The following is a 72,089-nucleotide window of genomic DNA, read 5'->3' as shown; positions in this document are numbered from 1 at the left end:
ATCATTTTAAAAATTTCTTTAAAAATTTTAAAATACAGTATTAATCTTTAAAATTTAAAAATTTTAAAAATTAAAAAAAAATAATTTTAACAATTATTTTTGAAAGGTGCAGAAGTAAACTAGTGTTCACAAAGAATTTTCAAAAGTTTAATATCTCTAGAACTGCTGGCCTCATTTTGATGAAATTTGATTTAAAGATAAGCTGACATGAATCAAGCAAAATACCCTTTCAATAGATATAATAAACCCGATTAGAGCTTCGCACTCTACGGAATTAGAAGGTATGACTGTGGTGAATCTAGCGTGCTTATTGTGCTTTTTGAAATAATCTTATCTAATCATGAGACAGAATATAATCGTTATTTTGAATCTATTAGCGTGTACTAGTGAAAATAGTTCATAAATACTTTAGCAGCTACAACTTTAGAAGTAAGTACCTCCCACCAAAGTCGACCCAGCGTGAAGAAGAACTGAATCGACCCCTGAATGTCACAGATACATTTTAATAGTGGTGATACAATTTGACCTGACAATACATTTCTAAGTACCATTTTCCGGAACTTAGGAATGGATAATAGATATAACTGAACTTTACAATTACATCAGAACTAGAAATCTCTGACGGAATGAGGGACACTATTTGACAAGCTGGTCCCCTATAAATCGGAATGCAATGGCACCCCTCCCCTTTAAAAAAAATTATCTTTTTTATTTAGTGTTTAGCTCATCTATACTAAAAAAGATGACGCTTGTCTTATGTATGTAAACTAAATACATTGATTGTAAAAAATTTTTTTAAATGTTTATTTCAAGGAAGGAAGGAAAGAAGAAAAGCAAGGAAAGGAAGGAAAGCAAGAGCAAGGAAATTGAATACATGACTTTACCATCCACCTTCTGCGATGCATTTTCAACATTTGAATAGATAAATTTCTAATAATGATGATACAAATTATCTCGAATGTATACTACATTTGAAAAGATAAAATTTTAATAGTGATGATACAAATTATCTCGAATGTAACCTATATTTGAAAAGATAAAATTTTAATAGGGAGGATACAAATTATCTCGAATGTATCCTACATTTGAAAAGATAAAATTTTAATAGTGATGATAAAAATTATCCAGAATGCATCCTACATTTGAAGAGATAAATTTTTAATAGTGATGATACAAATTACCCAGAATGTATCCTACATTTGAACAGATAAATTTTTAATAGTGATGATACAAATTACCCAGAATGTATCCTGCATTTGAACCGATGAATTTTTAATAGTGATGATTCAAATTATGAAAAATGTATTCTACATTTGAAAAGATAAATTTTTAATAGTGATGATACAAATTATCTCGAATGTATCTTACATTTGAAAAGAAAAATTTTTAATAGTGATAATTCAAATTTGCCTAAATCCATCCTATATTGAGAGATAAGGAGAGAGAGCGAATAAACTTGAGTTATATGAGAATAAACTTGAGTTATAAGAGAAATTGTAATTGCGAAAACATTCCAAATATAAGACATTTCTTAATGTATAAATTTAAAAAAAAAAAATGTTTTTTCAGGTATTTGCGCAAATTTTGAACTGTCAGAGTGAAATTTTGTATCAAAATAAGCATGAAAGGACAGTTTCCGAACGACATAAACTGCATTTTATTCTTCACATGACTGAATTCTTTTTCACCCTTTTCCTGTGTCAACAAACCACCGAAAAAAAGTGAGATGAATTTGAAACGTTTGATAAAGAGGGAAACGTTCACCCTTGAAATTACGTTTTTTCACTTTTGAGTGCTTTTCAATTGCCGTGTTTGGAATGCAATGATATTAATCATGGTAATTCAAACTATGGAGATTATTTCGATCGTTATTTCATCACTTTAGCACCGCACCTGTAGTTGGTAATAAGAGAAAAATTTTTTTCCATTATTTTGAACCGAGACTCTGAAATTGTCTTTGGTGATAAGAAAAATACATAGAAGAAGAGTAAGAACGCTAATTTAATATTTTCAATTCTGTTTAAGAAATAAAAGTGAGAAACAAAGTAGCAATTTGTACTGGGAAGAAAATATCTAAATTGTTTTATTTCAATACTATAAACTGAAACATTGTTTATTCTTTCTTTAACCGAATTTAATGCAGCCAGGTAATATTATCATTCCATGTCAAGTAGAACCAATGGTCTCTAAATTACTCTATTTCCTACTTAGATAAAATTGGGCCCATGAGCCTATTTTGTATCAATGGTTAACATGGTCTATGGGAATACATTTTTCTGCTCTGTACAGTTCTTCCCTTGCGACTTTGTTTTGATAAAGTGAGGAATTTAGCACCCCATTTTAAATTTTTTTTCAATCTCTTTACATTCCTTTATTCATTTTTTTAAATTTTTTATCAGATGATTTTTCAGTAAACGAAATCAATATTTTAATGACTTATTTCTGTAAATTTAAGAAAATGTATTCGCCTTGCTTAAATATACTGTTTCAAAACGATTTGAATAAAAAAAAAATGTACAGAATTGAATAGAAATTCTTGATTTTTTTAAAAAAAAGTCATTTCATCATTAAAAGTTAAGGATTTCCACAACAGCCCACTGTGGGCCAAGGGCGATGGAGTGCACACGCTGCTCCCAGACAACCTGGTACCAATTCATCTGAAACTGAGTGGGCTTCAAGCAGCCACTGCAGATCAAACCCCTGTTTTTTACAATGGCATTTCAGTGGCATAATCACTGAGCCATCATGACTCACTTCATCCTTATAACGATAATAAAATTTGAATAAAAGTAGTTTTATTTACAACAATATAACATGAATAACTATTTAATCAATAGTAATATTTAGATATAGAGTTTTTTCCATCAAAAGCCTGCACCTTAACCACCTTATGAGTTTTTAATAAATTTAAGAAAAATTTTCTAAATCGTATCTCACTTAAATCATACCACCTCCTGCTTTTTAAAGAAGCATTGTATAGAGCAGTGTTTCCCAAACTTATGACTTTTGTGTACCCTTTCTAATATTTTCGTACTGTGTACCACTAATAAGAAAATGAATGTATTTTTTACAATAAAAAAAATTGCACAAAAGTTAAAAATCACAAATGGCTGTTGACAAAACTAATTATTAACTATTAACTGCAAAAAATAGCCAATCGAAAAATACGTAATCGTAAATTTTCATGGCTAACTTTGTCTTTAAATAAATTTTTTTGAAATTTCCGTTTGTTGCAAGATATTTCGTATTAGAACTCGTACCCCCGCTAAACTGTTCTCGTACCCCTGGGGGAACGCGTACCACACTTTGGGAAACACTGGTATAGAGCTATAAATTATGAAAAAATTTTTCACATAAAAACCCAGTTGATCTGTTTTACAAGTTTTCAATTTAATTTCAGAACATCCGGAGTGAGGACATAACAAAATTAAAGTGATGTACAAATTATTTAATATATCATAAAACTGTTAATCAACTTATTCTATTATGTTCAACTTGTTTCTTTACTAGCTAAATATTGTTTGAGGCTTGGAGTAACACGTTGTTTAAAACGTTATTCAATTGCCTAAATCGTACACTGTGAAAAATTTTGGATCAAATTACGGTAAAAAAAAAATCGACTCTGTACTGTAAAAAGTACCGGCACTCAGAGTGCCGGTACTTTCTTACCGAAAACTCCCTTTTTGAAACATGTTGTAAAGCAAAAAAAATCTGATATACCGTAATTTTAACAGTAATAACTACCATAAAAATCACTGAATCATTCTAATTAAATAAATGTTACTATAAAATTTACCGTATAATATTTTATGGTAAAAATTGACTGCATCGTAAAATGGATTTTACGGATGATGCACCCAAAGTGCCGATACTTTATACAGTAATGTGATCCGGAGTTTTTTACAGTGTATCTCGTGTGTAGTCCTAAATCGTACAAGTACGATTTAGGAGTAGCGTATCAACTTCAACTTCTGAAAAAGTCAAGTTTCTCGCAATTTAAATTATACTTGATCCAAAATGTCAAAAAGTGACTGAGAACTATTTCTGAACTAACTTCTCATCTCGTGAATGAGGCTTATGAAAAGACTGCAACAATTGAGAACTTTGTTTAAGAGGATTTAACTGTTCTGGCTCATCAATCTTTAGTTAAACTGACTTTTTGACAGCATTAAAACTCATTCTATACGTGAATCAACCGAAAAAGGGAAACTATATCAGTAAATTTAAACGGATTTAATAACCTTATGATGAGATTTATTTTCCTTACACCCAGATACGAAAAAAAAGTGATGAAAAACATCTACGTAATGAAAAGTAATCTAGTAACTATTGGTTAGTAATATGCAATTTGATGGACAAATCTGTCCCAGTATCTTCAATGTAGAAGGTTTCCACTGAACCAATTTCCCCATTTTTAAAACCCGTGAGGAAAGTTCGCTATAAGTCCCAAACAGACGCAATCTTAAGAAGCAGCACTTATAAATTCACACTTGAACTTAGTAGCATGTCACGTTTAATTAATATATTAATATTTCATAAGTTTGTAATACTGTTACTATTCTTGTAACAGTGTAAAAATTTAATATTCCATTTTTTTACGCTGCTAAATAATAGCTTTGGGTTATATATGTTTTACTTAGCCACTTAATCATAAATAATCAACATTGTTGAGTTGGTAAGATTTAGGTAGCAGATGGTTCACATTAGGCAATAAGGTTCCTAAATAATACCACTTGCTGAGCTTGCAAAAACAATTAATTTTTGAGTATTTCTGTACAAAAATTATTATTAAAGAAAGAGGTAGTTGAATAACTGTATTTTATTATTAAAATGCTTCAAACAATATTAGTGATTTGGGACTGATAAAAACTTAAATGTAAAAATGGAAAGTGTTAGACAATTTTCCTATATAATTTATCAATAAGAATTTTATTATTTTCCGACTAGCTAGTTTTCATGAATTTCAACTGAGCTTTATGCTGGCTAACTACAGAAATTTCAATCGTTTAAAAATGAATAAATAAAACATATTATCATTTAACAATAAATGCAATTTATATTGCCAATCGAAATTTTACCACTTTCCGACTATTTAACGGTGAAATAAATGAAAATATGTCCTCTATAAAAATACAGTTTTCGAATATTTAACAATGGCGATTCGACAATAACACAATAGCTTGCAAATTTTACTCGTTACATCAAGATTTTACAGTATTGAATGAATGCATTTTTGTTAAAATGTCTTTTCGAACATTTTTCATTTCTAAATACATTTAAGTCATTCTTAATGATTAGTTCGTAGCTTCATTTGATAATAAATTACATATTCGTCATTTTTGTCACCAAACAATGCGGAAGACTGTAATTTTTTCATTTACTCTTCTTTCTTACCTCAATCTTACAAAATACGTCAAAAACTGAAAGCCTCAACTACAAGCCGGCTACACAAGGAAAAACAATTGCAAGGGCATCGTACATTCTATCTTAGATGTCGATTATTTCAACAAATCATCGGTCACTCATTCGAATCTATTATCATAAATAAAACAATAAAAAAATAACAAAAGAAAATAAAAGGCCTCTTCAATTTTAGCAGTTCAATAACATTCTTTCCTGAAAAAAGTGATTTTCCTTTCAGCAGCATAAAAAGAACAATTTTCTATTTTACAACTTTAGGTGACTATTTACTTGGCGTCCTTGTCAACAGCCATTTTCTACCTTGGCGTCTAAAATATTCCTTAATTCAATACCTTCATCAATAGAACTACTGGTTGGTCAATCAAGCGTCCAGTAGACTTTTCCCACGTATTTTATAGCTTCACAGTAAAAGTGTGTTCAGAATATGAGCCATCACAGCCTTGAAAAATGCTTTTTTCAAATTCAAATGCTATCTCGTTTAGATAAGAATCCTCACGCAACGTTTCTTTCGGTCTGATTTGCGCATACAAGCGTGTTAGTGCATATTTGAATCTTAAAAAACCAATCTATACTATAAGTAAATATGTAACTCTGTAGAGGTGGCACCAGCGGAAAGACAAGTGGGGCTTATGGCTTTTCGAGGAGAAATGCGTGCTCTCCAATCAGGGTAAATTTACAAACTTTTTTGATGTAAAACAAGGCATATTATTAAAAAAAGAACAATTAAGCCCAATGACTCCTTTTCCGGAAATTTTAGTCCTCCGGCCAAAAAATTTCTAGCACCACACGTATTTGTGGAACTAATAAATTTTTTTTCACCAAATAAGACAGAGAGGAAGGGAGAGATGAGATCGTTGGTATTAGTGCATTTTCATTCAAAATTCAAGCATGCAATTTCTTTTGTCATCCAACTCTCCTTTTCTATACCATGAATTGAAGACAAACAGATGGACCGTCCTCAAAAAAGTTTACGATTCGAGGACACACATCTATTTGTGGAAAATATTAATCTATATGTGCAATATTTTTTTTTGTTTAAATAATAATAAATAATTTTAGATGCAGAACCTTCTTCATCATACTTGATTTCATTACTAAGTAGTTTGGATGTATCACTTGATATTCTACATTTGTTTAATACTTGTAAAATTAAGGAGTACATGATTGCTGGTTTATATTATTTTCTGACGAGTATAGAGTTTCCATCGGTTAGTTTTAATAAGGTACTTTCTTGATTTTCGCTTGTATTCTCCATAAGACAAAATTATCAGTTCTTTTTTTTTTAATAAGAAAAAAATGAATAAAACAAGCGCATTTAAGTTTTTTGATGTTACCCTACATATAAAAACCGTTAAAAGACGTTTTCGGGCAAATTCAAGTATACATGGTAAGATTTGAGTGCATTTCCTGTCCTCCAAGAGTTTAAAAGTTTTGAGGACAACTATTGAAATTTGAGAATTGTTCTCAATGATTTAAGGATGTCTGGTCATCAATTTTTCTTAAAGAGTGATTCCATGGTGGAGGAATTATTAGAAATAATAATTATGTACAAATTTTATTATAAATATGAATAAAATTATTATATACCTACATTTGGTTTTAAGATATTTCCGGCATGGACACATATTTACAATTTTTTCCCCGGACAAACAGGGGAGAGGGGGCTAGAGTGGACATGCTTTAAGTGGATTTTTTCATTTATAAGCTAGAAACTATAGTTTTTTTTCCTATTTTAAATCACAATGATATTAGATCGATATAAATAAATTGAAACTTCTAAAACACGCTTACTCAATCAGAGTTAAAGACTTTGCACTAGTCGAGATCCCTTCCCCCCCCTTACATATATTAATTTAATACGTCAAAAAGATGAAATCACCCCAACCATTTTTTTTCGTATATTTCGGATATTTTTAGTGAGCAGTTTTAAAATCAAGGAAAGATTATGAACCAATAAAAATTTTTATTACTTTTTCAGGGGTAGCTTTACCAATAAGTGGATTCCTAAGAGCCGTAAAGATGGAATGAAGAAGGAAACACTTCTAAATAAATAAATCTTAAATTCGAAATCTCTGGGCCATGAATTATTCGAATTATCATGATATCACTTCAAGCATCTGTTTCATGTTTCAGTGGTTCATTTCGAAATTTCAGTTTTAATAAACAGCTTACATCTGCCTTCTTACATAAAGGATCCAATATGGATCTTAACAGTCATGAGTTATTTCAGATGATATACTACTACTCGATAGACAACTCCTTAAATTAACTTGTAAAGACCACTTTCATGTAGTAACCTTATCTATTTACGACCACTTTTGGGAGATGCGGAATTATTTACATAGACTTCGTGTTGAAGAAAACCTTTAAGAGAGAACATCAAAACCACACCCAACAACCGGAAAAGGTAAAAAAAAGGAAGCACCAAAAAATATCAAGGAAAAAATATTAAAAAAACAAATAAATAGATTAAAATGTATTCAAAATATTTGTCAGTTACAAATTTTCAGTTATTTAAAGCTATTATTTCAGTTATTTAAACAGCTCTTCTTTGATGATCTTTGAAAGAGATCGGCAACCTCATGTTGCAGTTAGAGTGCTCTAAAGACTATCAATGATTTATTTTTAGAGTTGAAAGTAAAATTAAAAAAAAAAAGTTTTCTTTTTCAGGAAAAACTAAGCATCTCTCAAACAAACAAATATAGGCTAGAACATCCTGGTTTGTAGGGCACTGGACTCATGTCCAAGAGTTCGTTGGTTCGATCCTTTCAGACCGAAGACTCCCCGTGTAGTAAATGGTGACTGATGCACGTTAAATTTGTCAAGTCGCGAAGTCCTCCATGTTCTCTTAACAAATCAATACCTCTGGGGGAACTGATCCAGAAGTTTCCTTGTCTTCTGGATTGGTTCAAAGTTACAAAGCCACGGAGTTGAACATTAGTAGTCGTAAACCCAAAATTGGGTCGGCTGTGCAACGACGTTCATAAAAAAAATATCTTCTCATTTTATAAAGTCATCTCATTTTTATGAAATGAAATAAAATACAAATTTAAACAAAAAACATAATTATTTATTTAAAATAGTTCTATTATTCATAATTAGTAAATTTTTTTTACACATAATTATGGGTCATTCTTATAAGCTTTAAGGTCTTCATGACACCAATACAAGTGACTTTTCCTCGCCAAGAAAATGACACTAAGTAAAATTAAAATCACTAGTGAAAAAATCATGCACTTTCGATAGCCTTTTGAAGTCAATGGAAGTAACCCCTTAGAACGACCATCCTCCATTAACGACCATTTTACTGAGGAACAGAGAGAGGTCGCTCCCGAGAGATTTCCCAGTAATTTTTATTTTTATGCTTCATGAATTCAAATAATATTTCTTCCTGACCAATAAAAAATTTCTTAATTCATAAATATTGAGAGTAAAATTTAATAAATGACGTTCTTTTATTTTTTCTACGGTTATTGAAATTTTTAAATAATAAATATATCATAATTTTGTAAGCTGGAAAATGATTAAAATGCAACAAAATACACGTACAGTGCGCAAAATAAAAAAACATATCACCCTGAAAAACTATGTGTTTATTCAAATTTTGTTCTAGTGATCGAATTTCCACGTAATAAATATCAATCTTAATGGTTCCTGGGGGTAACTTAAAATATGCTGATTAATTAGTGGGAACTATTAATTAAGTTACGAAATCAGACACAAAAACGCACTTTCTTTGAATAAGCACATAATATTTTTAAACACATTTGGATTTCTGATTTGGAAATTTTATTCTTTAAAATGATGTAAAAAATTTTATACCTTACAATTCAAACTTTTTTGTGACTATTGTTAAATAAAATAATAAACATTTTCTAATAGTTATTTTATATAAAATTATCTTTGGATGAACGAATTGTGTGCATAAATGTTTTCAATTCGCTTTAAAAGTTCTATAACGAAATGCACGTAAAGTAAAATTAACATTAAGGGGGCCACACATTGGACCATTCACCTGACCAAACTATGGGGACCCTTTTTCCCAGATTGCGGCTACACCCTATGTTTTGGGAATCAGAAATTCGAATACGTCGAAAAAAAGGTATGTTTATTCAGAGAAAATACGTTTCTGTGCCTGATTTAGTTATTAAATAACATATCCGAATGAAGATCCGGTCATTAGATAAAAAGTTATTCTGGGTGGTCATTTTATAATTTTGAGCATCAGGGTGGTCCTTTTTTTTATTATTAAGAACATTGGAAGAAATTGGGAGAAATAGAAATATGCGTTGTATTTGTAGAAACGAATTCAACTATACGATACGTTTTCACAATAATTGTCAGAGTTGTTCTTTCTAAGTCATAAAACTTTTTAACAGCTTAGGAAAATAGTTAAATCATGTGCATAACATCATCTAAAATCAATTACCATCATTATTTTTCTGTTTCTCATCTATTTGTATCTAAGATGTCTATCAATTCGAAGAAGCTAAGACGTTTTGCGTGCCTTTGGCCAACCGTGATAAAAAAAGCGAAAATAATCCAAGTTCTTAAAGTCCAAAAATGAGCCTTCTTTTATTTTATTTTACAAACGATAAAAAGTTAGAAATTGTGATATATGTTACGCTTTCCGAACATGGATGAAGTCTTTGAAGTTGAATCATGTAATATATTTCTTAAATAGAGATGGATTTTGTGGTGCTTGTAAGTTTTTCCGAGTTAAGAAAGCGAAACTAACTTACCAAAACGAATCTTATCTAAAAAATTTAGTTGCACTTATCTTCATTATGCAGTTTGTCACGCACGTAGTCCCACATATCCGCTCATTTTTACCTGTTTTGTTAATGATATTATGTTTTTAAATATTGTATATACAATGCTTAAATAATTGCCTTAATTTGAGCGTTGTTAGGTTGTACATAATTTAGATTGTACAGTGCAGAAAAAAAAAGAATCACCGGGGGTAATTTTTGATCTCTAATGATTGGAGTTTTCACGTACTGAGACTCAACCTGAGATACGCTAAATAATTAGTGCAGACAATATTTCAAATTACGAAATCACACTCAAAAAACGTACTTTCTCTGAATAAACATACGGCGGATAATGATTTCTGACACCCAAAAATGTAGGGGACAGCCGCAATCTGGGAAACATGGTCCCATGTTTGGTCAGGAGAGTGGTCGAATTTGGACTTCTTGAGCAGTGATGGCTCAGGAGATAGAGCGTTCGCCTTCCAATGAGGTGAACCGGGTTCGAATCCCGGCGATGGCATGCTCCATGCGAATTCCGCATCCGGCTTGCACCAACCACAGTGCTAACGTGAAATATCCTCAGTGGTAGACGGCTCATGAGTTAGAGTCCCCTTGTCGTCAGGCTAACCGTGGGATGTTCTCGTGGTCTTCCTCTCCGTGTATCGCAAATGCGGGTTAGTTCCACCAAAAAGTCCTCCACGAAGATAAATTTCTCCCAATACTAGTTCCAGGAGTTTCTTTGTCTTCTGGATTGGGTTCAAAATTACAAGGCTACTGAGTTTAATATTAATAGTCGTAACCCCCCCCCCCAAAAAAAAAACGAATCAGCTGTTCAATGATGGCTATAAAAATAAAATTTCGACCTCTTAATGTTAATTTTATATTTTTGCGTATCTCTGTGAATTGAAATTTTATTTCCATTATTATAAAATTCGTTTAATCAGAGATAATTTCATGCAAAAAATAATTTTTAATAATTATTTGTTTCATAGTAGTTTAAAACATTTTGAATTGCAAGGTATGCAAATTTTTACATAATTTCAAAGTATGTAATTTTATATTGTAAATGCAAAATATGAACGACATTAGTCGAATAATTCCTGAGGAACCAAATTTTAATTATCTGTTTTTTTTTTTTAAATTTGATTTCATAGTATCTATTTGATAGATTTTCTTCAAATTTTGTAATATAATTTGAATATATAATTGTATTTGTCTATGTAAATATATTTTAAATTTTTTCATTATTTAAAATAATGTAAAAATTTGCATAATTTACAACTAAATTTTTTTTCAATTACACTTAAATAAATAATTAAAAACAATATAGAATTATTAAAAATTAATTAATTGTTTATTTTTGGCATTGAATTTTTTTTGGATAAACGAATTTTATAATTGTGTGCAAAATGTTTAAGTTCACTAAAAAAATTCTTGAGATATAGCGAAGTACGCAAAAAGCAAAATTAACATTAAGTGATTGAAACTTTGGACCTTCATCCTACTAAACTATTTTTTTATTTTTTATTTATTATTATTTAAACGACTTAAAACTCCTCATGCACCACAAAGTATAGCATGAGGCTTACAGTTGTAAGTAGAAAACAAAAAGAAGAAAAATTTACAAATTTGCATTAAAAACAAAATTCCGCAAGGCCGCAAGACTTTCAATACTTTTGACCAGTTCCGATAAGACAGGTGGCCAACAAATAGAGAGACGTCTCAAATCAGTCTTTAAATTGATTCGGGCACTCGCATAGAGACTACAGTGAAGAAGAATATGTTCAGCATCTTCATCAGCATCACCGCAAGCACAAATTCCACTGGTCTGCAGATGGAAACGAAATAAATATCTCTTAAAATTTCCATGGTTTGTTAAAATTTGGGTCAATTTGAAATCAGTTGCAAAGAATTTACATTGCAAACGGTGAAAAATGGATGGAATATTTCCCCTATATTTTGAGGATCAAAAACCCAAATCTGATTAAGAAAAGTAAGGTGATACAGAAAAAGTACTTTTTGAGACTAATTTCGTAATTTAAAATATTGTCTGCAGTAATTAATTAGCACATCTAAAGTCACACTTTCTAATCATTAAGATTTAGTTCTAGTTAGATCCAATCCATAGATCAAAAGTTATTCAAAGTGATTCTTTTTTTTTCTGTGTTTTTTTTGTGTATAATGTGTTTGTAGCTATCGATTAATATATTTTTATTTATTGAATGAAAAAAATCTTATATGCACGGATATTGGTTATAAAGTCAACTTGATTCATTTTCAAATACTTACTTTTATAGTTGTCAATCCATTCTTTAACATCCTCAAACTATATTTCGATTAAAAAATATACCAGAAAAATTGCATTTTTTTTGTATAAATTAAACTTACTTTTAATTTCTTTAAATCTTTGATTTTTTGTTGATATTATCCAAACTAAATATGACTTACTTGACTTAAAAAACTTAAAATTTAGTGATGAATTTACATTTTAGCAAAACTTTTACTGTTATGCCAATTTACACCATATGAGCAGCGAGTGGACATAGCATAGTAATTTATTAAAATCAGCCAATTAAACTATATTTTGTTATTAAAATTAAAACAAGTGCTGATTACTAACAAATATTTTGATTGTTTAAAAAGTTAGTAATTAAAATTTAAATCAAAACACTAGAACTTTAATTAAAATTCGATAAAATCTATGAATAAAATTAAAGCCATTATTTTGCATAAAAAAATTGTTAACTATTTTCTGAAAGAAAATTGCTATCTAAAAAGTGTAATAAAGTCTGTAGAAAGTGTAATAACTGGTTCTTTTCAAAAATGCCCTAATACTGCTATCATCAATATGGTAACCTAACTGCTTATTTCATTATTATTATGCTTCAATTTTTATCGTTTAAAATTTATTATATGGTCACTAAAATTATGTTACAGTAATAATAACAACAACCAAAAATGAGACTGTTATGAAATAGAAAAAAATTTTAATATGGCTGTGTATTTTTTAATAAAATGTGTAGATTTTAAATGTATAGTTTATTTATATGTATGTATATGTATAATTGTAATAAAAATGCATAGTTTATTCAATTTAAATACATAAATACCAATTTGGCAAGTATGAATGAATGGTAGTAAGTTATTTTAAAATAAGCAATAATACAATTCTTGAACAAATAAATATACTGACATATTCGAAAGCCAATTTGTAAAAAAAAATTTGCGTCAAATAATTAAAGCTAATACTTGAAAAATATTTTTCAACTTTTTTAAACACAAGGTGTTATTTGCAACAAAAAAAAGAAGATATTTTGTGGTTTGATACTAAAACTATAATCGTGGCCTAACGTAGAGCTTAAAAGTTATCAATTTATTAGATGATTTAAAAGAGGGGGGGGGGGAGAAGAAGTAGAAAAGGCTCACAATATCGATCCAGGAAATAACAAGAACTATTTTTCGTCGGAATTGTGCTTTTTCTATTTCAATTTGTACGTAAATCTTGCATCAAATTAAAAATGATATTTCAAAAATACTTTTCTACCTGTTCTAACATAGGACACTATTTCAAAAGAAAAAGTGATATTTTTAGCTTTGATACTAAAACTATTTTAATCATGGTATGACGTACTGCGTGAAGTTATAAATTCACAGATCTGATTTCTAGAAGAAACAAATGAAAGAAAGGATGACAACACTGAATCGGGAAATAACAAGAGCAATTTTTCATCTGAATTGTGCATTTTTTGTTTCAATTATAGCAAAAGTAGATTCTTAATCCGAAGTTGAAATAATGGTTTTAAAGTCTGTTCTTTTTTTGTTTGTTTCTTAGAATGCGTGCTCTTTGAAACATTCTTTTGGTATCTCCGACAACTAAATTAAAATGACCCATCAGATGACATGTTAAATCTGAAAATTGCCTTTTAAAATGTCTCAGAAGATATAGTATGCGCAAAAGAAAACAAGATAAGCAAATGGAGTTATTGGAGGGAAAAAATATTACAACTTACAACTGCTATGCATGGAGTATTTTCATGAATGAAAATAATATTACCTCATTCCATGGATAATATGGAATAAATTACACGCCATGTTGGCACTTTCAGTTTGAAAAATCTTTCCCTTATTCAAATTCAAAATATTGATACAGTAAATGCTGATAGGTAGTGCTAAGGTAAATAACTCTTTGAAATGCAAATAAACTCCATGCCAAAGTAATCTCGAAATTCTTATAGCACTTAACATAAATGGTGAATAAATTATCTTTAAACAAAATATTTCTCCTTTTGGATATTCCGATAAAAAATGTTTGTTTGAGATAGAAAAAAGACAGAAATTTCAAGAAAAATTTCTTTTTTGAAATTAATTTGTTTTAAATACATCTTTCAACATATATTTTGGACAAATCAAGTGAATCAGTTAAGACTATACAGAACTTCACCAATTTATTTCAATATTTTTCCTTCTAAATCGGAAGTATTTAATTCAGACATCACTTATATATATCAAGATTCTCTTAAATGGGCATATAGCCGGTTTAACACTTACCCGGAAACGAATTGAAAGATTTTTGCACACAATTACAAAAATCGGTGTAATTCCACGCAAATCATAAATTTTTCTGAACATAACTATTTTTCATAATTTTATTAATTAAATCGAAAAAATTTGGAATTGCAAGGTAAACAACTTTTAACATCTTTTTAAAGAATATAATTTTGCGTGACATGCTGCAAAATCTGGGAGTAATTGATCGAATAGTTCTCGAGAAATTGAATTTCAAAAAAGACGTATATTTTAAATTTTATTTTCGGGAATTATTCAACAGATTTTACTTAAATTTTGCATTTTGCCGTGTAATTTTAGATTCTTTAAAATGATGTAAAAAATTCTTTATCTTACTGTTCAAATTTTTTTCGACTATTATTAGATAAAATAATAAATATTTTCTAAAATTTATTTTTTGCCTGGAATTATTTTAAAATAAGTTCATTTTAAAATTGTGTAATAATTTTTTTAAATTTGTTTCAAAATTTCTCGCTGTGTGACGAAATACGCAAAAAGTAAATTAACATTGGGGTCCGAATTTTAACCGCTTTCTTAACTAAACTATTGGGACCATATTTTCCAAGTTGCTACCCCCTATATTTTGAGAATCAGCAATCCGAATCTGTCGAAAAAAAGGTGTGACAAAGAGCGTTTTTGTGTTTGATTTATTAACTCAAAACATCGTCTGCTCTAATTAATTAGCATATTTGAGGTCACCCCCTCGAATCATTAAGAATAAGTCCTAGAAGGTGAATATCCGACCATTAGATCAAAAGTTATTCAGGTTGGTTCGTTTTTAATTTTGCTCATGACATCCGTTCTCCCTTCTCGCTTTTATAGTTCTTATGCTTTATTTTATTTTTTTCGAATTTTTGTAATTATTTAGTTGATTAAATTTTGTTTACGGATGGGTTTTCTCTCTCTCTCTATTCTTGGTGCTCCTCACACTATTGTATTGACGTATTTTGTGTTAGCTATATTAATACAATATTAGAAAGAAAGCTTTTAAAGACATAAATCGTGCGTGCTGATGACGAGATTATATCGTTTTGTTGTTATATTTTCTGATTTTAATTATTTTTTTAAAGTTTTCTTCTATTTGTTTTTTAAATTGTATTAATTTTTATAATTTTTATTTTGTTTTCTTCTCTTTGAAAAACTCCCTCTTTTTTTAATTTCTTTCCTTGTTATCTTGTTATTTTTATCTCATATTATGCGTTTTATGTACTTGGAGCTTATGCGCACTCTGCAGAAATTATTACGTCTCAATTTTTTCTTCGAAATTTTCTATTCTCTTTCCTTCTAAGACAGTTATTTCAGTACATATGAAGAACTTGGGGCAATATGGTGAAAAACCAATTTTTTCCTAAGTTGACACTTTTACATCTAACTGCTCCTTAAAATTGTTTGCATGTTTTTAATTTACAATTATCCTGCATTTTCACTAAATAACCCTCTACACACATAAAAATCTTATTGCCTCCCTGAAAATTGTTGTTTTTTCTCACCAACAACGTTCTTAAAAACGACTTCCTAATCATTATGAAAACGTGGCTTATTATTATATTGCTTCATGCATTTCAAAATGCATTTTTACTAAATTTCATTGCACATTTTAAAAACTTATAACCAATTATAATTCATTGAATTAAATTTAGAAATAATTTGCTCTTGAACTACCACTGTCAAAATTTCACTCATTTTTAAAGCCTGAACGAATAAACTTTCATTTTTTAAACAACATTAAAATCAATAAATTATATTGACAAAAGTGACGCAGCTTTAAGTAGGTGCTCTTACGCACCTGTTAATTCTGTAAGACTTCAGAAATGCAAACATACTTTACAAAATATGTAAAATTCGAACGTTTTGGGAAAGAAAAAGAAAAGTATTCATTTGCATATTCATCTTTTCCACACTCGCTATGCTGTGTCATAAACTGATGCTCGTTAAATTACGCATCCCTTTTCGCAATAAAATAAAATTTTGCACGAAAACTTAACATTACAGAAAAAAAATGATAAGATATAAATACACTGGTTATCATAAATTAAGGAAAAATCACAAAAATAGCGATAACTCTTTCAAAAGTAAGCCAAACCGTGCAAAATTTGCATATGTTGTCCACTAAGAGTAGCTGAGTAAAATTGCAATATGCAAATTAGTGGCGCTGCACTCGGCTTACGTCATCTGCCTGGAGCATNGAGCAATGGCTCTCACTTCCTATTGAACTGATAGACCGCATAATTGAAAGCATCACACATCGCTGTTTGTGCTGTATTGCTTCTAGAGGCAATCATATTCCATATTAAAGGTACTTTTTCTATTGCAAACCGATACTTCCAATTTGTTTATTTTATACATGTGCTAATTTCTATACTACTATTAATGTCTGATAATTTCTTTTTATGTTGTTTAATACCTTACTATGTGTTGTATATTGTGGGTAAGTTTCATAAAATTCCATGTGTAATTTCTTGAGTTATCGCGATTTTTGTGAATTTTCCTTAATTTATGATAACCAGTGTAGATCAGAATTGTTTTTTAAAACAAAATAAAATCTATCTAAAATACATTTTGAAAATATGTACGGGAAAAGATCTGAATTGTGCTTGACAATAATTACATGGTTGAAAATAAGCCCGAAGATCAGTTTTTTCCGAAAAACTTAGAATAGAAGTTTTATTTTTATTTATTTATTTTGGATTCTGATAAAATTTGTTTTGGAAAGGGATTGAGCAATTATGTGAAACTAATTGCCATACAGTGCAATTTTTTTTTCTTTTTTTTTTTTTGCAATGAATTTAAATAGTTTTGAAACGAATGACCATTTTGAGAATGTTTGTTTTTGATAATCGATCAAGATAGTTTTGATATTAGTTGCTATACTCTGAGATTTATTTATTTATTTAGTAAATAGACCAAAATAGTTTAAAAATGATTGCCCACATCGTGAATTTTTTGTTTTGGTAATGGATCGAGATAGTTTTGATATTAGTTGCTAAACACTGTGAATTTTTCTTTTATAGGATCAAGTTAGTTTTAAAACGAAAGACCACATTGTGAGTTTTTTGGTCTGATAATGGATCGAGACAGTTTTGATATTAGTTGCTATACACTGTGAATTTTTCTTTTATTGGATCCTCATTGTGATTTTTTTGTTTTGGTAATGGATCGAGATAGTTTTAATATTAGTTGATATACACTGTGAATTTTTCTTTCATTGGATCAAATTAGTTTTAAAACGAAAGACCACATTGTGATTTTTTTGTTTTGGTAATGGATCGAGATAGTTTTGATTTTAGTTGCTATACACTGTGAATTTTTCTTTTATTGGATCCTCATTGTGACATTTTTGTTTTGATAATGGATCGAGATAGTTTCGATATTAGTTGCTATACACTGTGATTTTTTCGTTTATTGGATCAAATTAGTTTTAAAAAGAAAGACCACATTGTGATTTTTTTGTTTTGATAATGGATCTGGGTTGTTTTGACATTAGTTGCTATAGACTGTGAATTTTTCTTTTATTGGATCGAATTAGTTTTAACGCGAATGACCACATTGTAATTTTTTTTGCTTTGATAATAGATCGAGATAGTTTTGATATTAGTTGCTATACGCTGCAGAATTTTCTTCCATTGGATTAAGTCAGTTTTAAAACGAAAAACCACATTAAGAATTTTTTTGTCTCGTTTATGGGTTGAGTTGAAGCTAGTTGCTACACATTGTTAATTATAATAGTCTCTTAAAAGCACATATTTGGAGTGAAAGAAATTCACGATATCTTGCTTGAAAGTAGACAGTAATTTGTGATGAATGCCCAAAGACGTTTCTGAATCTCGAATCAAATTCTCATCTCTGCCTATTACATATACGGAGTATTGCGTTCTTGGAAAAATAAATTCCCCATGATGCACGCATTGTTCGAAAAAACTTATTCTGAAAATGATAAATAAAGGAAACGGAGAAAATATTTTGATTATTTAAAGAATGCGATTTCTTTTTTCTTACGATTCACCATTTGTAATAGTGTTTTGTCATGACATAGCAAGAGTTTCTCTGGAAACTTTTATTCCAAGGTCAAGTTTTGTTTTGCGTTTATTACAAGTCGCAAACAGGGGAATTGGTTTCAAAAGTATGATTTTTACTCATCCGACAAATTTCTGAACAAAACACAACAGATAGACAATTGTCTCCTACATTGTTTGACACAGGCACTAGTCAAACTCTGCCTGATTATCGCACTGGATGGTCGGGGCAACGCTCGAGGTGATGTTTTTAAGAAGCCTTTATCCTCACCATCATGGATTTTAGGTCAATTCTTGATATTTAACAAACTTTTTCGCCGTAACTCTTCTTTTTGAAATTGTATCTGTTTTCATGGGCTTTGGACAAATTCTGGTACTTTTCATCATCACAATATGTTTGTTACCTTTTTTCAACCTATCTTTTTTTTCCCTCGCCTATTATGTTTGAACACTCAAACTCCTAAATTCTATTTTCTGAGTAACTACTTTTGTTAATTTTAAGATTTCACTAAATTCCTTAAGGCCTTCTGGTTGGGGACAGGGAATCTTTGGATCTTGGTGAGGTCGCTGCTCTGCGCCAAACCTACATCAACCAGGAGTTGCTTCTGCCTGCCTTGCCCATTTTTCCGACGAGTTGCCATGGATCGCCACCAAGCCTACCTTTTTGAATCCTCTTTTTCTTTTGCTGAGAGGTCACGCGCGCGAATTTTAAGTCTTCAATATTCTCCGGATGCCCCCTGACGAGGGTGGGACGGGGTTAAGCTTTGATTTAACAAACTTTTGATTAGCTTGTATTATGCGTTGTGGCGTACAGTTGGCGTTTTACATATAACGGAAGATACTGTCAAATCTTTCATTATTGTGTTCAGTGTGCGAAAATTAAATAAAAATTATTAAAAGCATTTTTAGAATTTTTCCTCCCCGTCTCCACCCTTTCGATAGTTGAGTTCAGCCGAGCACGAAAGTCTTAAGGGAGCACAAAATAACACAATATAAGCAACTATTACTTGTAAAGTAAATGATTATATCCAATCTAATAATTCAAAGGAAAAAAAACTTCAATGTTTTACAATGAAGCTTTTTAATAAAAGCTCTAATGTTTTTTTTTTTAAAAAAAAGCTTCAATGTTTTATTCGTAAATTCTGGTATCAAGGACCTGACTGGACCCTGATACCAGAATTTACGGCATCAATCTGCAACACTATTTTCACAACACCAAATTTACCTGCGACACCAACGCAATCGTCGAACAGTGATTCATGTTGAAAAGTTCTTTATTTAATTCAACATGCATTAAGAACTCAATTTTTGAAATATACATCGTTTAAAAATTACTCAACAACTTTGCTTTGCTTAAATTTGATTTGTGAAGGAAAATTGTAACAGTTATCATTTCAAATAGCGAACTCATTATGGAGTGAACTCATTTATCGTTCGAAGTTCGTTCCGAAACTTAGGGAGCAGTTCTTTCTTTTGACAAAACGATTGTGAATGTCTTCGTATTTTAAATTTTATTAAACCCTCTAAAATTTATTTTGTCATAGTTTAATAACAATAGATTTTATTCCGCACTCTTTTTCTGAACGCTTTCGTGCTCTTATACAGTGAAATCGTTTTGTTATTTTGTCCTCCTCCAAGCAAACCAATCACACATTGTCTCCTCGTTTACAGCAATGTTTCTAAATAAATCGCTGCATTGACGCTAATTTTCTCGATTTAATTTTAATCTTATGGGGAAAAAATATTAATAAAATTGCTCTTTTAAGAGCCAACTAAATACTGATAACATTTAATTTTACCACTTTGTTAGTAAATATTTGATTTTCGTTTCGAAATTCGATTTGTGCAGGCAGTCGCATTGCAATGTAGACGTAACAAAGAATTCGTCTCCGATTATAAAATACAAAAATATATACTTAGCTTAAAAACAAGTGTGAATTATATGCCCTTTAAAGGACGAAATGTATCTGTAGTTGCTGTTATAATCTGCAAAAACTTAATAAAGTTGTCCCAAAAATATTATAATATGCATTTGACACATAACCTTGATTTATATGTGACCTATTTTATATTTAAAGGCAGAGATCACGTATTCCTTAGTTCTAATTTAAATTTGTTTTCCAAGTACAGTTGGTTATTTTTAAATTATAATCTACTTCACGATAAACGTATTTATAACATGTGCTTACATAAAATTATAAATATTATATATTTCACAGACAAATATTACATTTGTTTATCATTCAATGCTCAATTGCATCTAATATTTAATTCCTTTCTACCTAATAATTAATTGCAAACTTTTCCAGTTCAATACTTAAATGCATATAAAAATTATATTTACCATTTAAATAATAAAACTATTTCGTATATCTAATATTATCTCGATAATTAATTGCACAGAAAAACTATCTTACCAATCTAAAGCTTAATCTTTTGATGCAGATAGAACATTGGTGTACCTTTTATATATCTTTTTTTGACTCTCTTATAATAGCAAAAATATATTTTGGTGTTTTTTAATTATAAAAAACAGTCTAATTTCTAAAAAAAATATATTAGATAATCGGAATTATATTTGTACTAAAATATAAAATTTAAAAAAAGCAGTGTGGAAAGAAAATTTTCTTTTCATTCCAATTAAAAAAATTATCTAGAATTGATTTTGTAAATTGAAGAAATTTCTGTGATGAATAACTGTTTTTCTTAGATCTAAATAACTGCAAATTAGAAACATTATTGTTTGGAAGTGAGCCGTGTTTGGAAAAAGACACCGGTGTTTCATAACTATAAACTATTAAAATTCTAAATATTGCATTTTTTTTACTTATTTTGACGTAAACTAATATAAATTAATAAAATAAGAATGAAAAATATGTTTAATAAAAATTCGGCCTCAAAGCTCATTGGAAGTTTATTTTCATTGACTATTTGGGAATTTCTAAAATTGTGGTATTTAGATGATATTCGTATATTTTCTACCTGAAATATACTAAAAACAATTTCGTACAAAAACGCGCCAAACACACAACTCATAATTTTGTTTTTCTCCTTCGAAATAGACCAACTGACACCAAAAATAGATTTTACAACCGATGGGGAATTGTGCATGCATCATTTACTCGCTACGCGTGAGGTTTGAGTACATGATCGTCTGCTAATACATCACCTTCCAAAACATTCGCAGTTGCTGGGGCATTATGGATAACATCACTTAACAACATTTTTGCCATTCCGTAGCTACTCATCTTTATACGGAATGACGTCGAAAAAGAATGACGTTTACATTTCTAAAATATTATCCGTGCTTCTTTGTTGTTCGATAATAGAACATTTTCAGAAAGAGTTGCAGTAAGTAAACTGTGTGTTCTGGTTCACAAGGAGCTTTTTCTCTTTACTGAATTTTCAGGAATGTCTCAAAGTACGCATGGCGTTGAAATACTCTGAAGTATGCTGATTTAATACTGATAATTTAGAACGAAACTAGGACGGAGAAGAAGAGAAAAATATGAACGACAAATTGAAACCGGCAAATAAATTATTATCGGCAATTTTAAGACCAACAAATTTGATTAACCATATTGTGTTAATAAATATCTTTTCCTCAAGCAAGCATACTGCTTTCGGCCTACACTGACCACAAATAGATAGTGGGTAAACAAGCATACTGCTTTCGGTCTACACCGACCACGAATAGATAGTGAGATATAGATAGTGGGCCAACAAGCATACTGCTTTCGGTTTGCACTAACCACAAATAGATAGTGGGTAAACAAGCAAACTGCTTTCGGTCTGCACTAACCACGAATAGATACTGGGTAAACAAGCATTCTGCTTTCGGGTCTACACCAACCACGAATAGATAGTGAGATATAGATAGTGGGCAAACAAGCACATTGCTCTCGGCCTACACTGACCACGAATGGATAGTGAGATAAAGATAGTGGGCAAACAAGCATACTGCTTTCGGTCTACACTGACCACGAATAGATAGTGGGTAAATAAGCATACTGCTTTCGGTCTACACTGATCACGAATAGATAGTGGGTAAATAAGCATACTGCTTTCGATCTACACCGACCACGAATAGAAAGTGAGATATAGATAATGGGTAAACAAGCATACTGCTTTCGGTCTACACCGACCACGAATAGGTAGTGGGCAAACAAGCATACTGCTTTCGGCCGACACTGACCACGAATAGATAGTGGGCAAACAAACATACTGCTTTCGGTCTACACCGACCACGAATAGATAGTGTGATATAGATAGTGGGCAAACAAGCATACTGCTTTCGGCCTACACTGGCCTTGAATAGATAGTGGGATATAGATAGACAGTGGACAAACAAGCATACTGCTTTCGGCCTACACCACGAATAGATAGTGGGCAAGCAAGCATACTGCTTTCGTCCTACTGACCACGTGAATAGATGGGATATTTCCGCTGTTCGCCTCTAGTTAAACATAAACGCAGTTGTTTCACATTAAAATCAAGGTGACATGGTCTTAATATTTGAAACATAAGTTTTCCTGTCTTTTAAAGTGATTTAAAATAAAATTATGTATATGACTGTGGAAATGAATATTTATAATCTGTTCTTCAAATTAATTAAGTGAATAGACTATTTAAACGGGATCATCGTCAAAAAAAAAAAAAAAAAGAGGAAAAAAAGAAAAGGATAACTAGAAAAAACATGGTAAAAATTATACTCAAGTAAAAAGGAAAATATCTTTCGGGTTATCAAAAACATAAACCATTCTTACGCTATAAACGTTTTAAATTTAGAAGTATATTTAATGTTTTAAAAGTGTAAATAGTATTTTAGTATTGCCCTAGTATCACTTAAATTTTTGATATTTGTTTCGGAAGGGCATTATGTAGATAAATAAATTTTTGCTTGGCTAATTATAATTTTATAATTTTCGTAATGTGTTAGTTACATTAATTTTATTTCACAACGTTCGTACCGAAACAATGTTTTCGGCCTAAACGACCCTCTGAACTCATGAATAGGAGTTATTATTATTATTATTACTTTAGCGACCGACCAAATTCACCTTGAATAGGGGTGTAGTGGAGGAGAGGAGTGGAGGCGACAACAAATACCCACTCTACTGATGAGAATTTTGTAATTTTTTTAAGACAACGTTGTGAAAATGAAATTTCCTTGGAAAAAGTACTCAATTTTTGGACCTACATATATTGTGAGCGAAGTTTTCCTTGCTTGAAAATCTTAAAGAGGTGCTCTTTGACAGACATTTGCCGTGATGTAATGAGAATCTCAACAAACAATCTCTCTCCTTAATTCAAAAAATTGTGATGACATTTGCATCTTTAAACTGATTCTAAAATTAAAATTGTTTGCAGCTGCATGTGAAAAAGATAGAAAGAAAAAGACAGAGAGAGAGAGAGAGAGTTAATAAAATCCAAGGAATAACAGTTTAAATTTGGAAAAAAGAAATATTAAAAAAAAAATGTGGTATATGGTAAATAGAATTTGTGACAGCTATAAGAGAGAGACCAATAGAGCATTTTTGATGGATGATCACACGTAAAATTTGTGAGTTCCTGTTTTTAATGGTGCTGCCAGCTAGTGAATAAAAAGTGAAACAATGTCAATAGTATAAAAATATTAAACCCATTACGAGCAGCAATTAAATTTTTGTTTTATATATTTATTATTGTATTTAATTTTTAGTTACTGGTTTTACTTTTGCTAAAATTATTGATGGAATTTCTAAAAAATTTCTATATATTGTATAATATTTTAGTTCAGCTAATTTTTAAAAAATTGCATAGTTGGTGCTTCCATCTATTGAGTAAAATGGAAAGTATTATAGAAATTTCAAGCCTGTTAGAAAATTTAAAGATTATTTTCGTTTTCATTTATTTATTTTTAGTCATTTATTTATATTTGTTTACTTTTCAAAAGAATTCCACTGAAAGAAAATAAAAATATATATATTCTTTTTAACCTTGGTATTCAATTTAAAAATAAAATATGGATTTCTTTGTTACGCACATGTGATTTTTATTAAATACTAGCTGAATGTTTAGTCAATGTATGGGGTTAAAACAAATCTCAAATATTATTATTATTTTTTTCAACAGTGGAATTTTTTAGACACAACAGTGCAAAGGGATCACGCTATAGAGCAAAACTCAGAATGCTTGGAAAGAAAATTTTTCGGTCAGATCACCAGAAAACTTACTTCTTACTTGTATTATGAAGTCATAATAAATCATCTAATTGCCATTTCCACCCAGATTGATTTAGACCAAGAGGACGCCATACCACGGGAGAAATTTTTCGTCGTAAGTTCTCTTTCACCTCTACTATGTTATTTAAAAATTTAAAAGAAAAAGTGAGTTCAGACAAACCTAGAGTAAGCCATGAAGTTTCAAATACTGAAAAGAAATTTTCAAAGTATCAAAATGAAAATAAATTCTGAGAAGATAACTTAGGATTTCGGATTGGAGACGTTTTCTTTCAATTATTTGTTTGAATTTTGATATTTCGGTAATTTTTTTTTCAGCAATTTAAATTTCATGGCTTAACTCTAGGTTTATCTGAACTCATTTTTATATACTTTAAGTTTTAAATTAATTGTGAGTTCAGAAAAAGTGAGTTCAGACAAACCTAGACTAAGCCATGAAGTTTCAAATACTGAAAAGAAATTTTTAAAGTATCAAAATGAAAATAAATTCTGAGAAGATAACTTAGGATTTCAGATCGGAGACGTTTTCTTCCAATTATTTGTTTGAATTTTGATATTTCGGTAATTTTTTTTCCAGCAATTTAAATTGCATGGCTTACTCTAGGTTTGTCTGAACTCATTTTTCTATACTTTAAGTTTTAAATTAATAAGGAGGAGGAAGCGAATTTACGACGAAAATTTTCTCCCCCCGTGATATGCCGTCCTCTTAAAGCGAAAATTTCGCTTCTTATTTTAACCTTAATTTTAAGTTTACACCCATAATAGATTCTTAAATGGCTAAATTAAAACGTGTAGAAACGGATGGGGGGCGGTAGACGCAAGAAAAAAGTAGGTTTCGAAATTTATTTTACGAAAATATCGAAAAACTTGTCCTAAGTGAAAATAAGAGACTTTGTTCAAAGCAAAACATATACATTTTATTATGAAAAAAAAAATTCCACTTGTTGATAAAAGTTAATTTTAATACGTTTAGATATACAGAAGTATTACAAAAACTGGTTTAAATATTTTCTAATTAAAAAATGATTTTTGTCTCATTTTCGGAATTGAAGGCTAAAAAGCTTCTAACTCCCTTAATTCAAATTTTAGGATACTAGCACATTGGTTTTAAAATGAAATTATAAAAGAGAGACAAGTTATTCCTTTTCAACATTGCTGTATTTACTTACTTAAACGCATGGGAACACGTTTCAAAACTATAATTGTAAAAAACAGTGTAATAGGGGGGGAAACGTGATTTTACAGTTTTAAAATATTAGCTCAGTGACGGTGACGTCATGCCATTTACATACCTTTCGATGTTAGGAAAAACTTTACAAATGCAGTAAAAGCTAAATTGAATGGTTGATGATAAATAAATTGGTTGAATTTGCAATTTAATCAAACATAAACTACATTTTTTTAACATTTCCAGAAGGTTCATAAAACAATGACAAATTGTTGTTTGATTAGCAGAATTTGAATAATTTAATAAAATTTGAAAGTTTATTAATTTTCAATCTATATTTCGGCACTATTTTCTTAAAGTAGAATAATTAACAGAATAGATATTTTAAGTTAAGTGCTTTTTTCTTATAGAATACGTATAGCATTCAATAATCGTTTAGTATTTAATTTATGGTTCATTTGAACTCTATGCTGTGGCTGCTTTATTTTCTCTAAACGGTGTTATTTTTTAGGAACGAGAAGATCATTAACATTAAATTAATAACTTTCCATTACTCCCGAAGAGTTTTAAATTTGATTATTTTTCACTTCCTATTCCTGTTTCATTCTTTTATAACTCTGACCTTTCAATTTCGTTCAAAATTCTAGGCATCAAGGCAAGAATTCGAGATACCTTTCACACCTTTTGAAATACGCTAATAAAGACAAAATTAAAAGTTAAGATTAGAAAAAGCAGTGAATTATAGTGACTGTGGATGCTGCTTGTGTGCATAATTCTAAACTAAAGTTCAACGAAACCAGCCAAATGAATCCCTGATAGTCGAAATCAATTTAACGATTTTTTGAACGATTATAGATTTACATCTATAAACACTATTCAATTTGAAATTTGATAGCATTTATCGAAAGTCAAAAAAGTTTAGCGACTCCTGCATCACAATTGATCTATAGCTCCATATTACCACATGATTAATTCTTTAAATATATTTTTCAATACATAAAGTGGAAACAATTTTATCTAGCTTTTTATAGGTTAAATTATAGCAAGCATAAATTATTTTGTCATTTATAGCTCATACGCGAACTTATTTATAGTTTTTTCTGATACATATTTACCATTTTTTTGTGGGTTGCTATAGTGATTAACTAATTATTCTATCCACATGGGTATGTTTCACTTAATAACATTATTAAGATTTTATGCGATGTTCGATAAACGTAATTATCCTGCACAAAATAAGATTATAAACCTTTATTTTCCAGAATATTCAATTTTGTGGAATAATCAATACCCACTTTATGCTAGAGGTTGAGTACATAATGTTTTAATATTTATTACTGTTGTAAGCACGAAAATGTTCTATTATGCGTTCCGTGAGCATTTTTTTTTTGCCAGTTGGGAAAAAAATGTTTTTTAGAAAATATCATTCTTGAAAATAATTGTATACAATGCTGTTTTCCGAGTCTGCTATCAGATGGTAATCCAAAAATTAGCTAAGTAAAATCATAATGGTATGCTTATTTATATTTTTTCAAGAATATGTCAACAAGTTCTAAACGTTTTGATATTGATCACGTTTATTTCGTTATATTTCTAACCATATTTAGTTAGAAGAAAAATGTGTTATTGCAGCACACACTCACTAAAATTATTATGCTGTTAAGTATGAGATAAATAATTAAATATGTATGCTATTGCGAAATATATTTACTGTAAAGTCGATGTAATTGGAAAGTAATAAGTAGAGTTGAATTGCGACTTATTGAGATTATATCTTTTGAAAACTACAGAAGATAAGAAGTCAAATAAGTTAGCCATTTGTGCAAGAAAGTTACTGATTGGGTCGGCATAGAAGTTCTCCAAAACTTTATCCACAAGCAACGGTTGAATAAAAGGAAAATATATCAAGAAACTTGAATTTTCGAAGCGAGTAGAAAAATCAAAGCATACTGTGGTTACAAGAAACGTGAGTGTTATTAATTTTTGAAAGTGAAATTCATATAAATGTAGCATCAAAAGGCAAACAATTTGATTGCGAGAAATTTGTGTACAAGGATTTTTTACAGTTAACTTTTTCAAAAATTAATGGTAAAAAAGGAAATATTACAGCAAGAAATCGAATTTCAATATTTGAGTTATATCCAAACAAGTTAATGAAAAAAACTGAAACTATAAGTATTAAGTATTAACCCAAGTAGAACTGAAATAAGAAAAAGATTGTAAGAAACTTGAGTGAAATGAATTTTTAAATTCGTAATTCACACAAACGCAGTAACAAAAGGATGCCAATATGATTGCAAGAAGTTTTTGTAAAACGGTGGAGTTTCAAAAGTAGAGGGGAAAATGGTACACAATAAGATTTTAAGAAATTGAATGGTAAAAGACGAATTTTTTCAAGCGAGATGATAACTAGAGGAATAATATGATTGCTAGAATGAATTTTTAAGTGTTTATTTCTCTGAAAACGATTAGAAGAATGTGTGGACAGTATAATCTGAAAAACCTGAAGGCTTATGGATCATTCCTTGATACTGACTTATTTATTGATTTCATAATATTTTTTTAGTGTCATGATTGAAAAGCTATGCTCATCTAGAACTAGAAATTTAACTATTGCTGTGAAACCATTGAAATACGCATTTGAAATAATAACAAACAACCAGCTAGGTGGCTTTGGTGGTAAATTTTTGGACATTCTTTCACAATACAACAATTTCAAATACAACCTGGTCACTTCGCCGGATGGAGAGTTCGGTCGTCCAATGGCAGGGGGTAATTGGACTGGATTAATCGGCATGGCGCAGAGAAATGAAGCAGACATGGCATTTAGTCTAATGACAGTGTCAGAAGAAAAAATGGCAGTCGTAGACTTCAGCACACCATACACAATTCAAGAAGTGACTTTTTTCGTGGAAAAACAAGAAACTCCGGATCATGTTTTAGGCTTTTTGAAACCATTCACCTTTACTTTGTGGATTTGCTTGCTTGTTACTTTACTGTTATACCCAACCGTTTATAGGGTATTGCTTAGTAAAAAATATTCTTATGTTACAATATTATTCGAACTATATGGCAGTATCTTCAAACAGATGATTCATTTGAAACAGCAAACATTTAAAGCAAACATGTTTTTAGCTGTTTGGTGGTTCTTTGTTCTAATAATATCTTGGAGTTATTCAGCGACACTTCTAACTAATTTAACAGTGCCAACGCAAGATCTTCCAATTAAAAACTTTGTGGAACTTTCATTGGCTGTGAGGAATAGAGGGTACCGTTGCTTTGTTGAAACAGGCAGTAGCATACCATCCACTCTCACATCCTCTGCAGATGAAGATTTGAAATATTTAGGCCGAGCGATTGAGAAACATAAATGGTACGTCAATTTCGATGATTTGGCGAATGGCGATGTCAGTTTGGAGAATATTGCAGTGTCAAACATACAGTTGAAACTGCAATTGTTAAGCAGACAGCTTAGCAGAAATACAGAGATTTCAAAGGACATATTGGTGTCATGGAACATGGCTCTCGTGCTATCTAAAGATTTCTGTTTCAAAGAAAATCTCAACAAAATAATTCAGAGAATGTTTAGTGCCGGCTTGTTTTGGAAGTATCAAAAAGATGAGTGGAGAAAATTAGATAGTTTATCAGCAGACTTGTCCACACTTTCCGAATCTGCACAAATGATTACCTTGGAAGAATTATCTGATCTTTTTATTTTTCTTCTTTTCGGATACGTCATTGCAGGGCTTGTTTTATTAGGAGAACTCATTTATTTCTCGTATTTGGATGTACCGTCCCCTACATATTTACGCCAAAGCAATAGCTTAAGTGGTGACAAAAAAAGAAAGGGTCGTTGCAGATTTCAGTACTCCATACACGATTGAGAAAGTGCCTCTCTTCGACGAAAAGCAAGAATCTTCTGATATTAAAAGACGTTTTTATTCGTTATTGATAAAGTTTAAATAAAAACCTGGAAATTGTTTATGAGACTTTTTATTAAATGCAATTATTTGACAGTGTTAAATCTCAAAGACTGAAATGGATATATTATTTTGTTCTTTTTATATCATCACAGCAACCTGATGTGAGTTAAGGAGAAATTTTTAGATGTAGATCTTCGTCTCGTTTAACAAATCAACGCTTCCAAAAATCTGATTTCAGGCAAAGCTAATTTGCTGACCATGATAGAGTGAGTAAAGCTGATTGAGGTGCGTATGTTTACTGTAAATTTTAACTAAAATTTCTGCAAAAGCATTTTTTACGCTAAAAATAAACTTTTAAGTTAAAGATAACCATAATTGCCATACTATTTATGACGCCAGCGTTAATTGTGGTAATAGGTACTACTGGTATTGTGCTAAAAGAAAATAGGATCTGTGGATGTTTTTTAAAGCCCCTCTAACGAATACGTAAAGAAATAAAATAAGACATAAAGAAATACACAGAAAAAAAAATATAATAACAGGTTGCCTGATTGGGTAAATATTTTTTTTTGCGTATCGAAATTAATATATTATAAAAAAATATATTTCATATGAATGAATTGCATCAATTCGATTGCAATTAAGAACATAAGCTTTGGTCATTCCATACAGCAGATGAATTTTTAAAAAGAATGTTGGTTTTAATATGATATACCAAATATAGAAGCATATTTGCGTCTTTTGAAGTTTATTGTAAAATATAATTAAAATATATGACGCAAATCAAACTATAAGCAAAATATGAGTAGCACTGACCAGCACCTAGTAATCAAATCCTGTAAACCAAATCGAATTGGTGTTCAGGAAGGAAAAAAAAAGACAGTTACTCAAAAATTGTTAAGGAACATTATACTTTTTCTAATCAACCGTTCCATGTGAAACATCTTGTATATGTAATTATTCATCTTCGATTTGTAAAGATACATCTAATTCAGGTATTTTTATCTTAACATACTTTTCATCGAAAAGTACCTTCCTCTAATGAGCGTGTCTCTCATAGGTACTTTATGGCACGTGTTTACAAGCTAAATGTAAAACGAACTAGTGAACAATGCACTATTATTCGTTTTCAAAAAAAAAATAAAGTTTGAAGTAGAATAAAAATGTCATGTGATCGAAATTTCGACCATGGCAAAGCTTTTCCCGAAAACTTTTTCAGTGCATACTGCAATAGCATAGATGACTTTATCACGAAACCTAAATTAATGTTGGAATAAAATAAAGTTTAAATGCAAATAACATTTAAAAAAGAACTTTCATTGACATATTTCCTGCTCAACAAATTTAAAAATGTTATTGCTCATCTTCATTCCACAAATATGTTTAGATATTATTCTATTTAATCCGTAATTTTTTGTAAACAATTTGTAAAATTTTTTTGAAGAAGTCAAGGTTTTTTTTTTCATAAAATTTTTTCCTCCAAATATTAAACAGAATAATTTATTTATTCAAAATTATGTATGACATTTCATTTTAATTTAAATAGCAGTCAAGCTCTCATTAAAGCATTTTCTCTCTCTCCTTATTAGCAGTGCAGCTGTAAGTCATAGTCTAGAAAATTCTATTAATTGCTTTTCAACTCCACTTTTTCCCCAGGCAATAAAACTGGTTTTAATGCTTAAAGTTCTACCTTCCTCTATAACGATCTGTTAGATTTCGATAGTGCTTTTGCTTTTTTCTCGCCTAAATGTTTATTTGCGATTTCCTAATATTTAAGCTTTTTTGATTTCCTTTTTCACACGGATTCTAAAAACATATATTAAGGACTCTGATTATAGAACACTCGATGTATGCTTTTTGTACATCATCATGCTTTTTGTATATCACCCATATTTTGTATTGTCTTAAAAATCACCAGGTGGTACAGTCCTTTTTAGGTTTTTTTTTTAATTAGCCTAAATGACCTAAATTTTTAACTCACCATTTTTATTTAATACCCTGTATTTGTACGTTTTTTAATTAGCCTAAACGCTTCTTGGTTAATTGTAAAAAGCCTGAAAAATATGAGACTGAATGAGAGAATTTTCCGATGAACTTGACAAATAGCAAAACGAGGACGACATTCGTAAGAAGCAGGATTGTCCGATCAGCCTGCGACAAATGTATCAAGTTATTTTTCATATTTAGAGTTGATAAGACATAATAAGTGAGAATTATACATTATCTAGGATGTGCTGCATTTACTGTGAGGTATATTAAAACATTTAGATACAATATAATACACAAAATGAAAAGTTACAGGCAAAATTTGCATCTAATGTGCTGTATTAATTTAGTGAGACTTTTCATGTAATCGAAATGTGAGCAAATATTTATTTTACACAAAATTAACTTTATTAATGGTATTTTCATTGTGTTAAATTGTTAATTAGTGTAGTTGTGTGAAATGAAATATTATTATTACTATATTTTTTTTTAGTCTAGACAACTTTTCATAAATATTACATTGTTTCTCAATTAATTTTTCATGCGTGATATGAATGAGTTTATTATTTCCAAATAAATGTTGCATTAAATAAAGCATCTAGTTTAATTTGAAATTCTTTAAAATGACTTGTCTGTCAAAGTGTCTGGCATTACAGTTTCGATGACATTATTTTTTAAGAAATTTAATTTTAATAAAATTTTGAAGTTAGCATACATTTTATTTTCCATATGTAATTTTGAAACAAGCTTTGTAAGAGATAGTTAATTTAAACTTTTTGTACCTACATTGTAGTTTTAAACCCTTTCTATACAGGTATAATAAAATTTATCAAACTATTTCCTTTAAGGGTACATCAATGTTAATACAAATATTAAATAACTCAATAAAATCTGGTTTTTATTTTAATATAATTTCATAGTAGGAACAAGTTTTAATGGTATAAGCGAAAATCGCATATTTATAAGAGAAGGATGGATGCTTACAGAGAATTTATGCATGTACGCTCATTTGGTTGAAGTTTACTTTCATGAATTTTAAGCTGCATTTTCTCAGCGGCATATTTCATACTCGTCAACATAATGTCTCCTTTAATATTCATCCAATTCATTTCAAATTTTCCTAGGAAGTATAAATTTAATGTAGTTTATGTTGTGAATATAAATGTAATGAAGTTCTTATTAAAACGATGGTCTTATACAGGACAAAATAGGTAATTTTGCTACTAATCAATAGCCAGTTATATCATTTTTAACAGCAACTTTTTAAAATATATGGTTTCTTTTTTAGAAATTGAAAATTTTAAACGGTTAAAAAAAATGTTGATATTAATGAACGGTTAAAAAAATTGTTGTTGTATGAAAGAATTTTCAAAATATGATAAGCAGTTCGATAGTTCAAGAGATTTCTGAAAACTAAGAAATTTTTTTAAGAATCAAACGTGCAATAAAGTAGTTTTTAGAGTATTATAAAACTCTCATAATTCCATATTTATTAAATAAAATAATAAAATGCAAGTGGGGTGATTCTTTGACGATAATGGTAATCGAGTGTCAACTGTTGCATAATTTTTTTAATCGCATTTTTTTATATTTTATTCATTCTGTTGCCAGTAGTGACAGTTAATTTTGATAATCTTGTTACAAAGAAGAAAGCGAAAATAAATAAATAAATGAAAGTCACTATGAAACATTCCCTCCCTACGATATACAGGGGTTGGACAAAAATACGGATACTAACTCTATATAAACAATTTACCGTTTATAGCAAATGGTATGGAAAATTTGAGGCACAATCAGGGTGGGAGATCACGGAAATACGACAAATTTCGCCTGCCCATTTGCCACATTTACGAAATTTTATCTTTACTCTCTTTTATTTTAGAGAACACATAGATAATTATCCAATATTGCACGTTTATTTTACCCTTTTTTCCGGTTAAATAACCGTATTAGGTGAAAACAGTTAAAAAACGATTTTTCTCACTGTTAACCAGGGCTAAGCTCATTGCTTTAGCCATTAAGTTCTGGGGATATTTCCGTATCGTGCTCTGACGGGCCAACTAGAATAGCCAAGGTGCCAAATAGATTTTAAACTTGTAAATATTTTTAAAAAAAGCATGTAGATGTTTGCCCGGGGGTGGCTACGAGTTATAGCTTTCGAGTTGGTCCCTTTCTGTGATGTTTTTTTTTAGTTTCTCGCGGGCCACTGCCCGGAAGTTTACAAGACTTGGCGATTATTCTGCCACAGATAACGATACAGATATCTCCCCGTTTAAGTTCTCACAGCTCTTTAATTTCCGACTCGAAAAAATTAAATATTGATTTAGAGTTAAATAATTTATTCAGAGAAACAGAAATAAAATTAACATTTCCTTCCACCGGCAGAGGAATGTATACTATACGTATGGTGATTAGGACTGGGCTATAAATCGATGTATCGAGACATATCGATTTAACGCATATATCGGCAAGACGATACAGCGACTTTCATTCAAGGCGATGCATCAGAAATCTGNTATATTTAAACTGGCAAACAATTTTGAGTGGTCTATTAATAAATGTATAGCGGAAGTTACAGATTTGTTGAAACATTTACGCAATTATTAATTAAAACTTCTCCCCTTTTTTTAATTATAAGTTATTTTCATGGTAAATGTTTTACTTTTATGTAATTCGAAAACTATCATTTGATGATGTCTATGTTATTGCTACAAAATTATTTACACACAAACACTTTTAGATATTATGGGGAGAAAAAATCTGAAGATTAACGTAAATACTGAAAAAGATTTTTCTAAAAATAGCGTAAGTTTTCTATCCTAAAATTTATAGAACTCTTCCCATTATTTACCCTCTCTCAGGAAAAATATTTTATAGTAAGATTTAGATACATTTAAATCACTTTTTTAGTTTCTAGAATAAATCAATTAATGAAAATAACATTTTATAGCATTAAGAGTGGGATTATGAAAAGTTTTTGAAATGATGTTTTCAATTGTTATTCCTAGATGGCGACATCAGATATATTGAACTTGCTTTCAAACAGATTCAGGCTAAAGTATGTTGTGAAACCATTTTAATATTTTAAGAGATTTTTGCTGCCATCTATGAATATTTAATTTCACTAGATATTGCATTCTGGCATGAAGTGTAAAAATTGATCAATTTTTTTTTCCCATTGAAATGTTGTTCAATGTTCAATAATATTGTCTACTAATTCTCGTATTTATTCTTAACTTTTTAACTTGAGAAAAAAATTATTTTTACTTATTTTAAAAAAATTAACATTATTTGAAAATATTTATGTATTTGTTATTGCCTTTTATTTCTCATTTTTTTTAATTGCTATATCTGAATTCTTATTATTTTGTTCATAACATATAGACATCTTATTTGCGCGTGTAAGGTATTACGTTATTTGCTTTTTTGCTAATGAACTTGCTACAAAAATTATACACGTAATCCAACTGTTTTTATTTAATTTTTGAAATTATAACTGAAAAATTTAAATATAAACAATAGCCATGTATGTGCAATGTCTGTCTGAAATATATGTTACTCATTAGCAGTGTATAAACAAATAAAACAATAACAAATTTTCTTTCAAAAATCGGATTTGATTTCTAATACCATAAAAAAATGTCATCAATATAATCAAAGCCTACATCATCATAATTTTATGATATAAAATGTATCGTAATACACATTTTGCAACCAATACTTATTAACATAATAAATTGACAGATTGGTAAATTTGTAGGAAAATTTATCAAAACAATTTATTTTTTTTATTAAAATTATGGATTTAGTGATATGCTAAAAAGATTATCAATGAAAAAATTTAAATGCAAAATATCCATTTGAGCACTTTTAAAAATTAAATAGAAAATCGCGTTTGGAAGTTTTTGATTTGAATTTAATTCAAATCAAAAACTAAATGCTTTTTACTGAAATTCTCAATTTTGAGTTATACATACAATTTTTTTCGTGATAAAGAATAAAATTTCTTAAAGTACAGCAGAAGTAGTGATTCTGAAACTTCAAATTCATTATTTTATATTTTAAAATGATTTATCTCAAACACTATGAGAAAGATAGCTGCTAGAATTTTAATTAAATTTGCTTCCATAAATCAAAATAAAATTTAAATTTGGTACATAATATTCCTAAAAATATAATAAACAAATAATCTGTGAAAAATATGCAATTTTAAATTCAGAAAATTTTTTAATGTAGAATATAAATTCAGGAAAAAATTTTTAATATTAAAAGAGAAATCAGATTAAAATTTGCTAATATTAAATGATATTTACCGTTGTATCAAATATTTAGAATGCTTTTTAGATACCTCTACCAGAACCTTTTTATTTACACTTATTAAGCAATAGAACATCATAAAAAAATTCAAAAGAACGTTTTAAAAATGATTCCTAAACTTAGTGAAAAAAATTTTTCAGAATAATTAGTCACATTATTTCAACAGAATATTTTGAGATTTATTTTTATTAACAGGTATAGTTTTTTAATTTGAATAAAGATTTTAAACCTCATTGAGAAAATTAAAGCCTTTTGTAGGAATCATCCTTGCGGTCATTACCTGCCAAACCTGGAATGAGATTATGATATCATGAAGATGATATTAGTGAGTACTTTGATCAAAATTACTAAATTCCTATTATAAAATAAATAAATTTATTTGAGGATAATTTTGAATTACCACCATCTCTTCATTTAAATTATTACATTCATCATTTCATACGCCAACCTTTCGCCTCTCATCTAATGTCTGTTATATTTTCCCCGTACTTTTCCTCGTTTCCAATATCACAATATTTGACATCTTCTGCTGTTGTAAACTTTTCATATTCTTGTTCTTCGGACAAGTCAATTCTTCTAACTCTTAACAGAAATTTCAATGGATTAGTTTTATTTTGCCTCGTTCTTTTCTACATTTTCAATATCACAATATCTGACAGCTTCTGCTATTGTAAACCTTTAATATTTTCCTTCTTCCAACACCTCACAAATTAATTTTTCAAACTTTTAACAGAAATTTCTATGAATTTTTCAAAATCCTTGCAACGTTAAAGTTTATTTTAATTTTAGAAATTTATTTCTATTAACTGTAAAACCTGTGAAACCTGTTTCCATTACCTATAAAATTTCATAAAAAAGTGGCTGAGTGGTAGCGCTTTGCGCTCCCTTGCCACAGGTCCTGGGCTCGATCCTCAGGCCGGGCAAGGTTGACTCAGCCTTTCATCCTTCAGTGGGTCGGTAAATGAGTACCAAGCATGCTTGGAAACTAAACAATGGGGTTTCGGTTGACCACCAAACCGGAACGTCTGCTCCTGCACCCCAGAGCCCAAGGTCAAGAAAACTGGATGGGTACAGTAGGCCTTGGCCCTCTATGAGCTGTCGCGCCACTAAGTTTTAGTATATACATATATATATATATGTATATGTATAAATATAAGAAAACACGAAGAAAGTTNTTTCCACTTGTTTTACGTCAGTGTATCAATGGGTTAACATTGTAACTTTATTGTTTTTATGCGACTGTTTCCACTTGTTTTACGTCAGTGTATCAATGGGTTAACATTGTAATGCAATGCGTTAAAAATAAATACAAATAGGAAATAATATACTATTATATATATATATATATATATAATACCTGTGGTAAAAATTTAAACAGTTCCGCTTAACCTGTAGTCCTGAAGTCGGGATTCTTTGATTCCCCCCCACAAAATTCCGAATTAAATATTCATTTCGTTCATTAATATTTTTATTCCCCGTTAAATCAAAAACATTTAGCTTTCCGAATGAACTTACGCGTCATGCTGAGTTTTGGAAGATAATCATTTGATAGCTTTTGTAAATTAGTAAAATTGAAAAAAATACATTCTTATAAAAATTCATTTGAAGAGTAAGGAAATATTTTTATCAGTAAAATACATGGAACGGATTTTAAAATCAGACCGAGTATATTCAAAAGGCATCAGTAACCAGTTTGCATAATGTTATAAATTCCGCAAACTGTAAGCATAACAAGAGAAAACCATAGTAAAATTTTCCAAATTTCAAATTTTGAATTTTTATATTTTTCGACAGTATACACGTGTGAAAAAGAGTAAACTATTCCTGCAATTTCCTGATATGATTTAAGGGGATCATGGTGCTTAGGGGTATCCAATTTTGTGAACAGTTTGTATCAATGTAATAAGCTTTAGAGCATCCTTTTTCCCCCAGACAAGCTGGTTCCAAATTTTTTCATATAAAAAAATTGACATAATCGGCAGTATTTTTTTTATAATTTTTAGTTTCTGTTTGATATTAATTACATCAAACTTGTTTAGTAAAATAAATTATAATTCACACAACTTTTTTTATCAATTCATTTAAAATTAGTTAAAAACTAATGAATAAACATTAAAATGTGTATTTTGATTTATTATTCGATTTAAACCTTTCCAATAAAAACACATATTTTCATAAAATTATTTAGGTTGTGGTCAAAAATCAAATCACTACACATCAAAACTTTTAAGGAAGTTTAGTTTTAAAAAATGTTGCAATATAAGTTAACATCTAAGCCGTAATTAAAGGTCAAATATTGCAATTGATCTTCTAAATTTTTTTAAAGGAAACTAATTAGCGTTATTTGCATCAAAACACTTATTTATCACTTATTAAACATATTTGGGCAAGGACCTTGTGAGTATGAATCTACCATGAAAAAACAGGATTTCCTCTGAACCACTAATTGAAATGTTTCCCAGTTAGACACTACCGGATAGGCCTTATTATCCAGCATATTTTACTCACTTCATCAAAAAATGGTATTTCCTTTCATTTTATTAATTAAATTATTTCCGAATGAGAAGTTATCCTAATTGGTAAGTATTTATTTGTTAAATTTGTGGCAATTAATATGCATATGAAAAATATTCATAAGTGTTTATTTCACTGATTAGGAATGCAGTATTCAAATCTTTGGTTTTGTTAACTTAAGCTGTAAGAGAAAGTTCATAAGTATTATTCAAATTATCATGAATGGTCACAAAAATTAGCGTAGTTTCACTGTTTTGATATGTTGTCGGGGATGCTGTAGGGAGGAAAATTGTAAGTTTTTTAATTACTCCGACCGACGCGTGTATTGCCATCTTAAAAAAAAATTAAAATTTTTTTTAGGGTTTTTCCAGTATTTTTCTTATTTTTCCTAGAGTTTTGTTGTTACATGAGATTTGATAATTGCTTTTTTTCACGAATTACATTATCTATATTTAGTAGCTGTTATTGTTGTTTCCAAAAAGTATATATATATATATATATATATACACCGAAGAACTATTACATTATGACCACTCTGCTAATAACATGCAGGACCACCTTTAGCCCTCAAAACTGCTAGCACCCGCCGTGGCATTGATTCCACAAGGTGCTGATAGGTAGTCTGAGGTATCTGGTACCAAGCGCTCACCAACTGGTCCTGCAATTCCCTCACATTGCGAGGGGGTAGCGTGGCAGCACGAATTTGGTTTTCCAAGTAGGACCACAAATGCTCGATTGGATTAAGGTCAGCAGGTGAATTTGGGGGACAAGACTGGAATGTTCCTCGAGCCCATCCATGACGATTCGACCCTTATGACATGGTGCATTATCCTGTTGGTAAACACCATCCCCCGCAGGAAAAACTGTTGCCATGAATGGGTGAACCTGGTCTACAACTATGTTCAAGTAGCTTACAGACGTCAGGGATTGTTCTTCGAGGATTATGGGTCCTAATGTGCCACATGAAAACATTGTTCCCGGGTGAGTAATCATGAAAAACCTGGGCGCGCCCATTGTTATAGATGGAGGGGGGTCATAATGTGGCTCAATATTCACTAAACAGGAACAGGAAAAAGTCTAAAAAATAAATTGTTATTTCTTTCAAGATGGCGGTGCTCGCAATGGTAGGAGGAATCGATAACTTGCCAACTACATCACTATATCAACCCAGACATCATATCAAAAATTGAAACTACCCTAATCTTTATAATCATTTCAGAATATTTTGAACAATTCGACTGGACTATATTGAAAGTTTGCAAGGCAACCTCAATAACAGTCGATAGGACAAACATCGATGCCATAAAAACCATTCGATACAGTTTTCCATAAAAAGTGGCCGCTTTATTTTTTTCCGCGGCTTACTTTTACTCTAAATTACAATGTTGCCGAAGTTAAATGTGTACATTATTTTTTAAATAGTATAAGTAAAAAAAGCTGCATTTTACTATCTGTTTGCAGTTGTATTATTATTGTAACACTTTAATTATAGCACATTAATTGTTTGAGCGAGACCAAAGATACTTATATTTCAAATATCATGTGGAATTTTACAAAAAATTCTCTTTTTCTTTTTCAGAAAAAACTAATACAATTCTATTTTAAATTCAAAAGTTTTTAAATTCGAAATTTCCTTTGTATTTTTTCAAGATTTTGAATTTTGGTGACCTTTTCTTCAACACGAAAAAGAAGTTAAATACTTCCCTATAAGTGTATAACTAACTTGACCTTTGTTTCTTTTTCACACTTTTATTCATAAAATTGCTCCATTGCTTGTTTTATTACCGGAAAAGAACAATTTTTTTAAAAAAACGGGCATTAATTCCGAAATTCCAAATAAAATGTATGAATGTTTATTTTTTGTCAAAGGTGTCAAAGCGATCAAAAGCGTGTTTCATCCTTATTTTTAATACACAAAAATAGAAAAATACCGTTATTTTTGATTGTCTGTTTTTCTAATTTCCATAAACATGACGTCATCATAGTTGTCGTTTGTTCTCTAAGGATTTCCTGGCTATATTTGGATTCTAGCTTTTCTTTTTTACAGCACGCAATATTTAGATTTAAGGTCAGCATTCCAAAAGATACGGGTGTTGCCACCTTTATGAGAAAATATATGTTAATACTTTTTATATCTTCGTTGTGATCCCTTGTTACTTTATTTCAATTTTGCTCTTGCTTTGAAAATGATTAGTTTCATTGAAATTAAATTTTCACCCCCGTAAATAAAATCGACTAAAGATTTTCTATTTTATATTGCTGCAAAACAATTGTAATATTTGGTTAAAAAAATTCATTATAAATATAAAAGCATACAGTTTTAAAAATTAAAATAAAATAAATTTTTTCAATGCTTAACTTCTAGTTTTAATGAATTACTTTCAATAGTCTTATGATACTTCCATTTTTTGCACATTTTTATTTATGAAAAGTCACTTTTTCTTTTTAAACAAAACCGAGATAATTCTATTTTAAGTTGAAAAGTTTAGAAATTCGAATTTTGATTTTGCTTATGCTTTAGAAATGATTATTTTTCTTTAAATGAATTAGAGGTAAGAGATTCTTTTTTTATTTCATTACAAAACAATTTGTTATATTGGGTTAAAAGCATGCATTGCAAATGGAAAAACATTCAAATTTTATTAATTGAAATAGCATCAAGTTTTTAAAATTTTTACTTACATTTTTAATGAACTAATTTTAATAGTTCTATGATACATAATTATTTTTGTACATTATTATTTATAAATATTGTTTTTTTCTTTTTTGGAAAACAGAGACGATTCTATTTGAAATTGAAAAGTTTGTAATTTTCGGTAAAACATAAAATATGATAAAGACACGAAACGTGAAAATTTTTTTAAATACTTTCTTATAGTTCCGTAACAAACTTAAGTTGATTAAAATTGAAAATTGAATTGAAAATGATTAGTTTCATTGAAATTAAATTTCTATTTTTCCATGAAACAATTTCGACTTAAGTATTTTTTTTATTTCTTTACAAAACAATTTGTAATATCTGATTAACAACAGGCATTGTAATTGAAAAGACATTAAATTTTAATTAATTAAAATAACATTAATCTTACTTATATTTTTAATGAATTAATTTTGAAAATTTTAGGATTCATTATTTTTATAAATATAATTATTTATCATTTATCACCAAAAAAACAAACAAACTTTTTTTGAACTTATATTTTAAAATTCTAAATTAAAATTCTTTAATTTCTTTAGCAATTAAAGATAGTACTTAAATAATATAGTACTTAAATATTATAGTACTTAAACAATATAGTACTTACCGCAAATAAGATAGTACTTAAAATTACAAAAAAGTTGAGATATTTTATATTGAATAATCGAATTTGCTTTTCCATTTTTACACCACAATACTGTAATTTTGACAACGCATAGTTTAGGGTATTGTATAATAATAGAAAATCGATGTTCCTCTAAATAATTAAATCAAGTTATTTTTTTTAGCAAATAAATTTCTCGCAATTCACTTGCTTTTTTTACTAATTCTCATCACAGTGAAACCTGTATAAGTTGAGAACTTATGGTGCATTACTTTAGTGGTCAACTTAAATTTTCAACTTACAAAAAAAAATGACACGTTATCATTTATTTCTTAGTATCATATTATTTTTATATACTTCTCTTACATTTCCAATCGAAATATATATAAATTTAGTAAATTGTTTTTAATATGATTTAAATTTTATTTAGACATACATCTATGCATCTTAAGAAATATGACTCCTTATCAGAAGATTTTGTAATATAATACACAAATTTAATCTTAAACTAATTTGTTTTAAATAAACAAATATACATGTTTTGCCGTCAGTTATTTTCTATGTATATAAAATAAAATCTTATTTTGTCTGTCTCGTATCCGTTCCTGTATTGTTCATTCGATTGCAATGAAATTTAGTACACTTTCATTTTGAAGCAGGTATCTTTAGAATATTATATTCCAAAGCATTCAGACGAAGTGTGTGAAAGACAAATTTTCCATTAAGCCAGTTCAAACCATTAAACATTGATTCTTTAGATGATATTTATAACTTCTGAGTCCTTACAGCTCTATTTAATAAAATTCGAGTTTCAATGAAAGTTTATTGCTTGATTTTACTAATTATTCTTCGTTAGCTACGTAATGAGAGCACAAGTAAACTTCCGTGGATAGTTCTCGTTGTATTTAGGGATAATGCTGACAAATTAGCTTCTTTTTGACACCACGCACTGACATTTTCTAATTATGCTTTTGAAACATACTTATCATACATTTACAGATTATCTAAAATCAACGGGTGTTTTTTAAATTTAAGTGTTGTACAATGAACAAAAAAAAAGAAGAAAAAAAAACCCGACCACTTCGACTTTTGACTTCACGTTCAAAAACTGATTCTTAATGGCTCGAGAGGTTGACCTCAAACATGTTAAAAAATAAATGGAGACGACATTTTAAGTTACGAAATCAGACACAAAAACGTACTTTATTTGATTAAACATCCCCCCTTTTTTTTTACGGATTTGAATTTCTGACCCTCAAAGTATAGAAGGTAGCACCAATCTGGGAAATATGATTCAAATAGTTTGTTTTCCATTAGTTTGATGCTAATAAAAACATAGCAATAAAATAACAAAAATTACTGTCAAAGGTTTTCTTTTTTTATTTTTATCCTATAGTAATTATTCGTCAATCCAGTCCAATATCCAATAGTAATATTATGATTCACTACATATTAGAATGAAATGTTTTTTCTTATATATATTTTAATTTGCTATTTATATTCATTTATCACGCAGGTATAGAAACTGTTAGCAGATCGTGAGAATCTCAGAGCAGCAATATGTTGTGATTAATCTTTGCTTTAGTTTGACAACATAAATTGGATACTTCTCGGCAAGACATGTAAGCAAATAAATATTCATTTCATGTTAATGGTGAAGAATCTGATGGTGAAATAATGGTATTTTTTTTCTTTAAAAAGATATTCTAAAAGCACTATTGGAACATGTTAAATTTATTCGAAACATGTTCTTAATTTCGTAAACAATAAAATCAAATAAATTTTGCCGTTCAAAAATAAGCATTTATAAAAATAACTGTAAATTTGTCATAATTTAAAATACACATCGTAAAAGCATCAGATTGGATTGTATCGCAAATTTGAATAAAAGGAAGAAATAAGAAAAACCGGTTTTAGGAAAAGGTAATGTATAAAAACGGATAGAACGTATTTAATATCTAGTTCAATACATTAATCTCCGACTATTTTATTTTAAGTATACATAAGAAAAAGACACCAAAACAAAAATAATAATAAGAAATAAATAACTTGAATAAAAAGAAATCGGTTTTCGAAAAGGACATAGATGTAAGTAAAAATCACATAAAATGTATTTAACGTCCAGATCAATACATTAGACTATGTCAGGTCATTTTAGTTTTAATATATATAAAAAAAATTAAAAATTAAGTAAAAAATAAATAAATAATAATAATAATAATAAAAAGAAAGAATTTGATTAAAAGGAAAAATAAAAAACAAAAGCCATAGGCATAAGTGAAAACTACATAAAACGCATTTAACATCTATTTCAATACATTAGACTATGTGCGGCGATTTTAGTTGAGTATATAAAATGAAAACATACCAGAAACAGAAATAATATTAAGAAAAAAATAATTTACATAAAGGAAAAATAATTAAAAAAAATCGATTTTCGGAACGGCTACAGATATATAAAAATCATATAAAACCTATTTAACATCTAGACTATATCCGGCGATTTTAGATAAAATACATTTAGAAAAAAATAAATAAAAAGTAAGTAAATAAATAAATAATAATTAAAAAAAACTTGATTAAAAGGAAAAATAATTAAATAACCGGTTTCTGGAACAGCAATAGACATAAGTTAAAATAGCATATAACGTATTTAACATTTAGTTCAATAAATTAGACAATTTCCGGTGATTTTAGTTTAAGTATATGTAAGAGAAAATACCGGACGTAATCACGTTTTAGTTTTCTCAATTATCAATCCATAAATTTTAATGCAAACATTTGAGAATAAACCTGGTAACTCTTAAATATTATAAACCTATAGGAGTAATTTATTTCATATTGTAAATTACTCGCGTTATAGAGGAAATACTAATTTATAACTGCAAATTACTTGTATAAAATTTTATTCAAACATTTGAGAATAATTTAACTTTATAGAAGTGATTAGTTTTATTTTTCAAATTGTTCAAGTCATAGTGGAAAGATTAATTTATTGGTGTGAATTATTTATGTTGTTGTAGAAAGATAATTAAAAATTATTAGTTATAAAATAAAAAGTGCTAATTAATCTTTAACTAACTATTCATTTTATAATAAATTTTATAGCAAAACTATTCATTTTATAGTACAGCATATCTGTGCTGTAGTAAAGTTGAGATAACAGAAGTGATGTTATCTTTCTTCACTGAATTAATTTTTTTTTGTTTCAATTTTTATACTTATATTATAACTTTTATATTTATACTTATATTATAATTATTTTGCCTATTCATTGTCATTAGAGCTGAATAATATCTTTAAGTTCAAAATACTTGTATTAATTTTTTTACCAAATGGAATATTGTCATAATTAAAGTACAGAAAGAAATCAAAAACTAAAATCATTATTAAAAAAAATGGTACTTCAGGAATGGAATTACTGATGAAACTGTAACCACATAACGAAAGAACGTTTACATATCCTAATTTCTCTTTAGAATGATTTCATTCGGTGTATCTCATTCCCGAAAGGCGTGTTACCCATACTGACCCTTATATTGGTAACTTTTTTTCTTCTCTAGATAGATTTAAATAAACGCTATAACATTTTAAGTCATGATTTGCAAAATCTGCATCAATTGATGTTGGTCCTTTTATCGTCTAATGGGCTGGATTGTTTTTCCATTCCAGACAATATGCGTTTCTTAAGACTATCATTATTTTTTTCCTTCAGTATTAATATTTACAGTAAAATTGACGTTAAGGCAGTAATTATGATTAATTAAAACATAGAAAGAACGGGAAAATACTTTAATATCATGCGAAAATATTAAGAATGCAGCTGATAAAAATAAAAAGAAGAAACTCAGTCTGGAGAACAATCAACTCCGAGAAATTCCAAAATTATCGTCTTCTTTTCTCCTACTTGATCTTGTGCTGCTTTTTTTATTAATGCTTATTCTAACCTGATTTTTATGACACTTAAAACTGTGAAGTTGATCTAGTCAAAAAGTGCGAGTGCATGAAAAACCTAGAGCAACGCTCATTTTCCCAATGAGTAAAATCAAATTTAAATAATTTCTTAATTTAAATAATTTTTTATTTTTTTTTAAATGGCAGGCACTGAACTTCTCGTTCTTCGCCTTGGAAGATGTCGGTGGTGGTGTTGCTCATTTAACGTTACCCGGTGGGCACATGAGAACCAAAGACACGGAGGCGAGCAGCATTACCCACGCCATGCTACCACAGATGCCCGCTCATAGGGTGGGGCCCCATTCACGCATCACACCGCAGAGAACATTATACAGAGAGAAACATCCATGCCCCGAGGGGGATTCGAACCCGTAACCATTGACTTCTCAGTCAGGCATGCTAACCGTTCGGCCACCTTGAAAAATAACATACTATATTTTGGTTATTAACAATTGTAAAGTTTTTGGGCTCAGTTATCTAAAACTATCTGTCACTAGCCCTACATTAAAATTCTCAAGAAATAGACAGAACTGTGGAAAACATAAAAACATCATGTTTTTACAGTTATATAATGCCGGTAACGAATCGAAACACCGTAAATTATGAATACAATTTTCAGTGCAATTAAATATTATGATTTTATCTTTTCTCCCCAAGGATTATTCCCACATTGCAAAATATAACTGTTATATAAATATCAGAACAATAACCTTTTAAAGCACCTTACGTACACACTAATAAGAACTATGACTTTTAAATAAATATGAGCATACATAACACACAACACTTTTATTCTAGCTTTTAGCTCATTAAATTCGACTGCGTCAATATAGCCAATAAACGGAGGTCATTCAGACAAACAATCGTAACTGGAATTGTCCTTTTCTCGTATTTATGTGTTTCAATAAAGAAGAATTCTTTTTTTCAGAAAAGCTGCCCTTGCTTATTCAAATGCTTTGTGCGTAGCAACGAAAAAAACGCATTTTGTCGGATTTGGGGGAAAAAAGATTATAGTTATGATTCTATGATATGAAAAGTGAAATTGAAAAGAAAAATACGTTTTCAATTTTCTGAGTTTTTTTAATGACATAACGCGTTGTGTATCCTTGAGACACACTTCCTTCTCACACCGAGATAACGGATCATTTTGGTCACAAAATAATAATTATTTTGTCAGTTTTGCGTTCGTTTATTACTTTTAGCACGTGAGTTTATGTATATGGGTCTTCACTGGGAAGATCCATTTTGCAGTTTATGCAGCTAAAATACTATTATAATACCATGAAAGTATAGAAAATAGTTATAAATTATTATTATAACAAAGTTATTTTATTTCGCCATCGGTTGTTTGCAATACGAATAAAAGTTCGTTATAGTTTATAGTATGAATTTAAAAAAAAGTATTTATTAGTTAAACCTAGTTATATCATGCTTTAGGAGTAAATAAAACTATGTTACGAGAATGAACTAAATGTTTGTGAATTTATACATTATCAGCATATTATGATTATCTTAAAACAAAATTTTAATTTTCCTGAAATACTAAAAAAAATATGTTTCAAGAGTAAATAAATATATGTTATGAGTATGAACTAAATATTTGTTTATTTGTATTTTATGTTTTATCAGCACATGATTCTTTTCAAATTAATATATTCTCGCAAAATAAAGTATAGTATTCAAGAGTATTCAAAATAAAGAGTATTCAAAATAAAGTATTCAAGAGTAAATAAAAGTATGTTATGAACATGAGCTAAATATTTATTTATTTATACATCATTATCAGCATATGATCCCCTTAAAATAAAATTTTCAATTTTGCTAAAATATTGAAAAATATATGCTTTAAGAGTAAATAAAAATATGTTATGAGCATTAACTAAGTGATTGTTTATTCATAACTTGTGTTTTTTCGGCATATGATTCTTTATAAAACTAAAATTTTAATTTCGCTAAAATACTGAAAAATATATGTTTCGAAAGTAAATAAAACTATCTTATAATCATAAACTAAATGTTCCTTTCCTTTATACATTACATTCTATCAGTATATGATCCTCTTAAAAATATTTTTATTCTTCTGAAATAGAATTGTTTTCATTTAAAACTCTAAATAACTAAAAATATAATTGCAAACAGGCTTTGATATCTATATTATAATTCATGCTTGCATGAATATCAAATGATATCTATATTTTCCTTACATTAATAAATATAAGCATATGTAGACACCAGTTTTTCTATAATATCGCATCGTTACTTCGTTAATAATTTCTTATTGTTTTTTTTAATTGTTAAAGCAGAATTTAAAAAATATATTTCGATTGAATTCGTGCAGTATCATATGAGGAAGTACTATGAACTAAAAATAATTAAAATTGCTCCCTTAACTGAAATTTTTACATCATGCTTCCAACCATATTGTTCGTTTTCTAATTTAAAAATGATTTAATTTATTATCTTAAAACAATGTAATTCATTGTTCTAAAATGATTTCTTACAATGGTTAGACTTAAATACTACTACAAAGACGAAAAGGAAATTAACGAAACGCTTCTTGAATTCGGAACTTTTTTTTTTTTATAAAACTTCACCGATTTGTTCTGCTTTTCCTGTGAGCCGCTAAATAATAGTTTTTGTATGTCAAACTCCGTAATATTTCGTAAAACATTATTACTCTTTCTTTTAACAAAACACAGTAGCCAAATTGAAAGAACTGAAATAAAACTACGAAGAATAACATTTGCCGTTACGACATTTTTCTAAACATTAATCTAATCTTGTAAAAGAAATGATATTTTGGCGACAAGGAAACAAAATTGGCGATGCAATATAGCTCATCTTGTATTTCAAAATCATCAATGACCTCTTTGACTACTGCATTTAATCAAGATGGCATCTTCAACCATTAATTAAATTATGGGTGGGTAAGCTTAAAATCTTTCCTCAACCATGAGAAAGATACTTTTGAAGAAAAAAAATGAAAAATGTATTCTTCGATGCTCATTAGCATTTCTTTTATACTTTACTCTTTGTGAAATAAATTGTTAACATAGACCTCGTTTAACCTTACTTACCTTGGTTCGATGATTTTAATATATTTGTATGAGGAAAGATTGAGTAAAATGTTTCGTACTTCTTTACACACTTTCGCTTTGATATCCAGGAAAGTTAAATAAGTTACCAAAAGATGCATACATCAATTGTTATTAAAATGCATTTAGATACTTATATTTATTATAATCGTGATGCCATATGGCTATGACAAAGGAAAGGATTTTTTTCAAGCAGTGTTTTTTAAAAAAACTTTTATAATAAGTAAATGCAATGAATATTTTAAACTAGTTGCTTAGACTAAATGACCATGAATGTAACTGTAAAAACGTGACTTTAAGAACTGAAATAGGAGTTTTTGAAAATTTGAAAATATTGAAGAAAACAATAATTGTTGAAGGATGTACTTTATTCTTTGATAATGAATTGTCTTTAAAAAATCATTTTATTTTGAATAAAGATTTCGTAAACTTTACAAATAATAGTGAGCTATAAAGGATATAAGAATGATTAAATTATGAACAAAACATATAAACGTGACATAGGAGGCATACAAAATATTTTTTTGAATTTTAGAAATCATGATTTGATTTAAAAAGATGTTGTCATGTTCAACAATTCTCTTAACATCATAAAATATAGGATAAACACAAATGTTCAATTCGTGACTTTTATTTTAAAAGTACGTTTCACACATTTTGTAATTTTCCTATGTTAATGGTTCATAATGCAGCAAAAATAAATTTTCTAATTTTCTACAGTAGTTTTATCATAGATGGTTTGTAAAAAGTGTCTTGGACGAGACCCCAAATATTTCAAATGGCGAAAAGTCTGCAGATCTTGATGGTCACTTGTCACCAAAACGTCCAAGGCACTGTTTATTAATCACAGAGGTCGATAATGTTACAGCCATTGATAGTGAGAAACAGCAAAATATGTGAAATTAATAGATTAAATTTTTGTGGTGTAACAAAAGAGTCAAATTTGAGGTATTTTTCAAACTGAAATCGTTTTAAAAATAAAATTAAAATGGATCATTTATGGTGATAAACAAAAAATCTTCCACAGGGCAAAGAAAAAAAAAGGAAACGAAGCACTTGATTAACGTCTAATCTAATGATCGAATTTTCATTTAGTAAAACTCAATATTAATAGTTTGAGGGGAAGACCACATAATGCAAATTAATTAGCACAGACGATATTTTAAATTGCGAAATCAGAACTTCTGTAAATAAAAATATTTTTCTCGACGTATTTGGATTTCTGACCCTTTAAAATATTGAAGGTAACCGCAATCTAGGAAATATGGTTTTACAATTTGGTCAGGAGCTAGGTCTAAAGTTTGAACCCCTTAATGTTAAGTTTACTTTTTTGGTATTTCACTGTATCTCGAGAAATTTTTAAGGGAATTGAAGAAGTTTTTGCGCACAATTATAAAATTTGTTAAGCTAAAGAAAATTCCATGCGAAAAATAATTATTAATAATTATTTTTATTACCTATTTTTGCTTATTTTATTTAATACTCGTCAAAAATTTTCTGAAGCGTACAAAATTTGTTGCATCTTTTTAAAGAAAGTAATTTTACGAGACAAAATATGAACTTGAATGAAATTGGTTGAATAGTTTCTGAGAAATCAAATAAGAAATTATGAATTTTTAAAAATTTGGTTTCTCGGGAACTGTTTGTCTGATTTCGTAACTAAAAATATCGTCTTAGTCGTAGTACATTAACTGAGCCGTAGTACATGAAGATCTGATCATTAGATCAAAGTCATTCAGGGTTTCTAGCGCACTATGCATGTCTTTCACATGTCATGTCAGCATTAAGACTTGTGAGCATCTTATAAGTCATTATTAAAGTTAGAAATAGATTTTACTATCACGAGTGAACTCTTTAGGCTTAAGACATCTTGGCTAAAATTTGGTTCTAAGACTTACGTTATATGTGACAAGCAGTTAAAAAATCTTCGCTAATTAACTGCAAAAAGTTCGTAACACAGCGAATACTATAACAAAAATACTCACCTTTTAAAAATCCAACAATCTTCAAAGTAATCCTTCAGCTGAAGATTGTTTTTTAAAATGAATATTCCCACGTACTGAATCATGAAAGCAATATTAAATAGTTTTTAAAATTATTATCTTTAGTAACAGATCTGACAGTAACAGACTGGACAATTCTTTTTCTCAACACAAAAATAATTAATGTGTACCGTAAATTTAAAAAAATCAAAGATAACTTATAGATTTATTATAAAAGGAATTTTTTTAAAAATATGTAAGTGCTTTGTAAGATATTGGAAATGGTTAAAATAAAAAAAATAAATTTGGTCTCGTCATTTTGGATACCCTGTGTCTCACACGGAGAAAAAAATTCTGGTAATATTACCGTATTGTATGGTAATGCCATTTCTGATGAAAGAAACCATAACTCTGGTATTGAAAACCAAAATATATGGTATTTAACTCATTCTTCGGTAATTATTTCGTTTTTATGGTAACGGTTTACCGGAAATTCTGGTTTTCAAAACTACAGTTTTTGTTACTACATATTTAATTGGAAATACAAAACTGAAAAGTAAATTTAACCGAATAAATGGCTGCATGCTTTAATGGTTGATAAAATAACCAAATTTTATCCCATATTATAAACCATATTTTATTGTTAATTTTATCAAAATCACTGCCAAAGTGGTGCTTCAGGTGAAAATTACCGAGTTTTTTGATGTTCCCATAGAAATAGAAACATGGCAAATTTTACCATATTTTGATATTTTCCTCCATACATTTTTCATATATATATACGGATATCTTTCTCAGATAGATATATCATTCTCAAATGCTTATATTTTTCTCAAATACATATTTCATTAAAATGATTTTAAAGGGGATAAAGAAGGATGAAATATATTTCTTAATTTTTAAATGATACTAAATTATGTTTTTTTTTCGTGAAAATAAATTTATTATTAAAGTGCTTAAAAACAATTTCTTATAAATAAAATGAATACATAAGACCAATTTTTATAGTTATATATTGTAAAAAATATAGTGTGAATAAACTATAAAAATCGTTGATTGTCGTAAAATAAAAACATGCAACGTTTCAACAAAGTAAAATAACAGGTTAAAGATAAGTGAAATAACCTCGAAATGAAGTAACAGAATTTACATGCACGAAAAAGGAAACATTATAATGTTTTCACTTATTTGATTTTTGGGCATGTTGCTTTGTATTGAGGTTGCGTTTTCAGTTTATTACTACTTTACAAATATTAGGAGTGTAGAAAAAGTTCTACACCCATAAGTAATCACTAACAGCATAATTTTTTTTCATCCCACATGTTTTGTTAGAATGCGCCTTGGATCGGGTCAACGATTTTTGTCTTAATTTTATCTCGCAGATGAAAATATTTACATCTAGGCTATGAACACAACCACTGAATTTCTGAATGAAAAATAAAGAAATGTTTAAATTCATAACCAGAAAATATTTCTCAAATCGTGCTGGAAGTGTCATTTCCATGCAGTGTGTCGTGAACTGTAAACCAGAACGATTTTGCCCAGTTCTGAGAAAGATAAAGTCTGGGGCTACGATCGTGATTTATAAACCAAATAATGGAGAACACTTCTGCATCTTTTATTATTTGTACAAATTGAATACTATTTTGCACCAATAAGAAAGCATAGTTGTATCTTCTATTATTAGGTACTAATAAATGATTATTTGGAAGCAATAAGCTGAGATTATTGTATCCTCTATTGCTGGTACTAACAGAGAATTATTTAAAATCGATTAGAGAGCCTAATTTTATCTTCTATTACATTTTATTCTTCTATTATTTTCTATTGAGTGATAATTATATGGTACTAATTGGAAAACAAAATTGTATTCTATATTATTAGTTATTAATAGATGATTATTTGGTGTCGATTCGAAAACGCAATTATATCCTCTATTTCTACATTAATAGATTATCTGGTAGAAAACTCTAGTACCTATTATATTCGTTACTAATAGCTGATTATTTGGTATCGATACGAAAACGCAATTATATCCTCTATTTCTACATTAATAGATTATCTGGTAGCAAAATCTAGTACTTATTATATTAGGTACTAATGGATGATTATTTGGTATCGATATGAAAACACAATTGTATCCTCTATTTCTAACATTAATAGATTATTCGGTACCGAATAGAGAATACAGTTATACACTGTAAAACACTCCGGGTCAAATTACGATAAAAATACTGGCACTCAGAATGTCGTTACATTTTAAAGAAAAATCCATTTTTACCAAAACGTGTTGCGGAACAAAAAACCTGATATATCGTAATTTTTACTGCAATAATTATCGTAAAATCACTGAATCACTCCAATTAAATAAATATAGTAAAAATTATGGTAAAATACTTTACGGTAAAGATAGATTTTGCGTTAAAATGGATTTATCGGATGATACACTTGGAGTACCGGTACTTTTACAGTATTTTGATCTGGAACTTTTAACAGTATTTTTTCTCCAATGCCCACCCCATTGATGCTTGTCATTTAGGTATCAGTACAGCAGATTGATTGGCCACTCTTTCAGGACACCATATTAGTTGGGCCAGCATTGCTCCTATAGTAAGTACAGATAGTAACGAACATTCATGCCTTATGCGGGATTCAAACCCAGAACCTTTCTGATGCTAGGTCAGCTCCCTGACCACTACACAGCCGGTCGTTAATTTTTACAGTGAATCTTTTTTCATTTGGCCCAAATAGATGATTATTATAGTGATAAGAGAACACGATTTTATCCTTTATTTCTTGATTCAGCAGCTTTGTGGTATTTTTTATGTCCATTTTATGGAATATTGAAACATGAGTTAATTAATCAGCAAGTAGTTTTGTAACACATGTTTTTTCAAGGTACTTTCCTTTCTTGTTAAAATTTGCTAATTGATAATTTATGAAATGACGAAGTTACTTTGGAGTTTCTAATAATTGTATTCAATGCATTGTATTCATGCAAATATCGTAGAATGTGCACTTATTTACGGTTAATCAAATTTTAATGATATGGAATTAATTATTTTGTTCCAATTCCGAAAAAAGGATAAGAACAGTAGAAACTTACTAATGAAGATTGTTTGCATCAGGCTTCTTGATTCCCAGGAGAAACTTCAACGAAACAGTAAAAATTATGTTTAATGTCTAGACAGCAAAGTGTCTCAAAAAGTTGAGAAAGTGAACATTCTAAGAGAGAACATTCTAACTCGTTTATAGCTTTTTTCCAGACCCATTCTAGATTTTAGGATTTTTGTTCCGTTTTATGGATATATTCTATTTTCTCTTATTATTTTTTGCTTTTTTTATTTTTTTGATGATTGAGTATTATACCGCAAAGCAATACCTTTAAAATATATGGTGTTATAAGGCTTTCGTTGCATTTGACTAAGTGAAAAATCACTTACTGAAATATAGAAACACTTTGTATTTTTTCAAAAATAGTTAAAAGCAATAAAAATACTAATTATATGGTGAATTTATTTTGAAAACGTATATTGAAACAGGTATATGAAAGATATCGTTTACCGGTACATTTGTGCTGTTCTAAACTTTTAAAAAATCTATTTATATTTTTGTTTGAATTAGCAAAAGCTGAATTGAAATATTATGAAAATTTCTTTTTGCCTAAATTGCTGAAAGATAAAAAGAATTAAAGAATATAAAATAAATATGTTGTTATTACATATGGCTTTATTGGAAATATTAATCCATATAAAATGTTCAGCTTTAAGTGGACATAAACAAGGAGTAAAAAGGAAAACAATTACATTAACAAACAAAGAAAACACATGACAAACGCATATTAACACAAAAAGAACACAAAGATAAAATTAAAGTAAAAAGAAAAATATCTAGAGTGAAGAATGAGGAGTAGTCTTGTTCATGTGATCTCTGGCATAAAATAAATATGTAATATTAGTTTAATTTTCCTGAAACTGCTAAGTGCTGAATGATAAAAAATTTATTAGGAGGAAAAAGAACGAGAATTTCTAAGATTACGCCAGCTAAGTTTTTCATTTTTTCTTCAGAGTGCATTAGACTCCCATTGAAAAAAAAAATAAATACAAAAAATTGCGACATTTAAAAAAGCCACTGATTTAATGTCATTTCCACTTCCATGAATTTATTTTTACTTTAATTCCTCGCCAGTTCTCATTATATTAATAAGTAAAACTATTATTCATTTTGTCCACACATTTTTTTAAATGAGAATCAAATGTTTAAAATTGCAAATATTATGAAGATCAGGATTTTTTTGAAGTAAACACTTAATACTTATTACAAAAAGCAAGATTATGAAGAATTTGGATTGTAAGGATTCTATTATCCGATTTTGGATTAATGTATGGCTATTTGAAAATCAAATTTGATTGGGCATGGAAAAAAAAACAACCAAAAAGAAGTTTCTACAAAATACTTTTAAAAATCATTTTATTAAATATTCATTTAAATAAAATATTGATCTCAACTTACATGCGATAATTTGTTTTTAAATATAAAAAATGGAGTGCATTTAAAATGCAATAAACTTGTTTTTCCTTTTAGGCAATTTTTTGAAGAATCTCTTATTATAAAGAACTGAATAACACGCTTTTAACCAATAATTTAGCAGCAATGTAAGTAAAAACACATTTTTAAGCGATTGATTTATAAATTACTAAGTGTAAATTCATTTATTACTACAAGTTTCTTCAACAATATTTAAGATCAAAATCTTATGACACAAATATTGTATTTTCCGAACCATATGGCGCTTTTGTCAGCTCTGTAATTGCGCCAAAATAATTACTTCGATCTTCTAATACACTAAAAACTACATTATTGCTTTTCCAGAACATTAGAATTCATAAATTTCATATGCGACTTTTTCGTTGCCAAATTAACTGAAACATAACTTTGGCGTGTTTTTTTTTTGCATGATTTTTCTAATTTTATCCAAAAAGAACTTACACTTTCTCTTAAAGTGCCTTAAACTCTAATGATAGCCGAAATGATTTCTGTTGGACACGCAATTCTCCATGACTCAACTCCTTTTAGTTAAAACAAAGGCGAAAAAATAGAGCTTTAAGCACGCATAGTACTTTCTCCTTGCATTAAAAAAGCAAACGATTGGAAGACAAGCAGTTTATTAAACTAGTGAAAGGGTTTTTTACCTTGTGCATTATTGTTTTCATGTTGGACACCGACTAAAGAAAAAAAAAAAAAATGAAATCCGTGGTTCCGGAACGCTTCGTTTCGCTTGGAATGAAGGAGATGTTGTAGTTTGATAAATGGTCCCTGTTGACATCTGCAAAATGGCGCTTTGTGGCTTTCTGAATTACAAATATAAAACTTGTTAAACATGAATAAAAAATTAATTGTTCTTGTATGATGAGGTTTTATTTTTGATATTAGAAAGTGTGTTTGAAGTCTATGTTTTCTTTTGAGAAGGATGTTCTAATTATACGGAGCATTTACTTTGGAAACATATGTATTTTTTTAAAAAAAGATAAAATAGGATATCGTTCATTAAAAAGAATTTTATTAAATTCATAGATGCTATTAAATTGTACCAGTATATTTATAAATATTGTTAGAAGCATTTGTTCTTGACAAGCAATAAGAAAAAAATTTAAAAAATGTTTAAAAAATATTTATTTACACAGTTAAAATTTTGTGGCTTACTGCTATGCAGTTGTTGAAATAAAAAGTGAAACAACTTAGTAGCGTTTTGTTTAATGATCAAATTTTCACTGAACTGAGAAGGGGATAACCTGAAATATGAATAACTTTGTGAAGATGAATTTTAACCAACGAAATTCGACACAAAAAAGTAATTTTGTTTAAATTTCGTTGCAATCAAGTTTAGAAAGGATTAATTTGTGCACCGAGGAAAAAAGCATGGTCAAACCTACCAGAGTATGATAAAAATTATCATGGTTATGGCTTTAAGGGAACATCAAAAAGCTCAGTAATTTTTTCAGATGCGCTTTAGAAATGATTTTGGTGAACTTAATAATAATAATATATGTTTTTATAATATGTGATATAATTTGGTAATTTTATTACGATACTTCAGAGCATGGCATAGAAACCATTCATTCTGTTAAATTTAGTTTTCAGTTTTGTATATATTACTAAATATTTGATAATAAGAACTATAATATCGGAAACCAAAATCTCAATATCAAACCATATGAACGGAAAAATTACCAAATGAATGGTCCAAATACCGTTTATTTATCAGAACTATATTATTTATTTACCAAAAATGATTACCCAACGGTACGGTAGTGTTACCAGATTTTTTTCCCCTGAGTATGATAATTCAGTTCATCTTTGTTCTGAATAAAATTTCCAATAAATTCTGATCTTATTATGGTTCAAAAAGCTCAAAAATTTCTTTTAGAAAAATTCTCTAAATATTTGATTAACATCGGAATTAAAAAGTTTAAAATACTTTTGTAAGTTTTAAATGTGCTATGTAGCCAGTATATTCTCTTGAATTACAAATGACTAGTGAATAAAATATTAGGAAAATTAAGCCATCAATACTTTAGATTTTGTTTTTATTAAATTTATTTTTTAAATACTTATCGATAATCTGTCACAGCGCAAATATTTTATTAGAGCTTAATTATAGACAATTTTTTATTTATTTCATAAACAACCAAATATTTAAACTCCTTGTGGGAGGTGCCCAATATATTTTTAGTTCATAAAAGTTTAACAAATTAAGAAAAGAGGTAAAGTGTATTTTGCAACCCACGCAACGTTAACATTTACTTTCTTTTCTTAATTATGAACAACAGGATAGGAGATGAAAACAGAAAAGACTTCGTTGTAAAGCAATTTCCGTCAGTAAAAAAAAGACATTTATTATTCTTAGGTCCCAAGGGCTGTCTTTTTTTTGCATGGAAAAAATGTTTAACAATTATTTGAACAAAATTAAAACTTAAGACTAAGCTAATCGTATTTACCGTTTGATAGTTTTATTTTAACGCATGTTGAAACATTTTTATCTTTATTTTTTTATTTTTAGTTTTTTTTTTTTGGAATGTACATTCAATTTTCGACTCTAAATAGCTTAGGTAGCATAATAAAATAATATTTTGAGGTATAAAGTAGCGCTATAATTAGGAAATTTACCTTTATTTTCCTCTCTTACTACTACAATGTTGAATATTTAGATTTTTGAATATCTGTATTAATAGAGGAGAATACCACGTTAAATACTGGCAAATTAGTATCCTGGTGATATTTATAATAGATGACGATTACTAACACTCATTGCATTTCTTATTGAAGAAAACTAATGAATTATGAGACTACTTGTTCATTATCATAAAACTAATTAAATGTATGAAATTTTATCCTTTGCCAGTTTTGTCGTTGGGAACTGAATAGAATGCCTAGACAATGAGTGAAATACTTTATCATTTTATATTTTGCAGGATAATTTTCGGAATTGTTTACAATTCCAATTTCACCAGTAACATATCCAAATAAAGATGAGTTGACTTTGCGCTGTATGTAAATAAATTTTTAAAAAAAAAGTCGAAATAATGTCGCATAAATACATATATGCGATCATTTCGGTAATAAAATAATGCACCTTTTTTAGTGTTTAAACTCAGAAAGATACATCAAAGAGTTGTTGGAGAAATACAGAACTATTGATACTAGAATGTGATAACGTGATAAATACAGAAAATGCATTAAAGCACACAGTAAAAACTGTGCTGTAACAACTCTGTAAATCTGATGTTGAACAACCCAGAAAATTGTGAGAAAGAAAACTTTATGTCAAGTTAACAACAAATCAAGCTTTCATATACAAAATATAAGGGGTGTTGATAACTCTTAATGCTTATAATATAAAATTCCCCATCTGAGTTCACGCGCAATCACACCAAACGTGAATTATTTTATCTTCATGAAATGCTAATGTTGGCGCATTCTGGATGTCTTTAGTAGAATGTTTACAATCGAATCGAGCACGAGTTAGCGGGATTTTGTTGCTGTTTTCCATATTACTAAATATCTGCAGAAACAAAAGTTCGCCGTTTAGGTATGTATTAAAACAGTGTTTAATTTCTCTCCACTTCTGTTTTTTTTCTCAGCACAGTCCGAATTCATCTTAATACTCTTTGTTAACCGTACGCTTGATCTGGAAACTAATTTTAATTTAATTTCAATTTTTAAAGAATTAGTGTACAAATGCATGCTAAATTAATGATTTTTATTTAATATCGTATCGAAAAATAACTTTAATGATTCTCATGTCTATCTTATCTAACTATAATGACAAATTTTAAGGTGACTGAGTAGCGATAATGGTGACAGATACTTTGCACCAAGTAGGATAAAAAAACATTCTTAGTGTTTCAATACAACCAGGAATTATCTTTGGTTCTTGGTGTGGTGGATTAATCAAACATCATTTTGGTGAAATGTAGTTACCACTAATTTTTGTGTTAAGATACATAATTTTTTTACAGTGTGGCTAAATAATAGTATGTCTGTTTATGTGACTTTATTTGTGTATTTTTACGTTGTTTTTATTTTATAGACAAAGTAAAAACTAAGACGAAAAAAGTCGAAAAACTCAAAAGATTGCATGAGTAAATCCTTCACTTCAAGATAACACAGAATCGAAGGTTTATATTCGCACTAAATGGAGTCACATCGAGACTGCTAAACAAACATCGAGACAGAAGTTAACTGCTGCAAAAAGCATTTTTGCTTTTGGTTGTATAATAAAGATAGTTATGATCTCATAAGATAATTAAAATATATCTGATAATTACACTAAATAATGTTGTAATATTGCATTTATATTCACTTCTCTTCATTTGAGCCTAGTTTCAATTCCTATCAATTAGATCTCTGAGCTGATTGAAATTACTAGTTTCGGGATTACTGAACAACAAAACAGGCAGTAATCACTTTGCAACAAAAGAATTGTTATTAAGAATAAGAATTGAAACACTTAAATCTTTAACTTACGAAAGGAAATATTAATAGATAAATTATTTTTCAAAGAATTTTCTAAATAAATTTTCTTTTTTAAAAGTGTTTAGAAATTTCAAAATTTGTTTTTAAATTTTATTAATAAAATTAAATATGAAATATATTTGCTGAAACAATGAAACATATAAATCTCGGAGGTAATGTATAAAATAAATTGTGTATGCTGAAATTGTCTTAGATTGTCTCATGTTGTTATTCAATGATTGTTTATTCATTAGTTATACGTCTCTTATGTAAGACTTACACAAGGTGAGAAAATAAAAACACAAAAAGTACAACTTCGGAGATTATTATTGACCTTTAAAGGGCTATAAAGTGACGGTCTTTTGTACGAGAAATGATGTGTTAAAAGATTAGCATTATATGCTATAGTCTAAAGACAACTTAGATTTATTTCAACACCCTGGAAGCCTTTTTTTACTTATATTGAAAACTATTTTCGTATGAAAATTATGAATAAATATTTTAAAGAGGCCTGCTTCATCCTCTGATCTCAGTCCCATAAAGAGTTTATGGGGAATAATGAAAAATAAACTTAAGAAAAGGAAAGCAGATAGGTAAAGAATTAAAGGAAAGTTTAGAAAGAAAAGCAGGATGAAGCACTGTTCAGCACTTTCAAATCTCTCCTAGAATCAGTGCCAAAACTACTTCAAATGGTTATTAATATTAAAGTAAAAATAATTTACTATTGACTTATCTGCATAATGTTGTATAAAGATAAGACATGCATTGAGCATGAAGACATTGAGCATAACTCATTGTTTTATCATTATGCATTGAGCATAATGATAAGACATGCATTGAAAGGCATCTTAATATTTCTAATTTATATGTTTATTTACTTACGCGGGAGAAAAAGTTATTGTTAAAGTACCGTAATGTATCGTAATAACATTTCTGATAAATAAAAAAAGCACCAACATAATTATGGTTAATAAAACCAAAATATTCGGTATTTAAAGCATTCATTTGATTATTTTTTCATTCATATGGTAACGGTTTAACGGACACTCCGGTTTTTAAGATTATATAGTTCTTTTTGCCTATCATCTAGTAAAAAATATAAAACTGAAAAATAAATCTAACAGAATAAATTAATTCTTTGCCATGCTCTAAGGTATCATAATAAAATTGCCAAATATTATCGCTTATTATGAAACTATTTCTTATTGTTAATTTTATACAAATCATTACCAAAGCGCCTCGATAATCGCCTCGAGCATTTTGGTGCTCCCATAGAGCAAAAAATACATTAAATTTTACCATTTTCTGGTAGTTTTAACCATATTTTTTTCTCAGAATAAATAAAGCATTGTGTGAAACTCTCCTTTATTTTTCTTTTCTTTTTTTGCTCCGTTCTGTCTGATTGCCTGTCACTATTAAGAAGAGATTTTATTGCATTTCGAAATAGTTTCCAATCTGAAAAAATAACATTGATTTCTTAAGATACCTTTTTTAATTGCATAATATTTCTTTATTTTTCCTCTTCTTTTTTAATTATTACAAAAATTCCTCATTTTTCTTCGCCATTTTTTATTCACCATAATAATTCTTTGATAATATGATTCTGCACCTAATTATTTACCAATTAAGACAGACATTTATAAATGATTAAATATCAAAATACATAGTGTCAAAATATAAGTAATAAACTTTTCTACATCTGAACTATTACCCTAGTTCGAACGCCTGAACATATTTTAACTGCTAAGGTCTGAAAGTAGTACTAATTTCGTTTGAAAAAGCTTCTTCACCTAATTATTTACATAGATTTAAAATCTTAACATTTTAAAACTGTTTGCGTATCGAAATGCACAATAACGTAATAGAAATTGAAAATAATTCTGCATCAAATAATTTACTTTTCCTTAAAGTCTAAATATTTTTGCAAGGGTTAAATATCGAAGGATATTATGAATTACACATCACAAAGAAATTCTGCACTAGTAACATACTTTGTCCTACAGTTAAGCATTTTTGAGTTCGTTAAGTACCAAAGTATAATTGACAAAAAGCTTCCTGTACCTAATAATTTACACTCTCTGTTAGAAATTTCTTGGAAAAATGGTCAAATAACAATTTATTTAATTGTAATATTCAAACCATATTCAAACAAAACAGTCAAATAACCATAAATAAGATGACAATCAAACTGTTAACTGGGAGAAAAACCTTTTATTTACTGTTTTCACCTAATAGGGTTCAAAAACCAGAATTTGATCCCACCGACTTAGCCCACCTAATGAAGTCACTTAGTTCCTTGCAACTGCTGACCTATTATAGCCGAGAAGGCTAATCTGTCAGTCTCGTGACCAACAGAGCTGGATTCGAGTCCCAACTTTGACAACACAATATTTCCATTATTCTCTTCAACGCATGAAGTGTTTCCAGTATCCTGCACTTCCCAATGCCCATTATCTACTGAAAAGCCTAGCTTCTATGACCAGTAAAAAATTTTCTTTAATGTTTTAAAACTATGATAGTTGTGAAGGGTTAAAAAAGCGTTTCGTTTTATATTCATGGTCTTATAACCATTCTAGTTGTGACCGGTTTCAAAACTGTAAATGTAAAAAAATTTATTTGCCTCAAACTTTACGGTTAATCGGATAGACAGACTGCTACAGGTTTCTATACCATATTTTTGGAATGAAAATTCTAGCAGTGCCGTTTAAAAGTCAAAACATTTCTGAATTGGTAATAAATTGAAGAACATAGTATTAAATTATTAAGTGTTAAATCTAAATCTAATAATTAACCCAGCCCAAAATTCTCAGCCTTTTGAGTTGGTATAGATCGAGGGTAGTGCCAAAAAAAGTGGTAAATAATTCTGCCTCTAGGTATTACCTAGACCAAAAGTCTAAACATTTTTGAGCTGATTGTGTATAGAAGCAAACAGTTAAGTACAAGTTCCAAAAAGATTCTGAACCTGACACTTTACCATGTCTAAAATTTAAACTTTCAATCTGGTATATGATTCGTTGCTATTGATATTATCACTAACATCTACTGAATACACAAAATATTTCGTCACATTCAGTGTTTTCTGATGTTGATGATGTGGTTTAATTGTTTTTTCCCCTATCAATGTCAGATTTTGTGTTTCAAAAACATTTGGTGAGGAATGCTTAAGCCGAAACTCGAATAACAGTAGCTGTAGAATCTATTCAATAATTCGCATAGCAATACCTTCTGCGTAAGTATTTGCTGTTATGTGGTTCATGGTGAAAAGTATAAGTAACTTTACAATATTCTCTTTATTATTTATTTACTTACAATATTTTAACAAAATGAAGTATGGGGAAGTTTTTAAACCCTTTCGTATATAATGGATTTTTCTCTAACAATCGAATCTTGAAAGTAATTTTCAAGACATTTAGAAAACTTCCTCCTTAAATCTAGGATTTCATAAATCAAAGCTCATTCAATCAGTTAATACGGGCTCATTAATCAGAAGCGTTTAAATAAGTTCACATTTAATTTCGATTTTGTTTCCCCCATATAATGAATTAATGTACAGATTGTTTTAAAAATGTATGGTAAAGGCTGCATTTTGAGAACACCGCTTATAAAACTATACTTTAAATATAAAAAACTTTAAATATATAAAACTATTACTTTCTATTGTCGTGGGAGACCAATAGTGTGATCCATTGAATTAACCTGCCTTTATTTGCGTACCTACCTCATTAATTATCTTGCCTTTTTTAACGAACATTAACCTACCTACTTTCATTGAACCTTTTACAAATGAAAACCTTTCTAAGAAGTTTTGTTCCAACTGATTTCCCTTTTAATAATATTCTTTCTGAAATATTTTAGTTTCACATCATCAGTCTAAAGAAATAAATCAATAATTTATTCATTATTAATTTTAAAAGTTTTATGTTTTTATATCGTATAAAATATTTCTTTTTACCTCCAATTTAAGCAACTTACTAATATTAACCTCCACAGATGAATAGACAAACATACAAAATAAAATTAAGTCTTCCGAGTTAAATGAACGTATACAAAGTAAACTAAAACTACCAAGTACTATGTACTAAATGAACGTAAACTCAAAAAATATAGAGAATAATATAAAAATATAGAGAAAAAATATAAAAGATTTTGTGACTGCAGAAGATGTAGGCGGTTAAAAAAATTTATTATGAACAACGAAGTATAAGTGGGCGAATGGGGATAAAAGTATTCAATACCCTGATCTTGAAGAAAAAGATAAAATCATAGCTTTTTGAAGACAACAGGTTCATTGTTCTTCATGTATGCAAAAGAATTTTTTATTTAAAATATAAAAGTTTTTCTTTGGTAATTAAGTTCGTTTAATTAAATTTCATTCACAAAATTTTTTCGTAATTAATTAATGTTACAAAAGTTTTTTTCACTACCTTTGCGATGAAAGTATAAAAACTAATCGTATTCTAACGCATGAATTTTTTTCATTTAATTAGAAAATTTTGATATAAAAAAAGTCATTGTGTCTCGTATTAATTTCATAACGCAATAAATAAAGAGCATGAACGTGATACAAAAGCTATTTTCTTAAACAAAAGCTTTAAGTTATCCCCTTAATTTTACTTAACTTTATTATAATTATGAACTATATAAAAGAATATTAAACACTGTTTCTTTTGTATTAGGTGTCGATATTAAACTGAAACTGAATAGACCAACCATATTATTAATAAAACTGCATGTGTAAAGCTAACGAAGTATTTCATTTCTTATAACGATGAAAAGAATATTAAATAATTATTTACTTACTAACTTTTTTTTTGAATCACAAAAAACGAGAAATCATTAACGCAAGGACAAAATAATATTATTACTCATTGTACCAACCCGATTGTCCCGTACTTTGGGTTTTTATTACCGAAATGATTTATTGTCTTCAGACTTAACATTTATCAAGATGGTTTTTGTCAGTTTTTACAATCAATTTTTCGGAAAACAATTAATTTCTGATAAAATGTGAATTCTCAAATACACAAAACTGTTTCCTAAACTGCTTTTTCCGTTCACATGGTAACGGTTTACCGCAAATTCTGGTTCTTAGTATCATAACTTTTATTTACACTCATTTAGTAAAAAATACAAAACTGAAAAGTAAATTTAATTGAATAAATGCTTTCCATGTTACACTCTAAGGTATCATGATAAAATAACCAAATTTTATCTCATATTATAAAACCATATTTGATTGTTAATTTTACCAAAATCATTAAAGCACTTTGGTAAAAATTACCGAGCTCTTTAGGGTTTCTGTAAAGTCAGAAATACTAAAATTTTACCGTATTATGGTATTTTTGTCTACATTTTTTTTCAGTGAAGGCTATGTTTTACCGTATTATGGTATTTTTGTCTACATTTTTTTTCAGTGAAGGCTATGTGAACGATTACTAGGTTTAGAAAATTAGACTTCGAAGATGGTCGAAAATATTGGTAAGTTTTGTAATATATTTCTTTATTTAAACACCTTGCTTACTTCATTTAAGCGTAGCAGTTACAAGCTAATGATGTAAACTCTACCGGAAAACCAATTGTTCATAAATTTTTTAAAAAAGGAGTTCCACAACCAACTGCCATGAAATTAAGAAATTCCACGCTTATTCAGCATTACTATTCTTTATTCAGTTTTCACCTGAGCCATTTCTGCATTCATATATAAAAATTATTGTGCCTTCTACTAAATATTTTCTTTCTCTCACTCTTTAAAATTTTTTAAAACCAAGCTCTCTATATTTAAAACTTTGATTTTATTAAAGATAGTTATGCAAAGCGTCAAATTTGTTTTGCAATTAAGTTCCAAATGTTGCAAAAGTCAGTTTTAAAAACATTTCACAAAAGGTAATTTTTTTTTTTAATTTAAAACGTTAACCCTAGAAATATCCAATTTTTCCGTAATGATTTTTTTAAAAATAATTTTGAAATGTTTCTGATAAGTTTGAAGCCTTTCTGAAGTATCGCGAAATTATTTCAAGAATAATACACCAGAAATATATCATGAAAAAATCCTCAGAAATGTTTTATTGTCATCTAAATGAAACGTTTTCAAGATTACATTTAGAAAATGTTCCTGTAGCATAATTGCGCCATTTTATTGTTTCTGGGGGATAAGTCATAAACTTAAACGATATAAAGTCTTTGTCGTTTTCCCCCTAAAAGTTTGGACACATATAACCCCTGAACTCTTGATGTTGTGATAGTCACGATATCAAGACTAACATGCGTTGTCAATATTTCATTATAACCTAATAGGTTTGCTGGACACATAAGTGTCGTTTTCCCCCAAAAGGTTTGGACACACATAACCCCTGAACTCTTGATGTTTTGATAGACATGTGTTGTCAATATTTTATTATAACCTAATAGGTTTGCTGGACACATAAGTGTCGTTTTCCCCTAAAAGTTTGGACACATATAGCCCCTGAACTCTTGACGTTTTGATAGTCACGATATCAAAGCTGATATGTGTTGTCAGTATTTAATTATAACCTAATAGGTTTGCTGGGCACATAAGTGTCCTGTTCCCAAGACAAAAATATATCTTAATGCCTATCTGACTTGTACGTATATTCTTCAAAGACGTTAACCGCTAAAACAAATGTATGGTAAAGATTTTGTCGCAGGTGCTGCTACATAAGAAAAGCAAAATAGATCAGGTTTAAAACTAAAAAACAAGAGAAGTATAATACGAAACAAAAACCCAACAAATAAAACTTTTAATTTGCTTGCTTTTAATACTATCACCCTATTTTCACAGATGAAAAAACGAGATATCTTCTACGCAAGGACAAATTTATAAGATCCATTCACAGCTGAAGCTTCCGCAATACAACTTTCTCCACTCTCAGTCCAATGGACTGCTTTGTTTTTGCTTTGTTTAAAGCACAATCAAAGCACACTGTGCTAATACCCAATTAACTCAAGTCAAAGAGGAGGGAAATACACTAAAGAGCCAATCTTTGTTTGCAAACGTATAACTCATCAAGCATGGGTTTGATCAACAATAGGCCAATCAAAGTACCGCTAGATCGTTTGGCTTTTTTCTAAGTAATTGAAGACCTTTAAGGTCAATAAAATAAGACCTTAAGAATAAGGGGGAGGTTTAGGGTAGTGTCTTACAAAATGTGCAACTATAAATCATAAAATTCAATGTGCAATATGTCCGTGCACAGGACGTAAAATATGCATTTGGGGAACCTTGACTGCATGAATTGGAATGTGAAGGTCAGTTTCATTCAGGATTTTTTGCAGTTCCTTTAAAATCTTTATCACGAAAAGTCAATAAAATAAAAGACTATTAACTTCTTTAAAATAAAAGAATCTTTACTTATTTGTGTTTTACACTTGATTAATAAAAAATCTACTTTGAAAACTAATTTGAATTCTTACATATGAAATTGTGTTTTGAATTGAGAAATATTTTGCTCACTAGAATAAAGATTTATTCCCGTGATTTTTTATTAATTTTTGTTGTCATCTCAAATGTTATTTTTTTTTTATTAAACTTCGGCTATTTTTGGACCATCTCTGAAACATTGCAAATTAATATATCTTACTAACGCTGTCCTTCTTAAGATGTCCCAAAATACGATAGGAAACTCCGGCTATTTTTGAACCATCACTGCACCGATCCAAATTACTATATTTCAATAACGCTCAAATATGTCATTCTTGAGATATCCTAAAATACGATGGGAAAATTCGGCTATTTTTGAACCATCTCTGCACTATTGCAAATTAATATATTTTAATAACTTTCAAATATGTCATTCTTGAGATATCCTAAAATACGATGGGAAAACTCGGCTATTTTTGAACCATCACTGCACCATTGCAAATTAATATATTTTAATAACTCTCAAATATGTCATTCTTGAGATATCCCAAAATACGATGGGAAAATTCGGCTATTTTTGAACCATCACTGCACTATTGCCAATTAATATATTTTTATAACTCTCAAACATGTCATTCTTGAGATATCCCAAAATACGATGGGAAAATTCGGCTATTTTTGAACCATTACAGAACCATTGCAGATTACGATATTTTAAAAAATCTCAAATATGTCATTCTTGAGATATCCTAAAATATAATTAGGANCTTGCTTTTAATACTATCACCCTATTTTCACAGATGAAAAAACCCGATATCTTCTACGCAAGGACAAATTTATAAGATCCATTCACAGCTGAAGCTTCCGCAATACAACTTTCTCCACTCTCAGTCCAATGGACTGCTTTGTTTTTGCTTTGTTTAAAGCACAATCAAAGCACACTGTGCTAATACCCAATTAACTCAAGTCAAAGAGGAGGGAAATACACTAAAGAGCCAATCTTTGTTTGCAAACGTATAACTCATCAAGCATGGGTTTGATCAACAATAGGCCAATCAAAGTACCGCTAGATCGTTTGGCTTTTTTCTAAGTAATTGAAGACCTTTAAGGTCAATAAAATAAGACCTTAAGAATAAGGGGGAGGTTTAGGGTAGTGACTTACAAAATGTGCAACTATAAATCATAAAATTCAATGTGCAATGGACGTAAAATATGCATTTGGGGAACCTTGACTGTATGAATTGGAATGTGAAGGTCAGTTTCATTCAGGATTTTTTGCAGTCCCTTTAAAATGTTTATCACGAAAAGTTAATAAAATAAAAGACTATTAACTTCTTAAAATGAAAGAAGCTTTACTTACTTGTGTTTTGACACTTGATTAATAAAAAAATTACTTTGAAAACTAATTTGAATTCTTACATATGAAATTGTGTTTTAAATTGAGAAATAGAATAAAGATTTACTAGAATAAAGATTTATTCCCGTGCTATTTTATAAATTTTTATTGTCACCTTAAATGTTATTTTTTGAATTTTTTTTATTAAACTTCGGTTATTTTTGAACCATCTCTGAAACATTGCAAATTAATATATTTTACTAACGCTGTCATTCTTAAGAAATCCTAAAATACGATAGGAAACTCCGGCTGTTTTTGAACCATCATTGCACCATTGCAAATTAATATATTTTAATAACTCTCAAATATGTCATTCTTGAGATATCCTAAAATACAATGGGAAAATTCGGCTATTTCTGAACCATCATTGCAAATTTTCAAATTAATATATTTTAATAACTCTCAAATATGTCATTCTTGAGATATCCTAAAATACAATGGGAAAATTCGGCTATTTCTGAACCATCATTGCACATTTGCAAATTAATATATTTTAATAACTCTCAAATATGTCATTCTTGAGATATCCTAAAATACGATGGGAAAATTCGACTAATTTTGAACCATCACTGCACCATTGCAAATTAATATATTTTAATAACTCTCAAATATGTCCTTCTTGAGATATCCTAAAATACAATGGGAAAATTTGGCTATTTTTGAGTTATCACTGCACCATTGCAAATTAATATATTCTAATAACTCTCAAATATGTCATTCTTGAGATATCCTAAAATACAATGGGAAAATTCGGCAATTTTTGAACCATCACTGCACCATTGCAAATTAATGTATTTTAATAACTCTCAAATATGTCATTCTTGAGATATCCTTAAATACGACTGGAAAATTCGGCTATTTTTGAACCATTACAGAACCATTGCAGATTACGATATTTAAAAAAATCTCAAATATGTCATTCTTGAGATATCCTAAAATATAATTAGGAGCTTTAATAAAAATATTATCAAAACCTTTTTTTTAACTTTAAGCATGATAAAGTTTAAATTGTTGAAAAAAGAGAGCTTGTTATAGAAAGGTTTACATATGAAGCTAAAAAATATTTTAGATTTTATGTAAATTTAGAATTCTATTTTGTAATGGGCAAGGATTGCTAAAAATTAAGCTTTCTTTACAGTATCTGACTAGTGAAAAAACGTGATTTTGAGCAAAATTTTCGAAAATGAGTTTATTAAAAATTGAGAATCCCTGTAATCTTACTTTTTAAAAAATACTTTACTTTTGTTTATACTACAGTTATTTGTAAAGTTATAGAAGCTTTAGTACAAACTGATAATAGTGGATAATCTAACGATTTTAAGTCTATCATAAATCGTTTAGCACTAAATCAGATTTTATTTTTGCATTTTGCACTACTTTAAACATGATATCCTATGTTGTTTTTAAAATAATTGTCTACAATTTTTCATGAGTGCTTATGATTTATTATAGCGCGCACGAACTCCATACTAAGGTAAAAAATGGAATTTTATTTTTTATACATGTTTTTTCGCAATGGAACGGGACGGAAATTTTTAAAAATTTGCTTTTCTAGTTACATTGATCCCTTAACTCAGTAGTATATAAATTTGCTTTTAAAGTAATAGTTCAAAGCATAGTTAATGGCCTTCTTAATAAAGGATTTTTTGTTTTAGGCGATAGAAATTTTTTACTGTGTTCTGCGTTTATGCAAAAAATGCCTTATTTCTTTATTTATAATTTATCTAAAATTGGCCATTTAAATAAAAATAAAATCTTTTTGCTAGTTTTATAAGTTTTTGAACAGAATAAAACGAATAAACTAGTTTTTTAAAATCTTATAATATATTTTTTTTCAAAATAAATTGTTGGAGTTAAACGGATACCTTAATTGCTATTTAAAAAAAATGCTTTTTTGTGATTGAACGGTATATATTTACCAAATTATTAATTAGCATCTTAAATTTAAAAAAGACCGTTTCACGGTAGCTTTAAAAATAAGATTATGTTGATTTGATTTTAAAACCCCTCACTGCTATTTCTCTTTCTTTAAACGTGCGTAATTTCCGTGTAATAATTAATATTTTTCAACTTTTTTCCTATAATCACAAATTTAAACAACTTTCCAATTTTTGAGTCAGGTTCAGATTTGGATGCAAAAATGATTTTTTATTATGTTAAAGTTGCAATCGTTTCAGAACTAGGAAAGGAATTAGTGTGAAAAAGGTTTGAAGGAAGCAAAAACAAAACTTTGAAACCTGGAACTATTTTCAAAATTTAATGTGTAACAATTTTTGTGAGTTTTTTTTCATACTGAAATCTACTGACACATAATTTTAGCACACTGACAAGTTCTATTATACAACTATAAATTGCGCTACGAAGTATGGCAAAGCTTAACCCGTAAAAAGCTTACAACATACACTATCAGAAAAGTCGTTCAAAGTTGAACCATAATATGCGTACTCCCTTAATGTTGCAAACTTCAGAAAGCTTAATTCTATCATATTTCTGTTCTAGTAGATATATAAAATCATGTAATCGAGTTTAGTATGGTTTAACTTGTGCGATAATATAGCACAAAATGGTACAATAATGTTGCAGAAAGTTTGCATGACATCGGTCTTTGAATTTTTTTTAAACATTGCATAGTCCAAAGCTTTGCAACGAAAGTGATCATAACTCACTGTAGAAAATAAGAACTAATAACAAATGCTACAAAAGAGTTTTAAACCTTTCTCTGTCAATCGTTCGAAAGAACAAATTGCTTACATCCGGACCCATTTTCATTGTTAATAGAGTAACTTCGACAAACGTTACCCATTTTTATTTATAGTCTGCCACAGCAGTAACTAAACAGAGGGAAATGGAATTCCGAAATGCCTGTGACACACTTCGTTTCATACTAAGTATCAGTTAGTGTCACACTTTGCTTTTATCGATTTCTTTACATACAAACTATGCAGTAGACTGTTGTGATTATTAAAAACTATCAATCACATAGTATTGTAACAAATATTAGGTCAGAAATGTTATTTAAATTATACTAGTTGTAGTTTTCTTTTGTAATAAAAGTCAAACATTTTATTTCGAAACATGAATAAT

General features: G+C 28.9%; 1 protein-coding gene across 1 annotated transcript; it reads left to right on the top strand.

The window, feature by feature from the left end:
• The first annotated feature begins 27,632 nt into the window (after positions 1-27,632).
• LOC107451766 (glutamate receptor ionotropic, delta-1-like) lies at positions 27,633-30,027 on the top strand. Its single transcript, XM_016067973.3, has one exon. The coding sequence runs from the start codon at positions 28,714-28,716 to the stop codon at positions 30,025-30,027; it is 1,314 nt and encodes a 437-aa protein (XP_015923459.2). The 5' UTR covers positions 27,633-28,713.
• Positions 30,028-72,089: the final 42,062 nt, after the last annotated feature.

The sequence above is a fragment of the Parasteatoda tepidariorum genome, chromosome 3 (assembly GCF_043381705.1).
Source record: "Parasteatoda tepidariorum isolate YZ-2023 chromosome 3, CAS_Ptep_4.0, whole genome shotgun sequence".
Classification (NCBI taxonomy): Eukaryota; Metazoa; Arthropoda; class Arachnida; order Araneae; family Theridiidae; genus Parasteatoda; species Parasteatoda tepidariorum.
The sequence above is the reverse complement of the archived record's forward strand: the minus strand, read 5'-3'. Positions and strand labels throughout refer to the sequence as shown.

Excerpts from the sequence above, each read along its gene's own strand:
- LOC107451766 (XM_016067973.3), top strand. The coding sequence starts at position 28,714 with ATGATTGAAAAGCTATGCTCATCTAGAACTAGAAATTTAACTATTGCT.